At 41.6% G+C, this 70,320-nt stretch overlaps 5 protein-coding genes across 11 annotated transcripts in view; 2 read left to right on the top strand and 3 right to left on the bottom strand.

Moving 5' to 3' along the window:
* Nucleotides 1-26,940, top strand: part of srgap1a (SLIT-ROBO Rho GTPase activating protein 1a) — a 97,776-nt gene extending 70,836 nt beyond the window's left edge. The window contains exons 11-22 of one of the 4 annotated variants that reach the window (XM_031283138.2): nt 111-138; nt 1,528-1,633; nt 4,396-4,456; nt 5,227-5,304; nt 5,544-5,678; nt 7,640-7,745; nt 7,960-8,184; nt 9,512-9,591; nt 14,076-14,256; nt 16,033-16,170; nt 22,009-22,393; nt 24,209-26,940. In XM_031283138.2, coding sequence (XP_031138998.1) covers nt 111-138; nt 1,528-1,633; nt 4,396-4,456; nt 5,227-5,304; nt 5,544-5,678; nt 7,640-7,745; nt 7,960-8,184; nt 9,512-9,591; nt 14,076-14,256; nt 16,033-16,170; nt 22,009-22,393; nt 24,209-24,616 — 1,931 coding nt within the window. In that variant the 3' untranslated portion in view covers nt 24,617-26,940. Of the gene's footprint in view, nt 1-110; nt 139-1,527; nt 1,634-2,948; nt 2,983-4,395; nt 4,457-5,226; nt 5,305-5,543; nt 5,679-7,639; nt 7,746-7,959; nt 8,185-9,511; nt 9,592-14,075; nt 14,257-16,032; nt 16,171-22,008; nt 22,470-24,208 lie in introns of all 4 variants that reach the window. The other 3 variants (XM_031283139.2, XM_031283140.2, XM_031283141.2) reach the window with 3 other exon arrangements.
* Nucleotides 26,941-28,352: 1,412 nt separating this feature from the next.
* ccdc113 (coiled-coil domain containing 113) lies at nt 28,353-32,414 on the bottom strand. Of its 3 annotated transcripts, XM_031282672.2 has the most exons (10): nt 31,897-31,977; nt 31,801-31,804; nt 31,179-31,344; nt 30,619-30,774; nt 30,384-30,533; nt 29,836-29,946; nt 29,579-29,677; nt 29,292-29,399; nt 28,896-29,051; nt 28,353-28,679 (listed from the first exon to the last, which is right to left on the bottom strand). In XM_031282672.2, the coding sequence occupies exons 3-10, from the start codon at nt 31,272-31,274 to the stop codon at nt 28,539-28,541; spliced, it is 1,017 nt and encodes a 338-aa protein (XP_031138532.1). In that variant the 5' UTR covers nt 31,275-31,344; nt 31,801-31,804; nt 31,897-31,977; the 3' UTR covers nt 28,353-28,538. The 3 variants fall into 3 exon arrangements, with proteins under 3 accessions (XP_031138532.1, XP_031138531.1, XP_031138533.1); XM_031282671.2 differs by lacking the exons at nt 31,801-31,804; nt 31,897-31,977 and adding an exon at nt 32,262-32,414 and having other exon boundaries at nt 31,179-31,308; XM_031282673.2 differs by lacking the exons at nt 31,801-31,804; nt 31,897-31,977 and adding an exon at nt 32,241-32,404 and having other exon boundaries at nt 31,179-31,308.
* Nucleotides 32,415-32,834: 420 nt separating this feature from the next.
* On the top strand, nt 32,835-39,241 carry parp12a (poly (ADP-ribose) polymerase family, member 12a). Its single transcript, XM_031282668.2, has 11 exons — nt 32,835-33,154; nt 34,990-35,125; nt 35,247-35,511; nt 35,596-35,745; nt 35,858-36,047; nt 36,218-36,392; nt 36,554-36,789; nt 36,917-37,004; nt 37,463-37,593; nt 38,046-38,197; nt 38,437-39,241. The coding sequence occupies exons 1-11, from the start codon at nt 32,835-32,837 to the stop codon at nt 38,691-38,693; spliced, it is 2,100 nt and encodes a 699-aa protein (XP_031138528.1). The 3' UTR covers nt 38,694-39,241.
* Nucleotides 39,233-51,653, bottom strand: tbxas1 (thromboxane A synthase 1 (platelet)). 2 transcript variants are annotated; one of them, XM_031282670.2, is made up of 14 exons: nt 51,557-51,653; nt 50,641-50,791; nt 48,487-48,580; nt 47,837-47,889; nt 47,559-47,655; nt 47,318-47,434; nt 45,190-45,278; nt 44,953-45,101; nt 44,487-44,617; nt 43,082-43,435; nt 42,799-42,887; nt 42,487-42,624; nt 41,046-41,208; nt 39,233-40,034 (listed from the first exon to the last, which is right to left on the bottom strand). In XM_031282670.2, exons 2-14 carry the CDS (start codon nt 50,739-50,741, stop codon nt 39,921-39,923), a joined length of 1,689 nt encoding a protein of 562 aa, XP_031138530.1. In that variant the 5' UTR covers nt 50,742-50,791; nt 51,557-51,653; the 3' UTR covers nt 39,233-39,920. The 2 variants fall into 2 exon arrangements, with proteins under 2 accessions (XP_031138530.1, XP_031138529.1); XM_031282669.2 differs by lacking the exon at nt 51,557-51,653 and adding an exon at nt 51,030-51,132 and having other exon boundaries at nt 39,803-40,034.
* Nucleotides 51,654-54,302: 2,649 nt separating this feature from the next.
* Nucleotides 54,303-66,879, bottom strand: LOC116038346 (NLR family CARD domain-containing protein 3-like). The gene is made up of 10 exons (XM_031282667.1): nt 66,791-66,879; nt 66,013-66,115; nt 62,865-62,990; nt 61,460-61,538; nt 60,630-60,858; nt 58,582-60,385; nt 58,301-58,474; nt 57,889-58,062; nt 57,456-57,502; nt 54,303-54,939 (listed from the first exon to the last, which is right to left on the bottom strand). Exons 4-10 carry the CDS (start codon nt 61,460-61,462, stop codon nt 54,407-54,409), a joined length of 2,964 nt encoding a protein of 987 aa, XP_031138527.1. The 5' UTR covers nt 61,463-61,538; nt 62,865-62,990; nt 66,013-66,115; nt 66,791-66,879; the 3' UTR covers nt 54,303-54,406.
* Between the last annotated feature and the right edge of the window lie 3,441 nt (nt 66,880-70,320).

Here is a 70,320-nt window from a genome sequence, read left to right as displayed (position 1 = left end):
TCACTAGCCGTATGCAAAAATGCACCGCAGGGACCTCAGAGACAGGTCCTGGCATGTCCACGCATCTAACTTACCCTCACATCTCTTCTCTTTTCTCTCGTCACCCGCAGGCCACAGAGCTGACTACATGACCACAAGGTAAAGTACACACACACTTCAGGACCTGTGCATATTCCAGACACGCATCCAGTCCACTTTTCTTTCAACAGCGACAGACACGTTGGTGACATGTTGCAGCTCATCAAGGCGGGGACATTTTGCCTCAGGATATTCTCATGTGAAGTCTTATGTGACCATGAAAGCAAAAGAGTCCTTAGTTAGACTCCTGGAGCGCCCTGAGCAGATGCGCCGGCCTCCGTGTTTTTTAAGCCCAACATGGTGTGGTGTGGTAGTGTGACCGTACTCGCCATTCCCAACCGTAGTGTATGTCAGGCCTGTAAACAGAATGGGAGGTGGTAGAGTGGAGAAAAGAGAGGAGAAAGAATTTGCATGAAATGTAAATGTTTTAGAGTCATTTTCAAAGAACATCTCAAGAGGTCAGTTGAATCCTGAGTCTAACTTTGAAAACAGATGAAATTGCACGGCATATTTCACTCGCATTTGATTTTACAAAAATTGTATGACCATATTTTCAGTTCAACATGAGCAGTTCAATTAATCGTTTAGGTCATCTTTCAAGCAAAAACTCCTTACTTCCCGCTTCTCCATTGTGACAATTTCTTGCTTTTCTTTGTTTGATATTCTTGTAAACTGAATATCTTTTGGTTTTGAAATGTTGGTCAGACAATACAAGACATTCAAAGACGTCTCCTTGAGCTCTGTGATGGCTGTTTTACACTTTTTTCAACATTTATAGACAAAAAGAATCGTCCAAGAACATTATTGTGCAGCCCTGCTCTACTTAAGTAGAGATTAACACCAGTATTTGTATCAGTAGCAAGTAAAATTCCAATAAAGTACGCGCTGGGGTAGTATACTTAATGACACAGTTGTTCATATTGTAAATATTTTATCTTATGTGTTGACATGATCAGATATTTAAAACACCTTCAGGCTTATTTCTGTCACTATGATTGAGCAGCAGAAGGGACCAAAGTCCTGGACTCTTTTATTCTCTCAGTCCTACAAGTCACAAGTAGCTAAATTGCATTAAAACACACACACACACACACACACACACACACACACACACACACACAAACACATACACAGACTACGAGAGGCAATCCCCCGCAGGGCCTGTCATGTGGTAGATGATGACACATATTATGCTCCCAGCCGGTCTGATATTTCACTGGCTTGTGATATCTTGTGGAGAAAGTTAATTCCCGGGTTTCAGCAGTGTCTGAAAATACCCTCGTATGCCCGTCCGTCATCTTGAGTCGAAGGGTTCAAAAGATGAGTCAGCCTCAACTTCACTTTAAATTTTTGTAGGACATAAAGTTTATTGGAGAATACATAAACCACTCTAAAAAGAAAAATGTAACTGCAGTGTTAACTTATTCTAATGCATTCTTTGTATTCTAGACATCCCAATGGGTCGCTCAAAACCCACACCGGCACCCGGCGGGCTAGACCCTGCTCTGTTTTTAATGTTAGGTTATTTAATGGCAATTTGGAGTCATTTATCAAGGTACTGATTACCAGTCCGTCCGCTTGACATTGCTCCTCCTCCTATCTATTTTCTATCTTGCTCTGGCTTTCTGGCCATTTTGGTGGGTTCCCCCAAAGCATTTTAGCTTTGATTTATCTTTTACCAACAAAAAAACAACAACAACATAGTTGTTGGATTCTGGAAACCTTCCCCATGAGTGAGTGGCGGTCTGCTTCTGGGATGTAAGGGTGGCTCTGATGGATTTGGAGGGCCGCAGGAGGAGAGGAATGGCAGTTGGAGGGATGTTTGTCTCAGTCATCTCCCCTGACTCACTGCTGACCTGGCATTAGGGTTGCACGATATTGACAAAATGTGATATTGCGATATCGATTATGAATATTGCGATATCGATATACATTTTTTATACAATATATAAATAATATTTTTAAACAGATGTAAAATTACAAAAATTAAGGGAAAATGCATCAAAATAGATTCACAACAAATACAGCACAAGGTTTATTTCAACTGACGGTCATATTGGACTGGTACAACATGAATAAATAAATAAGGACCATGTCTACAGAACAGGACATGTTTTACTGGTTGGATAGTATAAAATAAATAAATAAAGAGAACAGGACACAACTTTCCTTTCGCTTCTCTGATTCGTTCCGTTTTGTTGTCTCTATCTATTTCTTCACTTACACTGTCACTCTGTCGAAATATGCACACGCGTGGTACGCTCCATAGGGTTTGTCACGTAGTGGTCCCGTGCACTGATGTGCACTAACATGTGCAAGTGGCACGGTAACTGGCCAATGAAATGATGATCATTATAGCGTTTCAAGCGGGCTCTAAATCGAACACAACTGAGTCACACAGCCAACGGACGGGACGCAGCGCTCCACAAAATAAACTAAATATTGCCTACTTATTGCGACAATTTCGATATAGTATTGCGCAACGTGATATCGCGATAATGATATTGAGTCGATATGTCATGCATCCCTACCCTGCATCACTGAGGTGCTCTGGTAGAGATATTCTCTCCTCCTCCTCCTCCTCCACAGTGAGAGCAGAGGCCAGTGAAACAGCAGGATAAATAGCAGTCAGGGAGCAGATGCCAGACTGATAAGGTGTGCTGCCTCCCTCCTCTGGCCTCTTCACTGCCTCTCACTGGTGGCCATGTCCGGTCCTGCCTGGTCCTGTCCACTTCCTTTTGGGTTTGATGCCAGTGCAGAGTGGAATGAGGGTGCGCTCTTAGGAGAAGCTTTGGTGGGCAGCTGCTGTGGTCCTAATCCGGGTCTTGCTTTTCTCTCTCTTTCTGTTTCTCTGCGACACTTCTCTGTAGCCGGGGACGACGGAACTCGCACGCTCGACATCAGGTAGACACCTTGAAGCATCTCGGGGGGGCCCATGCTGCTTGCCTGCGCTCATTTCCTTCATCTGTCCTGCCCTAACAACATTTCCACCTCATGTTGTGTTTGTCTATATCTTGTATTCATTACCTGACTTCTGTGAGTAGACTGAGACAGACTGAATTGAAGGTTTTCTCCTTAAACAGAGATGTTGCAGACAGTTGTATCTTTAGTTTCAATTTGGGTTTGCTTCCCAGCATGAAATACTTCCAACTTCAAAATTGGTATCACATTTATGTGATAAAAAGCAGTCATCCCCAGTCTCACATATCCAAAGACAGAGTATTACATAATCCTGCTGCACCAGACCTGTGCCTCAACCCCTCATGGCCCAACTCCAACAATAGATAGTCAATTTTGGCATGGTCACTGTGTTTTGACCGAGGGCTGTAAACAGATCCACTGTATCACTAAAGGCATGTACTGAGTCCCTGTCCAGCACTGAGCCACAGGGGCAGCTGGCACCGAGGCAGAACAAGAGTGCACCCTCAGTGTGTGAGAGGAATGTGTTTTCTCTGAAGGAGACGGTGCTGCTCCTCTCAACCTCGCCACTCCTGCCCCTAGCTCCATATTGAGTGTGTGGCTCTTTAGATAAGCTCTACTTAATTTAAACACAGAGTGCAATTGTATGCTAGCATAACAAGTCACAAAGTATATTTAGCATCACTGGAGGCCAATCGAAATGTGTTGGACATCAGGTCTGTACATGCTAGTTAGTAATTTCTGTATATTTTCTGATGTTTCATGATCAGTGAGTTATTATGGGAGACTGGGCATAAACAAATAGCTGGTGAAGTCTGTCTCAGTAAGATCTCAAAAAGGTAACCCTCCCTCTTCACTTACACTGGGTGTGCATGTTTATATACTTTTAACATCAGGTTAACCAGTTTCTGTTAGAGCCCGACCGATACGTCAGCAGGCCAATATCATTGTTCTATATATCAGATATGTTGGCCTATATGTGTTCAGATATACGTACAAAAAGGAATTAAAGAGAGGTAAACTGCCATAATAAATGTATTATGTGCATTTGATACTACACACCTAAATGAAGTTTTGTGTAATGTCTTTCTATTCATAGTTATTTAAAATAATATAAATATGAATCACATTTACACTTAGCGTTATCTTAAATTTACTAGTACTGGTTATGCTTGCTATTGTAGAACTGTTTTCCTTACTTTGTATCTTTACTTTTGATATATCTTTAAAACAGAATGTATTTTATGTAAACAATATTATTATTGCATACAATTTTCATTATTCTCAATTACCGATGTCTCAAAATGCCAGTATCTGTCGGGCTCTAGCTTTTGTACATGTAATACCAACTATACATGATCTGACATTTGGGTGTTTTTGTTTACATTGCCTTCAAAGGACTCTGGACAAGCTATCCCCCGTGTGGTTGAAAGCTGTATCCGCTGCATAAATTTGTATGGTGAGTTGGTTGTTGTTGTACAGCGTGTGGACATTTGTGTCACTTCAATTAAGCAATCATAACTTGTATTTGTATTTTCTTTGACGAATTCTTCTCATAAACCAAATGCAACCCGCATTTTCATTTCAAAGTCTATCTGACACTAAGTGACCCTACCAGTGGTTTCCAAGCATTAATTGTTTTGGGTGTAGTTTTCCATGTTGGTGTTTCAGTGTGTTCAGTCATGGGAAAATGCAGATTCCATCCTGTTTACAGCGGTGCAGCCTTTTCACACCCAGTTTCCAAAACAAACAAGACAGCTTAGCCTAGCACAAATTATGAGTTACAATATTGGGTTTGCAACCAGATCTTTTTCTTTTTAAACTCATAAGCATGGTTTGTAGGGTCGTCCGCTGCATCTTATGGCGCAGCAAACTAATGGCGTAGAAATCTAAAAGAGACAAACAGCAGACTAATCATGCTTCCTCCTGACCCCTGACCTCTCCCCTTATTAAGCCCTAATCCCAGCTGGGAGACACTTTAGTAAAGCTTGATTGCGGCCTCCCTGACTCATTAATTATCTTTAATTAGAAAAGTGAAGGGGCTTAACGAACAGGATGTGCCTTTTAGGTCCAACTAAAGTAGGCTTTATTTGCTGAGTGGGGGAGTTTCTTTCTGCGACCATCAGACTGGACCTATGAGCATGTTGAGTGTGTCTGTCCATTACCCTCTTCAGTCTGTTTCTCCTTCTTCCTTACCCTCTGTCTCTGTCTTTGTCTTTGTATGTGCAGGTCTTCAACATCAAGGAATATTCCGTGTATCTGGATCCCAGCTGGAAGTCAATGACATCAAGAACTCTTTCGAAAGAGGTACATTATGTATCTGTTAAACTGTATTAGCTACACATTATCACCTGGATCTTTGCTTTTGCCTCAGTGTTGTCAGACGCAAATCTTTGGCACAATTAGGGACCAATTATCAATTATGTTGACCATTTTTAGCCAGTGGGCGTTTTGAGTAGTTATTTAGGTATATTTCACATGAAATCATTATGCATTTTTAATAATTAGAGATGTCCAACTGACCTTCTCACTTGTCTGTGTCTTAGGAAACGACCCCCTGGCGGACGATGAGAACGGTCATGACATCAACTCGGTGGCTGGCGTTCTCAAACTTTACTTCCGCGGTCTGGAGAACCCTCTTTTCCCCAAAGAGAGGTTCAATGAGCTGCTGTCTTGCATCAGTAAGAACGCACACATTTTTGCCCATGATCAGTAGTTTTCTTCTGAGTGCATCTCTTTGTTGTTGATCATGGCATTACAACACAGTGTTTATCTGTTGAATCTTTATTGTGTTAAAAGATAATTTTTTTGTCATTCAAACGGGAAATGAATCCCGCTCAGGTGGATTATGGCCCAGATGACGGTCAAGTTTACATAAAAAAATACATCTCCACAGACCGTCTACTTTTTTTATTTTTTTTTTTTTATTATGCACTTGGCATTGTCCTTCTCACTGACACTACTCTGGTCTGCAACGTGCTGTGTGGACATTTTCAAAGTTAGAAACTTTAGTCTTATTAGCTAGCATCTTTACCATCATTCATTTGTATTTCCCATCAAATATAGTCTTCAGATGAAACGGTATAATTAACCGTCTGTAGTGTTTTGTCATTCGTCTTTGAAACTTTGTGTTGATACTACTCTGTGGTATTTGGTCGAGTACTGAGAAGGATATCTGTCATAAGTGGCACAAAGCAGGCCACACTTACAGGATCGTGGTGGAATGTTAAATGTCCCCAGCACTGAGCGGCGTTTGAATCCATAGCTGAATTGAACTGAAGTCCTCATAAGAATAGTCACATTGTCATTTTGTTGTGAGTCAGTTCACAGATCAGTCAGCTCTTTGTGTGGCTTTTTCTGATCTTTTAAGACATAACATGGGGGGGTGGGGCTTTAGGCTCTGGGCATAACGGGTGCTGTAATGCCTCGTGCAGCTTTGTGTGTGCCATGTGCATGTGTGTTTCTAATGTTGTCAAGAGTGTGCGAAGTGTGTCTGTGTGCGTTTCCTGGGTGTACTTTTACACATTTGTGCAGGATGAGTGATGGGGATTCCCTGTTTACATTCCCCAGCACAACATGCCAGTGATTGCAGTGCGGGCTGAACGCCCAGCAGGCTTCATATTAAAACCCCTCTGCTTATTCCATATGGAGCAGATTAGACCAGCTACAAGACCACTTTTCCATTTAACTGCTCTCAGTTGACTTTTTTCACTAAAGCAGCGTACTGCAGCAAGTTATATCTTTCATTTGGGAATTTGCAGCAGGGATTTTTTTACGTGGGTGTTTCTCACGTGTGTTTGTAGGTGATGTACAAGCGTACAATGGAATAGATCCTAAAATAGTAGGTTCTGAAGTGCTCAGGAGCCTTGCAGAATCCTAGTTAGGTATTCATGAAAAATGAAATGCATCACAAGTATTCCAGAAGCCCATATCCCAGAAAGCACAGTGTGGCTGGAGGGTGACAGTGCTATTTTTAGCAGCCAAGCAGAGCCCCAGATCAGCCAAATAAAATAGGCTGCTTCAAGTACCACAGCGTAAACAAATAAGATAGTAATGAAAGACATAAAGGTCGGAAGTCTTGTTTAAAGTTATGACAATGCAATAAATATGTTTGAGAAAAAGTAACTCCTTTGTTGGTAATACCCTCATTTCTGCAAGGTAGAAGAAAAGAGTGCAAGAATAGAGAACTGGACAAAATGGTTTTAGAGGGATTCTGTTTTCATTTAGAGCAGGAAAAACTACTTAGCGTCCTCGTTGTCAGGTGTTACGAAGAGTGCTGAACTTCCTTCTCCTCTTCCTCTTGCTCTTCCTCTTCGGTGTCAGCAGAGGAACACAGGCTGAGGTCACCACCACAAAGTTGATACATTTGCTGTGGCCTCTATACACACACACGCACTTTAAATATCCCTACATTAGTAAATCGTTGCTGGTCCTCCAGAGACTTATAGTAATTCTGATAAGTAATTGGCTCAGCTTCCATGTGCTCTTGTATTTCTATGCTGGGAAGTGGTGCTAATCAATATGTGGATATCATCAGGTAGATGAGGTGATGCATTTTACCTGCAGCAGAGGCGAATGGACGGAAGCAAAGCAGTCTTTATTCATTTAACACTATTTTTCTTCTTGTATTACAATCCTCTAGGGATAGAAAACCTGTATGAGAGAGCGTTATACATCCGTAAGATCCTCCTGACCATTCCCAGATCAGTCCTCATCGTCATGCGCTACCTCTTCGCCTTCCTCAACCAGTAAGTTTATTGACACTAACCAGTGAATCAATTCTGTATTTCGCCTCACAATGATTTCCCCATCTTTAGTAAATGACATTCTAAATGAAGAGCATTCACTGTCATGATTTGATGTGAAAAACTTTCCCCGCTGCAATGTCCTCTCAATCAGCCTTAACTTGGTCAATTTGTCCTCCTTCTTTCTTTCATTCTGCTTCCACCCCCCCCTTTCCAGCCTGTCCCAGTACAGTGACGAGAACATGATGGACCCGTACAACCTGGCCATATGCTTCGGCCCCACGCTCATGCCCACGCCAGAAAGCCAGGACCAGGTCTCCTGCCAGGCCCACGTCAATGAGATCATCAAGACCATCATCATCCACCATGAGACCATCTTTCCTGATGCCAAAGAACTGGATGGGCCCATCTATGAGAAGTGTATGGCTGGAGGAGACTACTGGTGAGGAGTGATGCAATTTAGCTGATTAATTCCTCAAACATTAGGTAACTGTTCAGGTCATGGTTCAAATTCTTGGTCGAAAGACTCAAATGGCTTCATCGCAAATCAACCTTAGATCTTTGAGCTACAAGACGCGCACCGTCTAGCTACAAGGCCACCCTGTCACCAGTGTCTGGCGGTGAAGCTGTAGGTTATCCAGGATTAAAAGGGAAGATGGAAGGCGTTCTGATGAGATCACTTCATGCAGCTGCACAGATTTCCTCGACGACATGTAGGTTTGAGAGTCAGACAGACACCGGTGGTTGTCTTTATCCATTTTTTTCTTACCATGAATGGCACGCAGCCAAACTTCCTTCATTAGGGACTCACACAACATGCAGGTATGCATGTGCTCTCAACGCTGCAGCTGTGTCAGAAGTATGTCAGTGGAGTTGATATGAGTAATTACCCTCTCCAGTTATGCGTATGTGGTTAAGGAACATGACAGGGGAGAGCGTGTTTCAGCACTGACTTTACATGGTGGACTCTTTTTTTTATTTTTTATTTTTTTAGTGAAACAGGCTGAAACAATCACTTTAATTACCGCGATCAGACGGGGTGACCTGGCAGGGAAAGGATGATTAGGTGAATTGCAGCACATACTGAAGTCAAACAGACCTGAGTCATACCTGAGGCCCTTTGCCAGCTCCACATATGTAAGCAGTGCTTATCACTTGTTTCTCATTTTTCTATGCCCCCACATCACCACAGGCTGACAGGGATTTATCCCTGGCTAGAGCTAATCTCCCGTCTCAGTGCGGCCATGTCCCCCCCTCCCGGCAACGCACATGAAGCCCTTGGGAGATTTGTTGTCTTGGCTTCCTCCCTTTCTTGCAGGAGAGGAGGCGACTGGTGACATGCTAGCAGGGGAGGAGACACTTAGATCCTGGCAGGGGTAAACTGTGTGTGTGGCATTACCAGCAGCTCTCTCAACACCATGCCAGAAGAAGACCATTTACTAACAGAGGTCTGACCCCAGACGGAGGATCTAAGCCTCTCACAGAATAATGACCGCTATTTGAACTTCCGTCTTCCCTTTATTCATTGTACAAACCTCCCTTCCTCCTTGTCATCTTCACTGAAATTCGACTATTGTAATTTGAGCCAAAGTCTTACGTTTTTTTTTAAAATTACTTAGGAGATAGTGTCTTCAAACAACTTTTGTTTCCTGGAAGGAAAAGATACAGGCTTTTTTTTTTTATCATATGAAACTATCCCTTGACCCCTGACCCTGCCTTGGCTGTGACCCTGACAGTGTGCATTGTTGTTGTTGTCCTCCCCCACACAGTGAAAGCCCCTACAGTGAGCATGGAGCCCTGGAGGAAGTAGAAAATGAGGGAGGGACAGAGACACACACCAGCGAGGACGGTGAGTAACTATGCAAACTTGTATGTACATAATAACACATATTTCAATTAAATGTGTACAATTGTCCTTTTTGCACGATTGTTTTCCACCAAACTGCATTTTATTTATTTTTTTTTTGGGCATTTCCGCCTTTAATTGATAGGACAGGTTGACTAAGAAAGGGGAGAGAGAGGGGGAAGACATGCAGGAAATCTGCCACAGGTCAGATTCAAACCCTGGGCCTCTGCGTCGAGGACCAAACCTCTACATGTCGGCGTGCGCTCTACCAACCAAGCTTAATTTAACATTACATAAATTCAACTTAACTATCAAGAAACACACACTCACTCATAAAGTAAATTTCTGTTCTCTGCTTAAACGCCATGTCCATATTGAAACTTGCTCTTGTGTCTGTGGCGCTGCGAGGGTTGAATCCAGCTCTCTGCATCTCACTGCAGCTAATCCTGCCTTTCAGCCTGTTAAAAGCAGTAACCTTGAAGGGCCAAGGAACTGGGCTCACAGTGATGGACCGCCATTCATATTCTAATGATTTTGCTTCTCTCTCTGGGCCTCGGGACACTTTCACACTCCCCCTTTTACTAATTCCAGGGTGGTCTACACCAACTGGATCTTTTTGGGAGAGAAATCTTGTTTTCCAACAGTCGCAGTTTTGGGTTAAAAATGTTCAATTCCCTTAATTTTTTCCCAGTGAATTTGTAAAATAATAGCCAATGTATGGAGTGTGTGTCAAAAGTGTCAGGTTTTAATAGCTTTCCATATATTGTACGGCCTGTGTTTACTTTACATTTAACTACATTTCCATGTGTCCAAGAGAAATATGAAGAAATACAAAGAACACCCAGCTCATGTACACACTGGAGGATACAGTAGACTTGGCGGGATATGGCGCATTTGTGCGATCGTACATGTGGTCCTTTGTTTGAGTGAAATGAATACCAGTTGGTCTGTATCTAAATCAAATAGTGAGTTAGTTGAAACCAAAATATCAGCCAGGGTCAGACATTGTTGTTATAAAAAAAAGACAATAAAACTTCCAGCTCATTAAAAAGTGATTAATATCCGTGACAGAGAGCTGACAAGATGTAGTCACTGTGAGACAAAAAGAGTCAACCTATAGTTGAGCTGAGGCTTCATATCTTACCTTAGTAACAGACTTTCCCTAAACCTGTTTCCATGGTGACAACTGCCCCAATCCTGTCTCACACCCAGAGATGATTTTACGGGCTCCCTGTCACCAATGCGTCATCAGTCTCCATAGAGAGATCATGGAAATATGGTAGATCTGGTCTCATTACATCAGCTGTTAATCTCTCTGCTTCCAAATCAAAGTCATCATCATGATGTCCTTCATAATTAAAAAGGACTTCTGATTAGCCAAGGAAGCGTCTCTCTGTGAGGATTTCCCTGTAAAACACAGATGGTAGCTATCAACTCTTTGAGTAATTAATGGAAGATTATGTTTTCCAGAAATCCCTTGCTATCATGGTTTTGTTCCAAAAGCTTCTCTGAGCGGACTGAGAGGATGTCCTCACTGACTTGAGTCCCTCCCTGCGGAGTCTTGAACTGTGGTCAAGTTATTGTCGTCAGTTATTTTTATATCCCCATGACCTCATTTGGATTTCAGACACAAAAGCAAACCTCTTTTCCTGTTCGGTTACCAGCATTTGATTCTGCAGACGTTTATTATATGCCAGTTATATGTTCACTTTCTTCTCAAGGCTTGAAATGTGTTTGCCCTCTTTGCCCTGAAAGTAAGTGAGCACAAGGCAGACAAGAGAGAGGAGTAAAGTCATTCCACATGCTGGTCTAAGTAGCTGTCCGGAAATGATTCTGCCTCATGGGCGCAGCCCCCCCCCCCCTCCCGGAGTGCGTTAGAGCTCATTAGCTTAGATAGATGATCTGGACTGGCCAGATGTTTTTTTTTAAGTATAGTCCCAGTTTGTGGCTCTTGTGTATTAGCATTACATTGGAGTAACAGAGCTGAGCATCCAATTAACCAAAAGATAAGCAGAAAGTCATTTCATTTGCAATGAAAGTTTGTACAGACATTGTACCACCATGAGGTCAAAGATTTCACTTATTCTGTGAAATTTGGCACGCACATTCATGTCTCCCTTCGGGAGAACTGTAACAACTTTTGGGATCCCTTTCCTTTTTATATAGCGCCATCATCAGGTCAAAACTTTAGTTTCTCCCATACTTTTGTTTATGACCAAATACCTCAAAAAACAATGACATCAGCCTCACCTGCACTTTGTGTGTTGTGCTAACTGGCAAATGTTAGCATGCTAACATGCTAAACTAAGATGGTAAACGTGGTAAACATTATACCCGCTAATCATCGGCATGTTGTCATTGTCCTTCAGCATATTTCTGCTCGGGGCGGACACACATGTCAGTCTCAAGGAGCCTGCAGATTAACTGTCCGTGTTTGGAGTGGCACTTCTCACACACCATCAATACATTGATGTTCTATCTGCTGGTAAATTTGCTACGAGGTCAAATGTGAACTAACTGGTACATTGATTATATATCACTTCGCAAGAGTGTAGCAGGATGTCCTTGTTGTCAAGTGCCCTAGGCTGCCAGGCATACTGTATAATGTTAAAGGGCAGTGTATTTTACTGTACTGTCCCTTTTTCCCCATAAAGAGCCTCATCTAACCCGCATTCATCTTTTTAAGTCCAGCATGAAGTCTCCTGCTCTGTTTGTAGCAGCTAGCATCTGAGATTAATATTTGTCTTCGGGAAAAGAGTGAGAAAAAGGAATAAAATGTGTTTTACACCCTCTCCTATTGTACTGATCTCACATATCTCACACAAAGCTTCTGCTCCCCTATTTCTATGTATGAACATGGATGTAGAGCAACATCCACCCCGACTCTGCTCCACTGGCTTGTGTAAAACATCTGACAGTTCGTATCTCTTATACCACAGGCCTCCAGTTCTCACGGTTCAACATTTCTATAACTCCAGTCGCAGTGTGAGCGTGCATGTGTAACCTTGGGTGGTTGGGTCTGAAGCGATTCTCAGTTATAATTGCACAACATGACAGAGGGGATCCTTTACCACGCTGAGATTTGAGTTTATGGCCTGCACACTGTGTGTGTGTGTGTGTGTGTGTGTGTGTGTGTGTGTGTGTGTGTGTGTGTGGACTGTGGATAAACATTTGCAGAATGGATGGATGGATAGGTTGAAGTGAGAGACGGAGAAAATGGAGAGGAAGAGAAATCCTCTGCACCTATAGGGCTCCGTCAACTTTATTAACAGCCTTGTCCGCTGCAGTGCAGCCCAATTAATTCAGACCGTAAATTCCTGCTTGTCACATTTTATTGGAGCCACGTCACATCCACCCAGTCAATCCTAACAAACCCAGCAAGGAAGGTGGCAAGTTAAAGGTTGGAAAAAATATATATAGTAGAAGTAGATGAGGTTGAACAGGACACAGAGAGAAATGAAGAAACCTCTGCTCTGCTCAGAATCACACCTCTATTTTCTCTCTCACTTGGCCTCTCTGCTCATCTGAGAAATACTTCCAAGCTCCTGTGAAAGATATACCATGATGGCTTTTCACAGCCGATACAAGCTTTAGCCATTTACTCTGTTCCCAGTGTATATAGTGAGCATGTGTTAGGGTGAGGCTACGTCTGTCCAGGGGGGTCTGTCTGACTTAAAGTGAGATAAGAGGAGGGCAGAGGTAGGAGTGAGGGAGGAATAAAGATGCTATTTTTAGACCTGTGTTGCTGTATTGCATGCATATTGGCTCGGAGACTTGTACCTTTTGAAATCGACTGTATCTGTTGTTGAAAACACAGATGTTTTCTTTAGGACAGACATCAATATAATACTGATGTTCAAAATAATAGACTAAGAAAGAGCAATCAACACAAACAATAAATTAGAATAATAAATTGAAATGAGGCATAAAACTGCTCTACCACTGGTTATTACTATCTGTAATAACTTTCACTGGTCTTTCCCATGTTCATTTCCCATGTCACTGATTCCAGGCTCTACTTGTACAGTTATTGAGTAGGTATCAACCCAGTCTAATGATCCATACAGTGGCTGGCATGCCCCTGAGTCATATAGATCTCCTCTCAACAGCTTCTATAAATATCCTGCTAAAGCTCCTCAGGGCCTGTTGTTGCCCTGGCCTGGTGTTGTAGACCCAGGTTACTATTGACTACAACTAAAACAACCAACTGGCTCAGCACACTTGAACTCCATGTGCACAAACTGTCACACATGAGCATCCTCGTGCACAAACATGCCAGTATTAGACCTGACTAGACTCTCCTCCATCAGAGCCAGTATGTATTAAGTGCATGTGTTATCTCTCCGTATTAAGATTTTTATTTCGTAAGACTGCACCACTTGTATTAATCATTAGAAATGTCTGCACATGCGATAAGAGCCGTCTCTACTTGAGGTCTTTGCCCTGTTTGACATACCTGACCTGTCTAATCCTCTCTCTGTTGACAGAGGGCGAGCCCATTGAAGCCATTGCCAAGTTTGACTACGTTGGGCGCTCTTCCCGAGAGTTGTCCTTCAAGAAGGGCGCTTCCCTGCTGCTGTATCAACGGGCATCAGAAGACTGGTGGGAGGGACGGCACAACGGCATCGATGGCCTGGTTCCACACCAGTATATTGTGGTCCAAGACATGTGAGTGTTTTTCATTGAGCATTATTTTAGATATGACTAAGTAATGCATGAATGTATCCAATCAGCATCAAGCGTATGAGAGCATGCTTTAAGGCTGAATAACAGCAGATGAATGTAGGATATATAGAATATAGGAATTAATGAGAACATCTTATAAGTTACATGTATAATAAAGGTTATATTCAGTTTCCTGTTTTAAATGCATGCAAAGAAGCTGAATCATGCACATAGTTTGCATGCAAAGTGAATACTAATACCAGTCCGATCACCTCTAACGACCTAGTCTCTTTGGGTTCTTTGAAAAAAAGAATCAATAGAAATATGACTTTATAAAGCAGTGCATGCCTTTTTACATATTCTGTGTGAGTGCTGTAGCCTTAAAGCAAAGCTCGTGTTTTTAGCCTCACTAGTAGCATGGCTCTAATCTGTGAAGTCAATGTCTGTCTGTTGATCGGTCCACTACTTTGGTCCAGACTGAAATATGTCAGCAACTATTGAATGGATTGCCATGAAGTCACTCAGTCTTGTTGTCACACAAGTAAAAAAAGAATCCTACAGGGGGTACACTGGGGAAATGTTGCTTTCTACTCCTAAACTACTACCAGCTCCACTCAGAGCCTGGGTGGTGGTTTAAGGAACGGTCCTCCAGCTCTCCCTGGTGATATCCCTGTGGGTTAAACAACACACTCGTCCCTGTTGACTTTGCTCTATAAGAGGCCGTGGGCCATCGGTTGGCTGTAGGGTCGTGCATAGAGGACCTTCAGCTGTGTTTGTCCTCAACGCTGCTGTTGTCCCCGCTCTGTGAAGCATTCTCCATCTCCAGGGTCCTCAACCAGCCCTTCTGTCACTGTTCCCCATTCTCAGCACTAACAAGCACACACACTGCCATGGTGACTGCTGGCCCCTAATGGACTGGATTCACCGTCTCGTTAGGACGGGAACAGAATCACACCAATCACTTAGTAGCTGGCCGACAAAATGGCCATTTAGAATCCCCTCTTTCCTCCCCTGTTCTTTCCCTCGTCAGTGTGCCGCTATCAATAATTCACTGCTGATGGGGTGTCCTCTTAGTTAATGAAAGAGCAGGGGGATTTACAGCTTTACGGGTTGTCCCCGAGGGTAGTAACATCCTGCTCTCTACTCAAACAGAGCAGGCTCAGGAGTGTAAGAGCACACAGGGTTGTGATCTTCACTTGTCCCATAAAAGAGCCCAGAATAAAACGTGCAGAGAGACATCCGAGAGGCCGCTTTAGCACCGGATGTCTCTCTCAAGACTCGACTGTCTTGTTCAAACTTTCTCGCGTAAATTTTGTTTACTGCCGCCTCTGCTTTGGAAAAGTGCTCGTCCTTGCTTTGTCTCCGTCTGCGTGCATTCATGTGGATACACTAAATAAGTGACTGTGTTTAATATGGGATAGTACACATCAGAGGCAGCACTGCAGCTCAGTAGCTCTGATTACTGCCACCTGACAGACACCAACTGTGCTCAGTATCCAGTCATACACCTCACTGAAACCCCTACAGCTGGCTTGTGTGTGGGTGTGGGTATGTGCGTGTGTGTCACAGTCACCGGAATACAGAGAGGCCGAGGAATATGACTCATCTGACTCTGTGGACCTTGGGAGGGGCATGCTGACTCACAGGAACTGATATCAAATGCTGCCATTGAAGAACGGTGCAAATATGAAAGATCGACTGATTTGCTGATTTCTCATTTCTTTCTGTCACTTCCTCTTGCTCTCTCCGTGTCTCAATGTCACTGTCTCTGTGTCCCAGAGATGACACCTTCTCAGACACTCTGAGTCAGAAGGCTGACAGCGAGGCCAGCAGCGGCCACGCTGGAGAGGATAAATGCTCGGGAAAAGACATCAGCTCGCCCTCTGACACCAGGATCTCTGAGGCCTACATCACCAGGTTTGTTTTCACACGGCTGTATAGCTGCGCTATATTGGACTGCATATCATAAACAATGTCTGTAAAGGGATCTAAATAAGGAATCTGGCATTGAAAAATCTTTGCATTCTCCATACCAGTGGTTTTCAAACTTTTGTGCCCAAGAGACACCAAAGTGCAAGCCACAATCCCAAGGCACACCTGTATTCAATTCTGTGAAAGATCTGTTTAAAAATCCTTTATTACACGTATTATCACTCTGTAAACGTTTATATTACCGGTACCGCATTCCAGGTACTGGAATTGGTCAAATAAACGTACTCAACGGTACCTTTTTTCTGTACTTTCTCTGTGTAATAACAAACATTTAATTCCAGTTGTAAGTCCAAACCTATTTATCTTATTTACTTACATGTTGTTCATTTTAAAAACCACACAAAATAAAAAAAAAACTTTCTCACTCCCTCTACGCTCTCAAACCAGTCCCTACAACCCCCAGCCTGTCAGTCTGTAACCAGGGCCATTATATCATATTGCAGTGTATGTATTTGTGTGTATTGTACAGCAGCAGTGATCTGGTTGGAAAGGGAACATTAGCATGAGAAGTTACAAGACACAGCTGCTGATTAGATAAAGATCATCTTTTAGAAATGTAATGACCTAAAAAAAATTCCAAAGGAAAAGAAACGGCCACAATTTTTTCACCAAAGTGCCTAAAAAAAATATTTCTTGCAGTATTGTAGAATAACTACGTTCATTAGACATATGGGTATTTATGATTTCTTACTGCACTCAAGAATACAGTAGACATTAGAGCTGGGCAATATATCGATATTATATCGATATCGTGATATGAGACAAGATATCGTCTTAGATTTTGGATATCATAATATCGTAATATGGCATAAGTGTTGTCTTTTCCTGGTTTTAAAGGCTGCATTACAGTAAAGTGATGTTATTTTCTGAACTTACCAGACTGTTGTAACTGTTCTATTATTTGCCTTTACCCACTTAGACATTATACCCACATTACTGATGATTATTTATCAAAATAATTGTAATAAATTGTGTAAATATTTTGTGAAAGCACCAATAGTCAACACTACAATATCGTTGTGGTATCGATATCGAGGTATTTGGTAAAAAATATTGTGATATTTGATTTTCTCCATATCGCCCAGCCCTAGTAGACATTGAGACACATGTTCTCATCAAGCATCCCACTGTTATATAGTGGCATTCCTCCTGACACCATAGTGACCAATGTATGACCATGACACATCTTGGAATTCACATTGGCTTTATCTAATGAGACACGGCCAATCCAATAACGACTGACAGCATGTCTGGCACAACTTCAGTGTTGCATCATCTAAGATGCTTAAATAGCTTCAGGTGTGACTACCAATACCTAAACTCCAGATACTTTAAATGTTTTATATAGAGATGGACTTGGACTCTTGTATGTTGCTGAAAATAACCATGTTTTCAACCTTTTACTTTAATGCAAGCTCGCACTGAGAGCATATTAACAGAATGTGTCAGATTTGCCTGTTGTACGATAGGGCTGGGTTAAAGTAATGGATTCTCTTATTTCAATCGAATCTTTGCGTGAGTGATCTCATATCGATTAATAATATGCCAAAATCGATCTTTTAATATATGCCTTTTCACCATGGATGTATAAGAGCATCACGTGACACACACAGGGCTTTCAAGCGGCGGGAGCGGAGTTCATGTCCCCGAAGAAGTTAAGGGTAAAACACACGACTTTCACCCAGGAAACCTGTGTTCGCGTCCCGGGAGTAGTACTTAAAAGGACAATTTCGGCGCGAAATGAACCTAGGGGTTAATAACACTTGTGTACTGAGTCGACCGTTGTCTGGGATATGTTTTCATGCTAATCGAATGTTTCTGTAGCTTGAAACAAGCTAGCGCGAACCGCTGATTAGCTTACAACGCTAGGCATTCGGGGCACTGGTAGAGTAAAAATATATCGGTTATATCGGTATATTTCTATACCACTAACAAGGCTCAAAATAGCACCACACTTCCACGGTAGCATAATGAGGTTCCCTACATGTTAAACAAAGCATTGAGAACATTTGTAAGTGTACAGACAGTTTATTAAAAAGATAGTTTATAAAGACACTACCTTCGAGTATACAGGCAATTACCATCTTGGGAAAACAGTCACGATCAGTCGAACCCCGATCGCCGTGCAACCACTAACCAGTAACATAGCTCAGGCAGGACGTTGGTCGTTCAACTGATCGTGACTGTTTTCCCAAGATGGCGATTGCCTGTATACCCGAAGGTAGTGTCTTTATAAACTAATCAGCGGTTCGTGCTAGCTTGTTTCAACCAAAGAAACATTCGATTACCATGAAAACATATCCCAGAAAACAGTCGACTCGGTACACTTGTTATTAACCCCTAGGTTAATTTTGCGCCGGAATTGTCCTTTAAGGGGACCCGTGTTTTAACTCAAACGACAATCTTTTTTTCTAATCTTAACTAACGTTAGTCATCGCCGCAGGACAGTCACAATTTCTCGGCTAAACTCTACTGCAACGGCTGCTGAAATGACCGTAACCTCGCGATGCCCTGTACCCAGCTCACAGTAACCTTTTCTCGGCTAAAATTAACTGTAAAGACCAGAAGTACTGTCAATTAGTCAGAGAGGGGGCTTTTTTCATTGTTTACCGTGGTGTAGTTGTATAGAATCTTCAACATGGTCCCTCTACTCACTGGCTGTAGTCTACATTTGCACTATATTGTGTTGACGACAGCTGTAGTTTGTTAACGACTGTCATGTTAGCCCTGTTAAGTAAAAAGTATTTGAAATTTTTTGGGGGGGGGGTCATTTCTTAATGTACCTGGTGCATTATAAAAACATATTTGAGGGTTTCTTCAAGTTCTCTGAGAATCCCTTTTATATCCAAGCAAAATTGGTATTGTAACTAAAATTTCCCTAACCTAAGTGATATCGAATCGGAAATGTAATCAAATCGGGACCTTGTGAATCGGAATGGATTCGGTGTGCACCCAATCCTCAGTGTTTACATTGATGCTTCCTCCTGTCATCCTGTATCCTCAGCTCACCTCTCTCCACAGAATTGCTACTGGAGAAATCAACTTCTCCTACTCTTATTTTATTATGATGAGTATTAAATACAGACTGGTATCAGCTGGTACACAACATACTGTATATATATAGACATGCACAGGGAGGGATGGCACACAGAGAGGAGACACACACATATCCAGTCACACCTCAGACTTTTTGGCAGCGTCTGCTGGTTGCGTGCCAGAGTTTTGTCTCCCGCTCGACTCCTCATTGCATTGCACTGCATTTCTGCTGGTGGAGTAAGCCACCTTGAAGCGTCTGTTCCTCCCTTTTGCCAAGCACATGAACAAATGCTGTTTCATTCAGAGCCACGCCCACTCCCTCTACTTCACCGTTAAAATGTTGATGATTCACACTAGAGGCAATATTTACACCACTTGCAGGTACTTGTGTGTGGATGGAGAATATATCAGAATGAATTGTCTTTTTCACATCCGCCTTAATGACGCTCCTCAACAACACTCTACCTGTCACCAGCTACCACCTGACCCCCAACTCTCTCTTCTACCCCTCCCACCCCCTGCCCACTCGCTTTTCTGCTCTTCCATTCAGACAACCCTCATGTGTGTTGAATCATTTATATCCTGAGCTTTATTTAGAATCTTTTCCTCTCCTGGTGTTCTCCATCAACAACAACACACTCACCAGACAGGACCTCTTGTAGAGTGTGGCATCATGATCACAGCGAGTGTCGGTAAACAAGAAGATTTAAGTTAGTGCCCTCTGTTAGTGGAGAGGATCCACATTTACGGGATCAGTTGGTCCGTTTTTGTTTTGATGGAGAGGAACTCCTAGAATGCCTTGTGATTGACATCATTAATTAGCCAGGGCCATATAAACGTTAGGTGAGTTGAGCTGTCAGTGTGGCCACAGCTTGCAGAGTAAGTTGCAGTGCCTGTTGTACACTCCCTAAGGGCCACTGGTGTTATGAATGTAGACTGCTCCCCCTGCAGGTTGTCAGTAGGTGCTGCAGTTGTTTACTCATCCAGATTTCTCACTGCAGTCAGAAAAAAAATATATATATATATATATATATATATATATATATATTTCTCTCACCGAGCACACCAGCCCACCAACAAGTCTTTATTTTTCAATGTCTAAACTATCTTCAGTAATTATTAATGTGCACACAAAAACTATTTTTACATTAAAAGATTTGTTCACACTTTAGTGTTTTGCAGTGTGTGAGCGGGTACGGGTTTCATAGTGTTACATAAGCACTCATGGCCGCTTGGATTGAGACTCTCTGGTTAATGCAGATGAGTAGTTTTCTGCGAAGAAATTAATATATTGGGGAGATAAAAGGCAGCACTGTGGCTTTACGCGAAGAGCTGCAATTACATTCTTTAAGACCCTCACGGTCCTTCATATCCATACTCATTATTGCTTTAAGTTTAGCGCTGTGATGAAGCTGCCTGTAAATCTTAATGATAATGACACAGCATTCATTAGGCAGCTGTAAACTGCCAAACAAAGCCATTTGCCTCGGAGCAGTAATTAAAGGATGAGTAATTCTATACTTGTTCATCACAAAGAACCAATAATGCAGAAATAAAATAGTTAACCTGGCATGTATCAGCTCTTAGATGTTATGGATTTAATATCTCTAAAGTTGTCACCATTTAAGAAAACGTTCTACCGACTGAAAAAGTGACTGCACGATAATGAAATGATATTATCGGTTTCCTTTTTTACCTTAAATGAGATGTCACGTTACAATTAAATTATTACGATTACATTTTAGTGCTTTGCCAACAGCCACGCGTAAACATATTTTCAGTCATCTAGCTGCTAGAGTGAAAGTGATGATAGCTGCTTTGATTAAACATTACAGCTCTTGTCTGCAGCTAGTGTAGTGCTGGTAGTCATAAATAGGCAGAACCTATTGGAGCCATACTGAGGAGGATGTGCTGCTCTATTGGCCTTTTATGGAGCAATAGAACCGCTTTGATAGAGGAGATGTTACTGTGGAGAAACACTGTGCATAACTCAGCAAACAAGTACGTATTAAGGAGTGTGTGTGTGTGTGTGTGTGTGTGTGTGTGTGTGTGTGTGTGTGTGTGTGTGTCTGATCAGACACATGCGTGTTCAGCTCTGTCTCTCCATGTTTCAAATATGTGTGTCATATCAGGTGTGTATGGTGCTGTGCTGGTCCAGGTTCAGATGGAGGGCAGCCGTAGCGTCTCCCAGGGACTTTTGTTTTGGTGTTCTGACAAACCACAGGCCTCCCTCCTCTGGCTGCTAGCCAGGCCCACTCTACCTGCTCTCCAAATAAGCTGCTCGGAGCTGTTTGGCACTGACGTCAGGGTTCCTCTTACACCACTGATGATTGTTTTGGGGTTTTTTTCCACAGTGGCAAATGTTTGAGGAGGATGCATGCCCACATATTGTAATTGAGCATCCAGTTTGGAAGGTTTCCATATGTGGAGTAATGTGTGGCATTACTGTGTCTGAGTAAGACCCAAAGGAAGCCCTTACATAGATTAATTGGGGGCTTAAATAAATACATTTTAGGCTTAAATAATTTATATAGCAGTCAATCTAAAAACTTTTTCTAAAATATTTACATTTGGGAGATGCAAAGTGGCACACTAGCTGTAATTAAAAAGATAAAATGCTTAACTCAAAGGGCAATGTTTGGGTATGAGGTGATGCTAAAAAGCTGTAATGCAATAAATGAATGATTTGCTTTGTTGTTTCCTCTCCGTCCCACTCTTCTATCCCAGCAGGCACAAGAAAAGATCAGACCCCCCATCTCGGCGGCCCCCTGCCCGCCCCAGTGATGTTCACTGCATGGTGCATCCCTCCCAGCATAGTCACGGAGGACACGGAGGCACCCCGGAGATGGGCTCCCCGGTTCTAGGCCACTTCAGCCCCCGGGACATGCTGCGGAGTCGCAACCACATGCTGGCGGACAGCCCTGAACGCCGCCGCCGCACTGGCCACGGCAGTCTGACTAACATCAGCCGCCACGAGTCGCTGAAGAAGATGGAGAGCCCCCCGATCCGCCGCTCCACCTCCTCGGGCCAGTACCCAGGCTTCACCGACGCCCCCCACCACCACCACCACCACCACGGCGGCAAGCCCCTGGATCCGGAGACCATCGCACAGGTCAGCGCGGGACGAGCGGCGACCCGACCGCAGCTCCCTCCACCATCAAAGCCCTGCCCCGCCCTGTAAAAACATAGTCAGTCCCTGTCTTCTGCTTCCTCTGGCTGCAACTGTGTCCGTGTGCTAAATACACGCAAAAGACTAGCTTCGCAGGCAGACAGCAGGGAGCATAGCTCGACACTGGGACCCCGTCACAGAATATTTACTCTAGGCTTGCTTGTGAGCATACAAAAAAACTCTGATATATGAACAGCTCTTACAAAATATACCAATGCCTAACTGGTAATATGTTGTGTTTAAGCAGACATCCATTATTGAATCACAGCTGATAGGAAGGCTGCGGCTGTAATTTGTTGTCACATACTCAGTACAGTAGTAAAGCCACGAATGACGTTTGCATAGAGCCTCAGTTAGAGAGCAGAGTTCACAGAGAGCACTCCACTATGCTGGGCTGTCTGTCTGCCTACTGGGAGCATGCTCAGATGAACATACCTCGTCATCTCTGCATCTCCTTTCGCTGTCCACAGTCATTAGCATGCAGAGGCAATGGTGCCGGTGCAAAGTAATACTCTGCTAAGTCTCTGCATGTATAATGCATGCTTGATGGTTTTATTTATTTTTAAACTCTCACTGTGGTTCTCTGTTAAAGCGTAACTCTCGCCAAAATGCAACCTAGGGTCTTTTTGTGAATGTACCCGAGTCAAACTTTCGTTTAAAAGCATATTTAGGATGGAATTGCCACTTTTAAGATTTACCGTATTTTCGTTTTTCGGTCCAATGGCCTTTTGAATGGGAGTGCTAGGGGCACTTTTATGCTAGCCTCAAAATAGCTATTTTTAAAACACTAAGAAGGCTCAACACGACATGAAACTTTGCTTGAAGTATCGCCAAGGGCTCTACACCTTAACGAAAGCGTTGACAACATTGTTTGAGAGTTTACTAAAAAAGGTTTTGAGCAACTCACTGTAGCTGTTGTTCTTCCGGTCGCCGTCTATCGAGCCAGTCAAAAATAGTCGAGGGAGGAGAGTAAAGATGGAAAGCTCCTAAAGCTTAGTTCCATATAAATGCACGGATAATTAGTTGTTATGTCGTTAGTGAAACACAATATTGACCTTGTAGTTGAAAAAGGAGCCTCATATAAGAATGACATTTCCTCCTATGGAGTCCGTTCATTCGCATTCGGAGATCGCCTATTTTTGACTGGGAAAATGGCGGATAGCGTAAACAACAACTGCTAACGTGAGTTGCTCAAAACCTTTCTTTTTAGTAAACTCTGGGTACACAAACAATGTTGTCAACGCTTTCGTTAAGGTGTAGAGCCCTTGGCGATACTTCGAGCAAAGTTTCATGTCGTGTTGAGCCTTCTTAGTGTTTTAAAAATAGCGATTTTGAGGCTAGCATAAAAGTGCCCCTAGGACTCCCATTCAAAAGGCCATTTGACCGAAAAACGAAAATACGGTAAATCTTTAAAGTGGTGATTCCATCCTAAATATGCTTTTAAACGAAAGTTTGACTCGGGTACATTCACAAAAAGACCCTAGGTTGCATTTTGGTGAGAGTTACGCTTTAACATTGCTTTTTATGTTTCCTACCATGCCGTACTCTACCGTCTCCATCTCTCACGTCTCATGCTGTTCACCTCTCTTCAATTCTCCCTCCTACCTTCTCTTTTAGATTCCTCTCATTTTTTTTTTTTTTTTAACCCAGGCCTTCCTGTCTGTCGCTCATCTCTCTCACCAGTGTTATAATCATCCTTCCATACCCCCCCCTCCCCTCCCCCTCCTGTCTTACACTTTCTCTCTCTGTCTCCTGCAGGACATAGAAGAAACTATGAATACTGCTCTGAATGAGCTGCGCGAGCTGGAGCGGCAGAGCTCGGCCAAGCACGCCCCCGACGTGGTGCTGGACACCCTGGAGCAGCGGCAGACCTCCGGCGGGAGCGGCGGGGGTCCCACGCCGGCCAGCTCCAGCGAGTCCCTCAGCCCCATCCACGGCGTCATGCTGAGGTCCACCGCCAACACTGAGCCGCCCATTCGCCGCAGCACCAGCTCCTCCAGCGATACCATGAGCACCTTCAAGCCTCTGGTAGCGCCCCGCATGGGGGTGCAACTCAAACCCCCCGCCTTGAGGCCCAAGCCCATGGTCCTGCCCAAATCCGGCCAGGCCCCGCATCCTCCAGCTGCTTCTCCTCAGGACCCTCTGGACAAGTCCTGCACCATGTAACCTCTGGCACAGGAACCAGAGATGGAAAACAAAAATCCATTTCTAGGGGGATGCAAAACGCTACCAGTGTCTACTGTCGATGGACATACAACATCTAATATCTAAGAGCGTGTAAAATACATAAAGCTGGACAGTGGTGTTTTGAAACAAGCTCATGAAGAGGACTCTGACGGGATCTGAGAGACTCGTGTATGAGTGATGACAGACCTTCTGTCTCAATAACGTGCAGTTATGTGTTAAAAATGCTTAGGTTATTATTATTCAACAAATGTATTTTATTTTTTTTATTTTTTAAGAAATTCGAACAACAAATCACAAAGGCTTCCTTCAAGGTTTTAGAAAAATGTACACTAGTTAGTTTAGTGTGCAGACATTGATGAACTATGTAACTCTGAATAGAACACGCTGCATGGAGCTCCTCTGTTCACCGCTGAACCTGAAACAGAGCTTGATGAGAACTGTAGTGACCACAGCGGCATTCTCACACATACTGTAGAACTAGATTGTTGTTGTGTGGTTTTTTTTTTTTTGCTCTTCCCTAGGAGGGCCATTTGGATTTGATGTGAACTAGTTCAAAGGCCTTATTGACTTTGAGATGTTTACTGATTTCACCTGTTAAACATTTTAAAGGTGCTGTGACTACCTGGACAGAAATGGTTTGAGGGTTGGGCTGATTACGGGCCTGAAGAGCCTTTAACAACTAACGGTACTTTGTTATCAGATAGCATTGTGCTTTCTTCACTAGCGTGTAAACTTTGCAACTTTCTTTGGCAAGGCATACCATCCGTTTGTGTCTCAGAAATGTACAAAGATCACCTCTGTGCTGGATTCACTCAAATTTATTTTGAACAGGTTTCCATATTGCCTGGAATGAGATGTAACTATTGGATAAAACCACTACTTCATTTATGAACTCTGTTTGAATTTGATGCATTCTTGAATTCCTGCGTCAAAAACTCATGATGCGTGGATACAATATGCCTCATAATAACTTATAACTTTGCATCTGTATAACAAATGAGGTGCAGTGTGAAAAATGATGATGACAAATCATCTCCTATCTTCAGAGTATATACAACACATACGCTATTATACAGTGTGGAACACATGCCATAGCTACTTTCACGCCTTGCTTGGCTTTATCTACCCAAAGACATGAGCGGGGTCTCGGCCCTCCGTATATGATGTAGGCATTCTTCATATTGACTCGTGTATAGACTAATGGCAGCGCCCTGTGGGACCGCTGCCGGTAGCCATGGACCTAATGACTGTTAGTTTGAAAGCCTCCTAATATGCTCCCCCTGCTTCCTATGCTTCTCTGAAAACAGCAGCTTGCTTTGTGTCCCTCCAGTCTGTTTTATGTTCAGGTGAGAATGTCAGTGATGTGTTTTTGTATTGTTCTCTCTCTCTCTCTCTCTCTCTCTCTCTCTCTCTCTCTCTCTCTCTCTCTCTCTCTGTGTGTGTGTGTCTTCTGTATTTGTGGATGAGGACACCTCTAAAGGCCTGGTGTGGCTGAAAACGGGAGTCTCCCACAACCGGTAAAAACGGCCCTCATGTGTGCCGTTTGAGTAATAATTCCAAATGCAATAGCCACATACAACTGTATGTGCCAGAGCTCCAACTGTGTGACTGACTGCACCCCCTGTATTTGTTTTTTAAATAACCTCAGTACTGTAGAAATAACAGAACTGGGTGCATGTCCTGGGATTGTTTGGCTAGCATAATAACACACAGAAAAGACTTGGGTTTGCGATGAATAAGCAATGCTCTCTAACGGCAGGTTTACACTATTCTTTGACTTGACAGATATTGTGCATAATAATCAAAAGAATAACTTCTGACTTACTAACTTTCATTATTTTTGTAATATTTTTTGTTATTTTGTTTTTTCTGACTTCGAACAAATGATGTAGAATAAATATCCGGAGATACAGCATGAAGCCAGTTGTAACCATGTTATCATCAACCGTAGGACTTGTAGGCTTTAAGCTACTCTGTAGTGTTATGTACATCTGTAGTATGTACTTGTGAAAGTGCCTTTGAAGATGTTTTAGAGGAACTTCAGACATTCTGTACTGTTGCATTTTCATGTCGGATGCTTTTTTTGTTGAGAAAATGCAGTGCAGAAGGAAGATGCGTCAATAAGTAACGATGCCATTTCCCAGTTATGTCAGAATTAATAATAAACAGCTTACCCATTGTGACATTGCACATTTGATGTATATAACTGTATATATGGCATGTAACATCTTAACATCTAGAGTTCTTTGAGGGCTTATACCTCCAAGGATTTCTTTCTAATAATAAAGGAAATAGTTTGTCGAGTTTGAGGTGGATTTCTTTTGTTTTTTTAATCGAGTTACTTCAACTTTAGTTTATTTATAATCAATGGTGGGAGAAGTATTCAGATCATTTTACCTGGGTAAACGTAGGAATACCACAATGTAACAATACTCTATTCCAAGTAAAGTCCTGCTCATTATGCAGAATGGCCCCTTTCACAGCATCATATTATATATGGATTATTGTATTAAATATTATACATTATAATGCTGCTTTATTGCTGTGGTTGGTTAAAACCTATGAAATCTGGTGGAGTAGAAGTATACAGTAGCCTAAAACGGTAATATTAAAGTAAAAGTATAGCAGCCATTCCCACATCATTAACAATAACATCACCCGAGGAGTCTCTGCACACTTTACAGTATAACACACGCATGCACACATACACATTGCCAATCATCAGAGTTAAAAAATATAATACATAAAATGATGGTATTGTCATGGTATGGAGGTTACTGATTGGAAGGTAGAAGGCATTTGGAATGTTTTCCGTCAGTGAAACTATAAGGGACCAGAGAAAAGACGTGTTTTAATAAGCCTAGATTTAATAAAATCTTGACAGCTACAGTGGGAGCTGTTATTCCAAACGAGCAGCGCAAAGGCTCAAGATTTTCTGATAGCTGATCTTTTCAAATAGCCAGCATCAGGAGAGCGTAAATTACAGAACGCTGGATTGAGTACACCATAGTGACGGCATAGTAACCAATATAGTGTAGGGAATATTTATTTTTTTATCATTCAATATAATTCAGTACACAAAGATTTTACAACGATGAAGCAAGCTTTAAAATGTACAGAACATCTACTGTACGGTTTATCCTTCATAATGGTGCATGCATAGGCGTCGATTTCGGTGGGGACGGCAGGTACGCGTACCTATCAGATTTCGTCATGAGTAATTTTGTACCCACCACTTTTTTTGAAAACCTCGAGCTCAATTTAGTTAAAAAAAAAAAATAATGTTCATAACACATATAATTCTTGAGCGACAGATATCAACAAATCCACCAAAATCTCTATCCCCACAGGGCAGGCACAGACACAGCCGTTCTGCTGCAACACTGCCTGTCGAATGCTTTTTTGAAAACTTAAGGCTGCCTTCTTCATAAAACGTGTCGGACATCATCACATTTTTGTATCCATTTTTATTCATTTACATTAGTAAGCTACAGGACAGCGTCTTTCAAAACATGACCTGCGCGAAAGAGGAAAAAAAAAAAGAAAATGAATGCGTCATTGTACCCAGCACTTCTGAAAATGCACTTCCGAATGCGTCTCTGTCCCCAGCACATTTCAAACCAAACTGACGCCCATGGGTGCATGGTAAAAATCTCCCAAGGACACATAGTGAGTGACATGATTCAAAAATAAATGAAACAAGACATGATAAGGATTAAAGCTTCAAGACAAAAGTACATTGTTTTCTCTCTACATTTCCCAACAAGCATTAAAAGAAAGTATGGAATGATTGTGACAAATCATCAGATGTTGGATGACAGGGCATTTGCAACAGTAGCAAAGTTTCCTTTCCGCCACACGTATTATTTTTTTTTTAGACTTTTTTTGATTCTCTATTTCTCTATGTGCGGTGTTGTGCTATGTTTGGGAGCTTCACTGGGATTTGGTGCTCTCCTGATCTAGCTCCAGCCTCAGATCTGTATGCAGGAGTGAGAGGGGCTCTCTGTGCGCTCCAGGCTTTAGCGTGGCTCTTCAAGGCCATCTGGTGAAAACAGAGAAGAGAGAGCCCATTGTTTTGACTGCTGTCACACTGCAGCTGGACTGAGGCTTGGTGTGGTATGATAAAAGTGGAGAAAACAAATACTGAACTTCAAAATCTTATCCCGTTTTTCTTTTTTACACAGTCGACAGAGAATCCTGGAGAGAATTTGGGGAGAGAGCTGGTTTTTATTCGGGGGGGAAATAAAATATAGTTTACCTCAGCGATCCCAACCTTCCTCTCCCAAGTGTGAATGCTCTGCTGCAGCTTCTTGTGTTTGTCCTTGACACGCATGTACTCGGTGATATCGGGAGCCTGATAATCTGTCATCTGGCGCCGCAGGTGTTGGTTGAGAGCCTCTGCCTTCAAACGCTCCTGAAGAGGGAGAAAATGAAGTGGAAGGGCATGAAGTACACAAAGTTAATTAGTTAGTTTAAAGAGCAGGAGATACAGTAAGTATGTGAGAGGGAGAGACATAAAGTATTGAACAGATTTATGCGTTTTGGTATTTGGTATACAAACCATGTTGGAATTACTACAATGGATTTGGGTGGCCACATTGGGCTTAAAGTTGGGTCAATAAACGTTTGTCTAATTTCTGGACTTGTAACAAACCTCTTCGGCATGCTGTATCTCCTCCTCAATTTTTGCCAGCATCTGCTTCCTGTTGGTGATGTCATTGCTCAGCTCTGTGGACTCCAATGTCACTCTCTGCAGCTTCTCCTGTGGACACGCACGCGCGCGCACACACACACACACACACACACACACACACACACACACACACACGCCGATTTAACAAGCTTGAGCTGTACTGCAAAGGTGCTTTCATACTGTACATCTACACTAAATTAAACAAAGGAAATGATCTCTCTCTCCCACGCACACGTCTAATGAGATACCTTGTGTGAACTGAGGACACGTTGTACTTTCAAATTGGTGACTTGAAGTTCGTCCAGGTTTTTGTCAATTCTCTGCTCGCTGTACTCCTGGAAAATGTCCTGAAAACGACACATAGTATTTACTACCGAGCTATGTTCTCTTGCGTTAACAGTCTTAACTGACAAACCACACAATCCACTGAGACCTAATTGTTGTCTCTTTTCCCAGCTTTCTTTTAGCCTCTCTGGATATGCACCCTCACACTCTGATTCTCTACCTCGTACTCAGCTTTTCCCATCTCTTTTTTCTGTTGAAGCTGCTGCTGGAGCTTCTTCTCGTGGGCCTTCAGCGCCCGGTTCTTCAGATTAAACTTCTCCAACTGGGGGACCTGTTTGAGTTTGTGAACAGAGCAGACGATGTGGACAAAGGGAGGAAGATGATGAATATTGGTAGGGGTTAGGACCATTCCCTTTTAAAGGGATATGAGTATTATGTGTTATTTGACCTCATGTGACTTCTCTGCAGCATGAAGGAACAACTGGTGAATCAAAACATCAGACTACGGAATAATGATCATGCTAAAATAGCATTTTAAGGTGGAAAGGTGAATGCAGGAGCTGACAATAATAATATGTTGACAGAAGAAAAATAACAGACTCAAATTCAAAATGTCTTGAAATTGTATATACTGGACTATAAGTCGTAACACAATGACACGTTGTAAGTTAGATTAAAATGAGCAGTCCAGTGATTTTTTTTAACAATTTATTCAAATCCTACTTTGCACAGGTTGATGTCATTAGACTGAACCTAAGCTATTTTTACCTTTGACTTGTCTTCGATGTACTGGAGCACCTTCTCAGGCTCCTTCATTTCCAACCTGTTGTCCTTCATAGGTTTGAGCAGTCTGCGTTCAAACTCGTTCTTAGCCTTCGTGATTTCTGCAAGACGCAATTCTGCTTCTTTCAGAGAGGCCTGGACAGACAAGCAGAGTTACTGAAGGAAAAAAAAATGCTCTGTGAGTGTGCATTTTGTGTTTTGTGCAAGAGTGTATTAAAACCTTGAAGTTGTCCTGAATTCTCTCATATCTCTGTTTGAGTTTCTCCTGGTCCTGTCGTGTCTCTGTTACTTCCGTCTGTGCCACATACAGTTTTTGTTCCAAAGTCAGCTGATGGAGGCGATCTGATATGTTGGACCTCTGCCTCCGTCCACGACCCTGCCAAGGCACACACACACACACACACACACACACACACACACGTATACAGAATGATGTGGGGCTTTGAGGAGTACCAGTGCAGAAAGGTCATCTGTCCAGTGAACAGAATTAGGATCAGGATTGCCTCTAAGATTGTGGCAGGCTGCAGAAAGGGTCGCAAATATGCAGCATGTTCTGTCATTTTTTTTCAACCTAAAAAGTATTAGAGTAATCCTGTTTTGTGACTTTGCGTGAGTCTAATCCTGAAAAAAAAAAATGTAGCTCTCCAACTACATACTGTTTTCTCTGTGCAGAGTGAGCAAACTCATGTCCTTTTGTTGCTGTCTGTTCATTGTCAGTGGGAAACCTACATTCACAATATGTATGAATGTAGAAGTCTTGGGTCACTGGGTAGCACTTACCCCACCCTCCAGCTGGGAGGCTCCCCCCGGACCATCTTCCCCAGCATGGGACGCCAGGTCCTGAGGGTCCATGCGGCCGATGAACCGTTCAAACATGTCGATCTCTGCCAGCAGGGCTGCATTGGAACATCTTGGAGGAAGAGAACATCAACAATTTTAAAGTCAGCTAAAGAAACAGCTTGAAGCTCCAAACTATTATGAGAAAGCATGGAAACCATTTTTGGCTTTACTTGATGAGACCTAAATGACCAAAATATAAAACAGGCTTCTATGTATTTTTTCGGCACTGACTAAGGGTTTGATTCTCCTCTCTGGACCTTTTATTTTATTTATTTATTTTTTTTTGTGAGTGTGTGTGTGTAATTGTTCTTTTTGTTTTGTTTTGTTTTCTATTTATACTCCTGACGGTATCATGAGACAGAAGGCACTAGACTACTATGGTTATTGTATATACTCTCATATAGCCTCTGTCTTTCTTTTATTACTTCATTTACTTCATGTAACAATGTCAGATGCTGTCAGGTTTTTTCTGTTTTGTTGTAAAAATTTAAAAAAGTTAAAATAAAATATATATATAAAAAAAAGAAACAGCTTGAAGCTAAAAGTTTGTTTGCTTCAGCACTCACCTCTGATCATTTCTCTAGGGAAACATATTGCTTATCTTAATATGCAGTAACGTTAAGTTAGTTAACGTTAGTAGCTAGCTAGCTACATAGACTGCATAAAATAGGTTAGTAACGTTACAGAAGATACAATGCAAAAAAAAAACGTTATAACGTTATAAATGTGCTGAAGTATTTTAACATGTCACATTGTGAGTCATAATATAACCTAACCTATTGTAAAGTATGTGACTCTACTCTTAGCTAATAGTTCTAGGACACAGCTAGCTAGTTATGCTTTTACTAACGTTAACTAGCTAGCTAGCCAGCTAACGCTAGTAATATTTAACTGCTACTAACCATATTGCTCAACAACAGAACTAACGTGAGCTATGTTAGCTTTAGCGGGCAACGTTAGCAGGCTGCGCAAAATAGGTAAACCATCTTTAGGTTGACAAACTTTAGTCATTATTTTCATTACTTTAGTTCTTCGAGTTGGTTGTTGAGTTCTTTCTGTTCTTGCGTGACATCTTTGCCGTTTTGCTCATCCTCCATGGTTGCTAGGGTACACTGAACCCTAGCAGTGGTTGCTAGGGATAGTGTTGCCTTCATGTGCTTGCGTAAACCTCTGTAATCTGCCTATTTAGCTAAGAATCAATACAGAAAAGAAGAAAGCGTGATTTTAATTTTCACAGTCGATTGCCTTTTATTTATGTGGACACTATATGGTGGTTATTAGATATGAATTTAACTTGAAATAGTAAACCTATGGAAACATTGGCGTAAACCGTATAACGTTAGAAGAAAATCACTTTTCATCTTTGTTCTCTTCAAACTGTTCCCATTCCCCTCAACTCATCTCATCTCCTATAACTGAATGTGTAAAAATTATGAAGAAGCGTGTTATTCTTCTAGAAGCGGGAACCACCATTGCTTTTTAGGGAACTTTTTTTTTAAGTTTCAGTTTCATTTCTCTGTAACCAGGCGTCGCTAGAGCTGTGATAGCCTCAGTCTAGTCCAACAGTGTAGGTGACAAGGCGAAACTCATTTCAGAATGACTTCTGTCATCTCTAAATTTGTCATCAAGACTCTGTGCGACCATCAGGGTTCTTTGGACTTTAAGTGCCTGGATGAGAAGATCGCACAGAGTTTCACTGTTGCGGAAGCAGTCCTGCGGACTGTCCTCTTCGACGACGGTAAAATAGCTATTCAAGAAGGCAGACAGAAGGTCGTCGGTAATCAAATAGTCAGCCCGGACAGTCTGATAGTGGCTAAAACCAGTCTGCGGCTCTGTCAGAAAAAACCCGGAGAGTGTCCACAGTGCGATGGGTTACACCTGTGCAGGTATTTTGTTTGCGGAGACTGCACGTTCGGGTAAGTAGCCTACTGCTGTACTACATTTGGAAGGGTTTGTTGTATGTTATCAAGCAGTACGCATAGTTACAATGACATAACTTATAGCCTACATATTACTGTACAATCAAATTGGTTACATTAAAAGGCTTCGTTAAGTCAACATCCCTTTATCATACAGCCGATATCAAACTGTACAGAGACGATATGAGATATGAACAGAGGAAGTTTAAAGCTCTACATCTACACAGGTGTTTTCACTTTTATGTCTTGATTAGAACTTTTCTCGTGACTAGCTGGGCGCTTATGGCCTACCATATCGACTGAAGGGCCTATGTAGAGGATGATATGTCCCTAACTTTCCATATTGGTACATCTGTTGCGGCAGGACAAGTCAACTCTTTGTCATCTTATTGTTGCAACAGGTTTAGTAACCTTATGTAATTCCCAGTAAAGCTCCACCCAATTTCAGCCTGAACATAGGTCTAATCAAGAGTAAATAAACCGCTGTGTGGAACTGCAGGGTCTTAAAGGTGTATCACACACAGACAATTACAATCTGACAGAATTGAACATGTTTATTTAATAACTTGCTATGACATAACCATAAATACTGTAGAGTACTTTATGAACTGTGAACATCATTACATCATCATCACCAGTGTCATCACTAAACTGAGCTCCACAAAACAACCCCACACACACACACACACACACACACACACACGCACGCACGCACGCACGCACGCACGCACGCACGCACACACCACAACCACACCACCTCAAAATCATCACAACACTCCACTCCACAGGACAAAAACTGGAATCATTTCCCATACTGTAAAGGAGGAAATGTGCAATAACTCCATATAACGTGCAATAATATATGTATAAGGTGTAAAAAGCATATGACACAATGTACAAAAATAGTTTATTATATCCCGCTTCTTTTTATTACTACTTTTTATTCTCCTTTTTTATTAATTAATATTGTTTTCTGCATGTGTGTATGTACAGTGTGGAATGTTGAATGTACCTTTCAGGAGATGCACAGCAAATTTCGTTGTGCAATGCCAATGACAATAAAGGAATTCCATTTTATTCTATCGTTGGGACATTTGGCCTTTGTATGTCTGTGGTCGAGATATTTAACTTTGCTCAAAACACAACACATTTGAAGAAATAGGTCAGTCCAACAGAAAACCTAACCTTTACATTAAGTGGGTGGGCAGTACACAGCTTGACAGTCTATTTGGGTTGCTATGGGAAACAAAACAAACTTTGAAATGGACCATGTGATTTTCTGTAAGATCAACACTCCACAGCACTGTGGAGATAGGTCTGGCAATGCCAGTCTAGTACAACGCTAATACAAATACATTATTGTAAGTCCTTTATTGAACCAGAAGATGGCAGTAATTTGCATCATATTATGACCTAGAATAACCCACTCTAACTGTAAGTACAACAACTACAAAGCACCAATGAGTGCTGTTGTTTACAAAGGAAGTGTAGTTTAACCATCTATAGGCTAAAGGGGGTTATGGCCAAAATGTGTCTTGCAAACAAACATGAGATTAAATAACATGGCCGCTACATGGACAGAAGAATGTAGGGATATTTATGGAGTTGATTTTGTCCCAGTAAGAAAAGACATGTAGTATCCCGGCCAATCACCCAATAATAACATCAACCCAAAAAATACTAATTAGTATTATTAACACATAAAAACCTAAAATGCCTATATATTGCAGAAACCAAATGGAAACCTGTAACCCTTTTTCCAGTGGTAAATTCAGTAAAACTAAACCCCTTCGCTGACATTATATTTTATTCCTTTTTTGTTAATTTTTCAGACCCAAGTGTAAAAATCCCCATAGTCTGGCTTCTCCATACAATGCAGAGCTTTTGAAAAGATATGGTCTTCACGATTTGACGGAGAAACAGCTGTTCCAGCTGTTACTGCAGAATGATCCATATCTGCTTCCTGAGGTAGGTTGTAGTACTGCATCTATTGCTATTGTGTAGAAAATGAGGTATATTTTTGAATAAACTCTTGTACATTTTTGGTGTAATGACATGGTCACCCACCCTCCCCTGTACACCCCTCTAGATCTGCCCACATTACAACAAGGGCGATGGTTTGCACGGTTCCTGCAAGTTCACCACATCCTGCAGCAAGCTTCACATATGCCAGCACTATCTCCAGGGTGACTGTAAGTTTGGCTCTTCCTGTAAGAGAACCCACAATGTTGAAACGCATGGAATGAAGATTCTGCGAGGATTCAGTCAGGAGAATATCAAAAACCTTCATGAGATCTACAGAAATAAATTAATCGTCATGGGTCAACAGGAGAGACGAGCTACTGCTGTTCCTGGTAAAGAATAAGGACTTTAAAAAACTTTTTCAAGTGGGTGGTAGCCTGCACAATAGATTTTATTTATGTGTGCATTTCCCACAGCCCTGCCCAAGGTGAGAACCCCCACTAAGCAGCCTTCCCACAACAACCCTGAATCCCCCACTAGTTCTGCTTGTCCGTTTAAACCCATGAGCGATGCTGACAGGAATGAAATCTGCCTCTTCTTCATTCGCAGACACTGCAGCTTCAAAGGTAACTCTGAAACTAGTCGTATCTACAGTAACTTCTTAATACATGTGTGTGACGAGAAGATGATGTTTACCCCTACCTAATGAGTGCCTCTGTATGATGTTTTTTTTCCTAGAGAAGTGTGTTCGTGTCCATTGGCACCTGCCTTACAGATGGCAGGTGTTAGACAGTGATGGTAAGACCTGGAAGGACCTGGAAAATATGGAAGACATTGAGAAGACCTACTGCGACCCATATAATGACACAAGCTGCATTGATTCACCATCGCCCACCTTGGGGATTTTCAGATTTCTGTCTTTACAAAGGTGCATGAAGAAACGGAACAGACCACTGCAGCGTACACGCACTTCTCTGGTTTATAAAAGTATTCTTGAGCAGAGAAACTAGATTTGTAACCATTTATTCACATCAGTTCAAGTCTTTAGAAAGGTCGACTCTCTCGAATTGATGATTTACTTTCACTGCTTTCTTTCAGCTCTGCATCCCCCGTTGTGCAATCCGTTGACTTCAGGACGATGAAATACGGAGGGTCTCCAGTTCGTCGCCTGTCCACCGCCTCCTCTGTCTCAAAGCCCCCTCACTTCATTCTTACGACACAGTGGCTGTGGTACTGGAAGGATGACAGCGGGCAATGGCAGGAATATGGACAGGTCCGTCAAACGTGTACCAATAATGCAGCTATGTGTCTTTGTTCTGATCCTTTTACAGAACCACTTTACTAATGCATTTTTTACTATTTCATCACTGACCCATCATTACATTAAAATGTTGATAAATTGCTGTCTGCTCTGTTGTTGTTTTTTCTCTACAGGGTGATGGTGATGTACCAGCCTCTGTCACTTCTCAAACTCTGGAGAATGTCTACCTGGCAGACAGAGATACAGAGATTCCCTTTGGTGCTGGCAAACAGCAGTATATCCTCCACTTCAAAGGTGAACCGGGAACAGAGCAGATGTTTCAGCAGAATGTAAAATTCAAAACCAAGAGGGAGGTCAGAAGGAGGCCTCGCTTTGTGTCTACTCTTGATGTGGAGGTGAAGCTAAAGAGGTATTTTTTTTTAATTTAGTTTTAGATGGAAATTTAAAGGTTATGCTTGTAATTCTGACATTGCTGTTTTGGATTTCTCTGTGTCTCAAAGTAACTTCTCAGACAATTATGTTTGTCACCTCTATAGTGCGTCGTCAAACAGCTCCAGCTCCTCCACAGCTGAATGTCTCCCATCCCACTGGGACAAGACTGCCCAACCGGATTTTGGATACAAGGTATCTTTATGGCATGGATTACTGTGTGGGAAAAGGTTGCTTTTCTCCCTGTCCCCCAAAATTAACAGTGGTTTGTTTATTTGAGAAATCATTATGAATCAGGTTATTGAAACAGCACAAGCTTGTTTTATTGTTTTTTTTTTATAGTAATAGGATCGATTTTAAACCAGCTCTGTTTCATCTTTGTGTTGGCAGTGTGTTTAAATGAAAGGTGTATGGCTTCCCTTTGTGGCGCCAGCTCGCGGAGCAGAGCAACGGAGGTCTGCCGACGAAATGCATCCAAGAGGTCCGCGTTTCGTGTCATCAAGCGGATTTCAGCAGACCTCCGCCGCTCTTCTCCGCGAAGCCAGAAACAACGTTCATCTAAGCGCAACTGCCCACACAGCCATGACACAGAGCTGGATTTAAATCAGCAAAATATCTCACCTGTTTATCTGCACTGTACTCTTATCTTTCAGCTCGTACATCTCTCCAAATCTGCGAAGGAGTATATTATGATTGAGCAGTTGTTTAAGCGCACCATGCCCCAGGGTAAAATTAACAGCATCCAGAGGATCCAGAACCCCTCTCTGTGGAAAGTCTTTCAGTGGTAAATCGATGTTTTTATAATAACAATGTATCAAATGACAAAGCCGAGGGAATGTAAAAGTGATCTCACGTCTCGCAGTGATGAACCTACAGATTAATTAACCCATGAAACTGCAGCTCCCATTAGCTTTACAAAGCCTATAGTGAGTTTCAGCTCATTAGTTTTTTCCAGCCCGCAACTTTTCTGTTTTAGGTCACTTTCAACCATAGTGTCGTTTTCAGTAGGAAAAGCTCTAAAACAGTAGACAGCAGACAGACACAGTAAGTGATAGCTGATGGAACGTAGTAGAGCATTTAGCAGCTAAAGAGCCAGATATCTTTCTTCAAGAGTTGGTAGAGACCAAAAACAGAGCTTATAGAACCAAGCGAAAAATACTTTTTGGGTTAATCAAAAGTGAAAATAATTATTAGTTGCACGTCATCGCATTTATGTTTTCTGTATTGTGTGTTCAGGCAGAAAGATCAGATGAAGGGGAGGATCGGAGGGAAAGCTGTGAATGAGCAGTACTTGTTCCACGGGACAGATGAGTCCCTGATTGAGGCAATCTGCGAGCAAAACTTTGACTGGAGAATGTGTGGTGTCCACGGCACGGCCTACGGCAAAGGTACGGTAGCTTCAGCAGCCTTTCCGGTAATAAGATGAATATACAGTATACAATATTGACAAGCCACAAATGAAATGTCTTTTCCTCAAATATACTGTTACATTTTGGTGTGGGAGCATTAAACTTTAATTCCAGGTTCATCAGGGTTTTAGAAAAAAATTGTACTTTACCACAGCAGTAGAAAAGAACCTAACGCACACTTGGGCTGTGTCAGTAGTAACGCTCTCCTATTGCTTTAGGGAGCTACTTTGCCAGAGATGCATCCTACTCAGACAGATATGCCAGGGTCAAAGGAACCCTGAACAAGATCATGTTTGCTGCTCTGGTCCTGGTGGGGGAGTATACCAGAGGAAGAAGCAGCTATGTCCGGCCCCCGTCAAAAGGAAACAGCACAACCCTCTACGACAGTTGTGTTGACAGCGAGAGCGATCCCAGCATCTATGTTGTCTTTGAAAAACAACAGATTTATCCAGAGTATCTAATCAAGTACTCGTAAGTTACAATGCCGTTGTTTCTTTTGCCTAAGTTGTTGGTCAGGGGTAAAACTCTATTATGAAACGCTCTTTACTTTTACTGAAAGAACTTAGTGGCTTTGTTAAAGGTTTGTGGAGTTTTACAGTGGTGTAAGAAGTATTCAAAAGAACAAGACATCATTTTATTAACTGATAATGTCACAATTGTTTCCTCTGAAGAGTAGCGGAGTAGAAGTGTAAAGTATGGAAATGGGAATGCTCAATGAGATTTTGTGAGACAGTGTGTTTGGGGGAATTAATGTTACCAAATACTTTTTGCAGAATGTATAGAAACAGAAAATAAGACTTTTCCTTGGAAAATGTCTATTCTTATGATGGGAGTCTATGTTGTGATAAAAAATGTCTGCTATTGTCATGAATGTAAGTCTAAATGGAGGATGCTGAGGGTTACCAATAATACGGTGATCAGATATGGAGTGAAATGAACTGGTTATGTAATAAACATATTACAAATTGCCATTAAAGTAGTCAATGTAATATATAACAAAAAACAAACAAAAGAGAAATCTCACATTATTTAATTACACACAAGTGATTCAGTATATTCAAGTCTTCAGTATAGTCAAATATAATCAGTAACACAAGTGACAGGTCTGTCCTTTTGTCAGAATATGTACCTCTGTCTATGTCAACCTTAATCTGTGGCTGTATGGTAGTAATTATAGTTAATTAACTGCCATTAATGGGACGAAGTAGAGTGAGCAGCATCAATGGGAGCAGCTCAGTTGAACACACTGGCCATTTGGTGAAGGAGTGTGCCAAGGTCTAATTCTACAGTGCAAGGAAGAAAAAAAGAAATGGTAACCTGGTTAAAGTGAAATTAAAACCATTGTTCAGAATAATGGTTAATGAAAGAAAGGCTTCCCCTAAATAACCTTTTATGACAGACAGCAATGTTGTAGCCTATTCAAAAGCAATATTGCTACATACTGAGGTAGAGGCTGAGAGATACGTTCCTCTCTTTATTCGCATCTCATTTTCAGTCCACTTTCTAGCTCACTCACCCAAAAGAAAGGAACTCGTGTACTGTAACTTCTAATTTACTTGATCATGTTGTTACCTATGGAGATACCTATCTGTCAAAGGAAAAGATCTTTAAAATTGGGCCATTGTTACAACATGGACCTGCAGAATGCTTTGTAACTGTTCATAGGGTTTTTCTACCATCCAAGAAGAAGAACGGTGAGTTTCTAATCATCTGGTGGAGAATTCTCTTGAACTTTTCCCATGTCTCTTCTTCGAATTTTTACAAATATGCCGTTTTTAGGTCCTAGAGTGCTTGACGACTTCAACTCAAGAGGAACCTGCACAAAGAAAAAAATACCATATGTCAGGAGTGTCAAACTCAACTTCTCTAAGGGCCACACTGGAAAAAGAGAATCACATCGAGGGCCAGACAGTTTATTGACAATGAAAAACGTTGAAAATAGCACCAGAAATGTCAGAAATAGCGTACAAAATTACAGGAAAAGCGCCAAAAATGTCGAACAAAAATGCCAAATGTTTTGAAAGAAAATCCCCAAACATCTTAAAAAGGATAAATAATGTTGAATAAAGCCCACAAAATGTCGAAAATAGCAGCAACAATGTCAAAAAAAGCACCAAGACTGTCGGAAAAAGCGACAAAAACTAGGCGGGCAAAAAGTTATTGTGAACCTGAATTGATATACGGGAAAAACGGAATTGGCCCACGGGCCTTGACTTTGACATGTGACCTATGTAAAGCAACATCTTCCAAACATTTTACATATATTCTAAATGAAAAATTACATTAATTTAGATGCACATTGAATTTTTATCATAAGTAATTGGTTAATTTGTGAAAATGTCTTGATAGTTAATTATATATGTTGACAGGAGAACCAATTACATTAATATGGAGTCCAAGCAGCTGTGGCCCAGCCTAACACTGAGAAGGAAACAGCTACACATTCACTCTCTGTGTAGGCAGTGCTTTGTCTTCTTGGATTACCATATCTTGGTAAAACAAACCAACTACAATAAGTGAACATAACAGCCGTGACTACACTCTCGCATCCCTTTGTTCTTGCTGGAATTGACACAGATGATGATGGGATGTTAATAGATGTAAATGGCAGACATGCTGTATAGTTATTTTCAGTGCTTCACCAGAGCAGCTACTAAATGTGACCGGCTGTACCTTGGCCAGTAAAAAGTACAGAGACCGTTCCCTTTTTTTTCCTTCTTCAAATACATGTGTAGTGTGTAAATATGTCTTCTGTGTTTACGAATCATTTCTAAGACTGAAAACGTTTTTTCACAGATGTCTTTAGTGTTGAAAGTGTCCGACCCACCTTGGTCTCGGAGCAGGCCACAATGCTGAACCTGCGGAACAGACGCACTAGAGCCATTTTGATTTCCAGTTGGGCGAGCCTCATTCCCACACAATTACGGGGACCGGCCCCGAATGGCAGGTATACAAATGGATGTCGATTGCCCTTGGCCTCTGGTGTGAATCTGGAAATCAAACACGTTAGCGAATAGGATTCAATCATTATTAAAATTGTGTGTTTCATTCAGTGCTATACAGGGACTTTACTACCTTCGTTACAGCCGGGTCAGACACGTATGACAGAAGAAAGTTTCAAGGCGATATATACTGTACGTGTTAACGCCTAAGACTTTAACTGGAAGAACTAAAGAAATGTAGTTGCACAAACTTGCACTGGTGAATTGCATGAGGTCCATGCAACTTCACTGTTAACAGAAAACAAAATAGTCCCAAAATGTTAAAGGAACACGCCGACTTATTGAGACTTTAGCTTATTCACCGTATCCCCCAGAGTTAGATAAGTCCATACATACCCTTCTCATCTCCGTGCGTGTCGTAACTCTGTCTGATCACCCACCGCTAGCCTCGCTTAGCACAGATCCTGGAGGTAACCTGCTCCATTTAGCCTACTGCTCCCAATAAGTGACAAAAAAACACAAACATGTTCCTATTTTAACATGTGATTTGTATAGTCACAGTGTGTACAAATAACGTCACATAATACACAGCCATCTTCTAACCGTATACATACTGGGAACTATTCTCAGAAAGGCGAAGCACTGCTACTTCTGCTACTTGGGCGGAGTGATTAGCGCAACACCTGAAAAGCACCGTTGTCACTCTCTGCTCCTCACCACGGGACTTCTCAGGTGCTGCGAGCAAATCATTCCGCCCAAGTAGCAGAAGTAGCAGTGCTTCGCCTTTCTGAGAATATAGTTCCCAGTATGTATACAATTAGAAGATGGCTGTGTCTCATGTGTCCTTGTTATTTGTACACGCTGTGACTATACACATCACAACATGTAAATAGGAACATGTTGGCGTTATTTTGTCACTTATTGGGAGCAGTAGGCTAGATGGAGCCGGTTACCTCCAGGATCTGTGCTAAGCTAGGCTAGCGGTGGGGGCGTCAGACAGAGTTACGCCACGCACGGAGATGAGAAGGGTATGTATGGACTTATCTAACTCTGGGGGATACGGTGAATAAGCTAAAGTCCCAATAAGTTGGCGTGTTCCTTTGAGTTATGTAACACCATATGAATATTTTGATTGCATGTTGCACACTACTTTTCAGTTAACTGCAGGTAGAGACTAACGTGTGTAAAATGTGTTCGTAATGGCACCTTTATAAAGTTGTTAGCGAATGTTAGCGCAGTTCAGCCATCTCCATGATTTAGATGATAATAGAACACGAGGTGCAGGCACTATAGTTTAGCTGATCTGCTGTAAGAACAGCCTCGTACCGCTCAGGGATGAAGCTCTCGGGCTCTGGCCAATGCTCAGGGTCGTGGTGGAGGAAGCCCGCTGGGATCTCCAGCGTCGCTCCTTTAGGGAGGAGCTGGCCGTTCAACACACAGTCCTGGTCGATGTCTCTCGCAAACCTTTGGTGGGGCAAAAATGCCATGGATGCATGTTTTATACACCTGGACTCATTTTTCCTCAGTTACTCCATATGATTACTGTATGATTGTGAGTAATATAAACCTAACTAAAAACATACTCTATGCACAGAAATAAGTTTTAACTTTTATCTCCATTTAATGTTCTTAATATACCTGAATCCAGGGGGGTAGAGGCGCAATGTTTCACTTATAACCATGTCTAAATACTTCAGCTCCTGGACATTTGTGTAATCTGGCGACTCCTACAACAAAAAGGAAAAAAAAAGATAACTTGAGCAATTACAATTTACATCTATAAGAAATAAATTCAGATAATTCAGTAAAGATTTTAAACAAAACCTCTGTGTGCACTGAATGTGAACTGTCCACAACTAAAATCTTGTAATGATTTTCAGAAAATTAGATCAGGTCAAAACGGTAACGGAAACACACTCACGTGTCTGGTGAAGAAATCGTCCACCTCTTCCTGTACTTTGCACTGACATTCGGGGTGGATGGCCAGGAGGTAGCAGGTGAAGGCCAACGTGTTGCTGCTGGTTTCGTAACCTGCCAGGAGAAAGACGAAAGCCTGACCCACGACCTCATCCTCAGTCATCATCTTTTTCTGCGGACGCCTGCTGGGGGGCTCCTCTGGGTGAAGACGGTCGTCCGGATCAGAGGCAGACGCTTGTGTCTGCTGGTTCCTGGGATCCAGCTCACCGGCATGCTTCGCCGTGTCAAAGTCTTCCAAAGACACGCACTCCTTGCTGGTTCTTGCATCCAACATCAGCTGAAGGAAGTCGCGACGCCTCTACATGAAAAACAACCACCAATAAATTTGGAAACACTACTTAAAAACCTTTTATGGGAAATTGTAAGCTGCTCTGTATTTAACCCTTGTGTTGTCTTCGGGTCAAATTTGACCCATTTTCTAAATGTCAATATCAGAAATATGGGTTTCTTTTTAACTTCCTAATTTTAATTAACCAAAAATAACATGGATGATTCCATACAAGGCGCTTCGCAAGTACAACAAAAGATCGGGTCTCTAATTTCATTGAATTTGGGGTGTTTTGTTACATTTTTTTAGCCTAGAAATCTAGACGCACCCTAGCGGCAGCAAATTCTAGCAACTCTCCGTTGGCTTGCGAGCTGGAAAAACCAAACAACAAGACTTGGAGTTAAGCTTTTCTTTGAGAAAAGAACAAAGAACAGCACTGAAGTCATTCTTAAAAAAGGAAGATGTGTTCAGAATTTTGCCGACCGGATACGGCAAAAGTTTAATCTATCAACTAGCTTCGCTACCTTCTTCGTTGCTCTGCCTGGTTGTAGCGCTATCCTATTGCGTGCAGAGGGAATTTGAAAGACAACTGTTTATCCCGCCCCTCGGATTGAGCTCCGTCAATGGTGAGCTCACAGACCCGACATCTTGATGTGGGTCTGGCTTGTCAGGCTAAATTTTTTTAGCATTTGAAAAAGAAATTTAAACGTTTCGAAACAGTATCCCAGCTGAACGTTGACATATACCAGTCTGTGATTATCCTTCCTTTAATATTAGTCTAAATAGTTCATAATTTCTGCTTTTTTAACTCATTATTGACCATGAATTCCAAAAATAAGTGTAAAACTAGTAATAAGTTGGTGTTAGTGGTGTTTATACATGGTAGTGAAAAGAAGTGTAAAACGGCAACAACAAAAAATGCCAAAAACATTGAAAAAAGCACCTAAAGTGTCAAAAAAAGGGACAAAAACGTCAGAAAAAGTGTGGCTTTTTTGTGTTTTGGCCCGGGAGGACGACAACTGCATGGTCCAATGGAAGACAACATAAGGGTTAAAGGTGATTAAATGTCCATGGGACTGACCTGCTCAGGAGGCTGCTCCTCTCTCTGCTTGATGATCCTCTGAATGCTGTGGATGAAGAACTGATTCATCTGGTCTCGTCTTTTGTTGGGGATAAGTCTCGCCAGAGGAGCCATGACGAATGGAAAAGCAACTGGACACACAAACCAAATGTGTTGGTGTAACTATCTGAAAACCACCAGCAACTTTACACGCTTGCACATGACTGCACAATATTAAAATACATGTATTTATGTTTTAAATATATTAACATCTTTTTATTTTATGCTTAATTAAAAAAAAAAAAAAAAAAGGTATTGTCTAATTGAGAATTTATTTGGACATATTTATGTACCAGAAGATAGTAAACCCTCCGGTTTGTGGTCTATGCTTTAATAATATTTTATTCTTTTGCCTTCATTGCTTTCCTATATAAATGTTTCGAATAATTTATACGTATGACTAACAATGCAAACTCATTTGACTGACGGAAAAACAGCATGATGGGCCTGAAGAAAGAAAAGGAGAAGAACATCTGCGCATGGCGGACAAATGGGTCGTCTGGGTTGTTCTGAGAGTCCACCTGAGTGCCAAATGCTACACTGGCAATAACATCCATGGTGAAGCAGCCAAAACACCTGCAAAACACACACACAAACAAAAATATGAGGGCAGAAAACGACACCATAAATACTAATAGCCTGCGTTTATTGCGCGTGTGATCACCTGTGGATGTCAAAGGCCTGTCCTGACTCAGCGGAGACATTCAAGTTGCTCATCAGGGCATTGGTGGCTGTGTTGATGAGAGGAACCATCTACGGGGGAAATAGAAAAGACAGTGATAATCGTCACAGCTGCTGTGACTGTCTGGGAAGCAAAATTACGAATCCCACTATGGCCACGCCAAGACCCATTGGCGTGGCCATAGTGGTCGATTGGTTCGGGTTAGGCATTTGACCTCGAGAGGTTAAGGTTAGGATAGCCGATTGGTCAGGGGATAGGACCTGAACAAATCAGGTTACGTTACCTTCGTACCGTAAGCATGGACACCTGGCCAATAGTAGCTATTGAAGGGCGGGTCTTGGTGTGGCTATAGTGGGAAAAAAAATATCGCGTCTGGGAAAGGGAAGATACACAAGAACCTGAACAATTGGTCCATAAATACTGTTTTGTTTTTTAGAAAAAAAGGTTCCACAAACATAAAAAGCACACTCACACTACATAGCTGAAAAAGCCTTTGTAGATCAAACACCGATGGATGTACAGGAACTGCTTCAAGATGGAAATAAAAGATGAACGTGTGATTCACTTTGAAAGCAGACATGCAGTAAACACCATGGGGATGAATATTCTAAGTTACTCCTGGCTGAAAAGGAATTTAAAAAAGGATGTATTCAGTGTGATTGAATGGTTGACATGAAGACATAAAGAGGGTAAAATGTGGTAATTAAATTTGAACTTAAAACTAAACCAGTTTCATTCATTCGAGTTAGTAAAGAAGACAAGAAAGAACTTCATGAGAGGCCCTCCAAAAGTCAAAATTGTGTTTTGACAGACAAGAGAATTTGGACTTAACAAATGGACCATGAACTCAACACTTGGAAATATGCCCTTTTTCAACAAAGGAGTCTTTTACGTCCTCTCCACTCCCTGCACCTGGACTGAGAAGCTGTCTCCAAATGTAGCAGATGTGTATTTACTACAGTTGAAAGCAGCAGGGCTGCAGCGCCGTAAATTCATTAGACAAGTTTAACAGCAGTACCAGGCCACCATGCTTCACCCTGAGATCCAAAAAAACACTCTTGAATAGTTACGGCTGTCAGTCCTCCGACTTCACACCTCTTACCCTCCATTTGTGACAGACAGTAACTTATTATTAGACAAAAAAAGTGTCTGTGAGCTGTAGGGTTGGGTATCGTTTGGGTTTTTTCCAATACCGGTGCTAAATCGATACTTTTAAAACGGTGCCGGTGCCTAAACGGTGCCTGAACCGAAATATATATAATATATTTATAATGTATATAATATAAAATATAAAAAAGGAGCACAAAATGAAAGTTGGCGACATTAAAGAACGGCTTGTTTATTGCTAAGGCCATATGGTCAAAATTAAATGACTGATTAATAATGTAATATAACAATGACTTATTTCACCAGTAAATTGCTGGTAAACGACAAAAACAAGCACCAGATGGGAAAAGGGTATTTTACAATAACTTTAAATGCACCACAAGGCTGGCGAGTTTCAAGTGAACGCACCGTCTGTGTGTTGGTTTTTCGGCAGCAGCAGCTGCAGTCAGACTGTTACGTCCCGTTGTTGGAATCCTCTACAGGAAAATACAGTCACACCTTACACCGCTTAACGTAAGCTGTCAGCATTTTAACCATTGTGTTTAATCCAGCGACTAGCCAACGGTAACGTAGCGTCCCGTGCAGCGATGCTTCTGAAAAAAAGTTAGGCACCGAAATGATCGTTCTTATTCCATCTCGTTACTACTGTTTACGTCGGAACCGGTGCCCTATTGGCACCGCATTTCGGTACCCAACCCTAGTGAGCTGTATCTTGCAAAAGCTTAAAGCAACACTAGAGCACTTTTCCCGCTTCGGTCCACCTACAGGTTGGAAGCGGAATTGTCCATTACATTACATTACGCAAGTTTACCAGATCGGGTAGCGGATCTGTAGCTCGAATGAGACATAATGAGACATTACGACAGCGCTAATGGACAATTCCACTTCCAACCTGTAGGGGGACCGAAGCGGGAAAAAGTGCTCTAGTGTTGCTTTAACACCACAAAATACATTCTTTGTAATAAATATTGGCTGAAACTCAATGGGCACATTCATATCTCACCTCTTTCATCTTGGCAGAACTGAATGATGGGGTCAGGATGCTCCGCACCCGCTTCCAGCGTTCGTTCCTCAGCATGAGCAGACAGTCAGTCATGGGCTTGGTGGCAAAGCGAATAGTCTGCATAGAAAGACAGGAGAGTAGGGGGCACAAACATGTGTTATCGTGACATAATCGAAGATCACGTTACAATCAGGGGTGAGCACAAACATGTACATGTGCATGCTTTGGTTCATGTCCTCACCATTCTGTTTGGGAAGCTGCTGAAGTCCCTGACCATCACTTGTCTGAGCATGTCAGGGTCCGCTATCACCACCACCGGTCTCCGGCCCAAATAATACCTAAAATATATGAATTATAAATATAAGTGAAGTCTCAGTCAAATATAACGAAAATCTTAATGCTTCGAACATAGGCTTTTACCAAGAAAGTGTTTTTTTCACTTCATTTTACAATGTGGAAGAATTCCAGACCATCATTTCATCAGATGCTGACGTAGAAAGTATTTCTACTACTACTTACCCACAAACTCTGCCATGTGTCTTTATGAGATCACTGAGAGGGTTGAAAAAACCCTGAAAATAAAATAAAGAACAACATCAGAATAGATGAAAGATAACCTCCTACAGCATCAGAAAGGAACAACAGAAGCTCTTCTTAAGAATGAAATAACTATGTTAGAGACAGGTGATATTTGGACTGTTGTCTTAAATGTTAATTGTAGAACAGGTAACAGTATAACAGTTCATCAGCTTTACGACTCGGTGAGAGCTGCACATATAACCATTTTTCTAGCTGATGATGATGACAATGATGAGGAAGGCCTCCCGTCCATTTCATTTTTCATTCATCTCTGAGACTAAAATCAGGCACTTTACAGTTTTTTCCAACTGCTTACACACGTTTTCAAAACTATGTCTCCTTTTTTCAAAAACTCTACACACTATTCCCAAAACTGCACACATAAAATGCAAAATGCCTCACATCTCCTTCAAAATGAAACACTGCATTCAAAATGCCATAAACACATCTCAAAATGAAGCATTTGCATCAAATGGCAAACACTTGGCGTTTTTTTTGTTGCATTTGTTTTCGGGGATTGTGTGCTGCAACATCATTGCTTGTTTAAAATTGTTGTTCTCAGTTTGATGTAAATTACAGAAATATCTTACCTGGCGAAACATCAATAAGTTGCCCAAAAAAGGTATTGGCTTTGGATGTTTGATGCCACAGCGAGAAAGGACCGAAAAGGGGTAAATTGAATACCTAGAAGACAGAGCACAGAGCAGTGTTGATGAATTAAAATTTAAAAAAAGCAAAAGGCAGAGAGAGTGAAAAACCTGCAGCAAAGGGTCCGCTGTGGTAAGGACTCAGCTTTAAAAGGTCCCATGACATGGTGCTCTTTGGATGCTTTTATATAGGCCTTAGTGGTCCCCTAATACTGTATCTGAAGTCTCTTTTATATAGGCCTTAGTGGTCCCCTAATACTGTATCTGAAGTCTCTTTTATATAGGCCTTAGTGGTCCCCTAATACTGTATCTGAAGTCTCTTTTATATAGGCCTTAGTGGTCCCCTAATACTGTATCTGAAGTCTCTCTCCCGAAATTCAGCCTTGGTGCAGAATTACAGCCACTAGAGCCAGTCCCACAATGAGCTTTCCTTAGGATGTGCCATTTCTGTGTCTGTAGCTATTGAGGAGGAGAGAGGGGGGGGCAAGGTGGAGGGTGGGGGTGTGGCCTTGACCAACTGCCACTTTGCTTGTTTAAATGCCATGATGCCTCTCTCTCATGGGTGGGCCAAATTCTCTGGGCGGGCAAAGCAGAGAAAGGGGAGGTAACCTTTCCCCTTATGACATCATAAGGGGAATATTCCAGATCGGCCCATCTGAGCTTTCATTTTCTCAAAGGCTGAGCAGGATACTCGGTTTACACCTATCACCATTTCTAGCCATTGGGGGACCATAGGCAGGCTGGGGGAATGCATATTAATGTTAAAAAACCTCATAAAGTGAAATTTTCATGCCATGGGACCTTTAATGGTAAGCTATGGGGCCGTTATTGTAGCAAAACTGTTTGCAAATGTGTGTGGAGAGTTGTGCAGCTGTATCTGAGTCACATAGATTCAGAATACACATTTGCAGATTCCTATACACATTCACAAATCTCAGCATGCATTCAGAGATTATTTTACACATATACAAATCTGATACCAGGGTAGCAACTATTCCTCCTGGGGGCCACACAAAAAAGCACAACACCAACACCAACATACAACATAAATGATCCCATCCCGTATACGTCTCAGCCAAAACCCAAATTCCCCTCACACCCACCCACACAGAACCCTCTCAACTTCAAAGAAAAATCATACCAGTAGCAAAACAGATATTAACTAAAAATAGACAGCTAAACAGAATTAATTCAATAATAATTAAAAACTCTGTTTCCACCAGGAAGGAAAGCACTTAGTGGCGCAAAATAAAACAAATATAACAGACTCAACGACACAAAATAAGATCTCTAGAAAGGTTCACACCAAGAGAACAAAACCAAAAGGCATACAGCCATACACCAGACAGTCGACAGGTCATTTTAACAAGATATTTTTAAAGATACATCTATTCAATTCCGTTATGTATCTTAAAGGTGCCCTGCCACACGTATTTCAGTACTTTGTGGTAATGTCTGAAGTTCTACCATGGACTCTGTAACATTTTTTGTGGAAAAAATGCCTTGGTTACCTTGTTTCAAGCCATTCTAGCTGATTTCTCCGCTTATTTCTTTTCAGAGGAGGTAGCAGTTCATTTTCACATTCACGACATAACACAAACACATATGGACCTAACATATATCAAAAAATACAAGTAAAAACGGTTTTGTGTGGCCGGGCATCTTTAAAAGAAAAGGATTAGGTGACTTTAAAAACTAGCTTTACTGTTTTTAGCGAGTATGGTTGTATAATCTATCAAGTGGTAGCTCTGTACAAAACAGTTTAGTACAGGTACATACAGGTAGTATGACTGTGTCTGTCACTGACATGTGAAATATTTGAGTGTAAGGTTTTAGGCCTGACCTGAGTACAGATGTTACGAAAGAGGACCCGATGAGCTTTAGAATATTTGAGGTGTTCCTTCAAGAGCTTCCCCATAAAGTTTCATCAGAAAACCCAACATGCAAAGAAGCAAACATCAAATCCGAGGAGTGTACTGAATATCTATATTTTGACAAAGTGTGTGGTTTATGTTAATTATGTCATTATTTATGATGATAACTCACTTTATTTCCACAGCAGCCACAAACAGACAGAAATTTAAAGCATTTACTTACCAGTAAAGAAGACCCAGAAAGATGAGGAAGAGGCTGAGTGTCACTGACAGTCCACTGGCCTTGATATGGAATACATTTAGGAAGTCAACTACAGCCTCCATAATGTAAAAACTCCTCTCAGTTCTCCTCTGCCGGCATTCGATCAAGGCTCCTGGAAAATAAAAGGAAGACAGAAAAAGGTTAGGTCCACGTAAAAGCTGCTGAATAGCATGGCTTTGGTCATCATCAGTACGAGATTTTAACTACAAATATGAGTTAAACCTAAAAAAAAAAAATATTTTAAGATACTGTATCGTTTCTCCGAATCATGACAAGTAGACCACATCTTGATGTAATGTAATAATAATAATAATAATAATAATAATAATAATAATATTATAGGCGTTTACTCTTTCAACAGAGGAAAGCACAGTGACTTGTGTCTCTTTGTGGACTATGCTCTCAGGCGTGTTTGTCTTCTGTACATTATCTGTAAAGAGTTCCAAGACAACTTGTTAATTATTTGTTTTAGCGGCTTTGTCTGAAGCCTTGCAATGGGGGGGATGTCTATCCCTCCTATACTCACCTTTGTTTGGCACAAATGCTGCGTTTGGAACCTGTTAACATGCCACAGTATGGCAAAAAACCTACGAATAGTACTGTTATGCCTAAACCACACACCCTTAAACAGCTAGCTAACTGCATAGCCCATCTTTATTGAAAATAATGAAATACTGCGTTTAAAACCCCGACGTCAGGTCATTTAGGCTAGGCTACTCAAGTTAGCTACAAGTAAATATCGCAGGTTGTCTAACGTACTCGTTAATATCTTTGCTGGCCTTCTAGTAACACAATGTCAGCGCCATTCATATATCCGGAGAAAGTCCTATCTGTTATTTTTAAACTTCGGCATTTAAACGGACGAGAGTACACTCACCTCACTCTCCTCACTTGTCAATATTTTTATAAAGTCCTCTTCCTCGTATTAATAGGTCGCAACACAATAAAAAGCCGAGGAGCATACTGCCACCCACTGTACGGGAGCGTATAGCATCCAACGCGGGTTTACTGGTGCATTCATTACTAGGCCATTGACTGTAATGGTAATGTAATGTAACGGCGTGGGCCGTTCTCTTAATACACCCTTGGTGTGGGCCGGTACAGCAAGAAAAGATGATGCAGAAAGAAGAAAATGAAACAAAGGCAAGGCAAGGCAAGTTTATTTATAAAGCACATTTCAGCAGCAAGGCAATTAGCCATTAAAAACTATTCATTCAAGAGCCCACTGCATACTGCTCTGTGTTAATACAACTTGTCCTGTTAAGTTTCACCTTGTGTAACAACTAATTATAACAGGGTACTAGAACTAGAGTAAAAGTTACAGTGCAGTGTAATAAATAAATAAATAAATTAATTAATACTTTAATTAATGAATTATTGATAGGCATACTTAAGTCAGCGTCAAACAATTTTTTTTTAGGTTTGATTTAAAAGAACTGAGAGTTGCAGTGGACCAACAGTTTTCTGGGAGTTTGCTCCAGATACATGGAGCATAAAAGCAGAATGAGGCTTCTGTTTAGTTCTGACTCTGGGGACAGAAAGCAGAGCTGTCCCAGACGACCTGAGAGGTCTGGACGGTTCATAATGTAGCAGAAAATCTGAAATGTATTTTGGCCCTAAACCATTCAGTGCCAACAGTAGCATTTTTAAATCAATTATTTGACGGACAGAACAGACAGGAAGCCAGTGACTCTCAAAAATAGAGGGATGTGTCCTGCTTTCACATAAAAAAAGAAATCACAATCTGACCAGAGCAGTCAAACACAAAGACACTCAATTGACAGAGCCAACAGAAGTCATGGTCTTCACATGGATAAATCCAAAGTCAAACAAAGCTAAAAAAAAATAAAAAAGGCAAGAACACAGAAAAGAAAAACTGTACGTAGCCAACGGGGAAGTTATCAATCTCCTTTCGATCCTGGAATAACAAGATTTCCACTCTTCACAAGTGGAGTGAGGCTGCTTTGTCTGCAGAGGTAAACCCTCCAGAGACCCAAAGCAAAACCCTTCTCACCAGAATGAATCAGCGAACGGAGATGACGCAACTCTCATTAAGCGGCTTTGGCCTTTGCCTAACATTTATTTTAAGGGTTATTTGTCAGTCAAGAAATACCGTTAAACATACAGTGTGCTCAAGACACAAGAACAAACTAAGATTATTTTTTGGGGCTTTTCCCTTTATTACATAGAGACAGTGGATAGGCATGAAAGGGGGAGAGAGATGGGGGATGACATGCAGCAAAGGGCAGGTCGGATTCGACCCGCACCGCTGCAGGACTCAGCCAACATGGGGCGAACGCTCTTACTGGGTGAGCTAGAGGCCGCCCAAACTAAGAGATTTTTAAATAAATTAGAAAGAAAACTCATCGAGATGAATAAAAGGAATAACTCAATGAGCCTTGGTTCTTCTTACATGAACATATAAGTTTATTACAACAAAATATAATATCAGAAAAGATGTTGATACAGTTGGTAACCATGGACAGTGATATACCAAACAGCTACAGTAACTTCACTCAGCTTTATACAGTGTATCTATCCCATATCATACAATCATGCATAATCACGGTACCAGGGAGGAGGCAAAATGATGTTGTGTAGCCTGCGGTCCAGACTGTTTATCATGGGAGTTGGGAACATGTAGAAGTCTTTTTCTTATCTTATCTTAACCTCCACACACCCAGAGCCTCCTTACATAAAGCTAACAAGTGTGAAGAACTCTGGGGCCTCTCAAAATACCAAACCATAACTATACAAAAAACATACATTTATTCATGTCTAATCATTTTCTACCACCGCTGATGATGTTAAATGTTTTAACATGCGGGTAAAGAGAGTCAAGTAATGACAGAAATGATTAAGGCGACTATATAAACAAAAGCTGGTCCTCAGGAGAAAAAGCAAAGATTTTAATAAAAGTATTTAGAAACATTAGAACATATGGTTAGTGTTTCAAAAAATTGCTTTAAATATGACAGTATAATTAAAAATTACCAAAAGTAGTTGTTTTTGAGATGTTACATATCACGTAGTCTATGTCGACGACCATTCATTTAGGGGATTGCTCTGGTGCAGCGGGAAGATCCGCCAAATGTCCCTCATCTTTTGCTTTGTTTGTGTTGGCATCCTAATCTCCGGTCGATTTATGAGGACTATGGTTAACTGCCGATCAGATCTCTGGGTAAATCCAGACAGCTAGCTAGACTATCTGTCCAATCTGAGTTTACTGTTGCAGAACTAAAACAACTTTTTAGTTCCACCAAAACAAGGTCCTTCCCGAGGCTATTTTGCAGAGGTACCATTATTGCGTCCAGCGCTTAGCGCCACCCATGACAACTGTGATTGGTTTAAAGAAATGCCAATAAACCAGAGCACTTTTTTCCCATCCCGGAATGCTGTGTGAACTAGCCAACTCAACGCAGCAGGCCTGGGTTCGACTCCAAGCTGCGGCCCTTTGCTGCATGTCATTTCCCCCCCCCCCTCCCCTTTCACGTCTTCTGCTGTCCTATCAAAATAAAGGCTGAAAATGCCCAAAAAATATCTTCAAAAAAAAAACAACTGTTGAAATGTTGATAATCAAAGATGAAATCAGACAAATAATGTTTTGTGTTTGAGTCAAAGACAGATCTGCTTCACAGTGCACAGTGTGTGTGATGGTGAACAGAGTGAACTTTGATTTCAGCAGCTGATCTTCAGTCAGCAGCATTTCTGTCCACAGGAGAGACTCTCAAACCTGCAGAGAACACAGAGACACTGAGGAACCAGAGGAGACCACAAACGCAGGATAAAGAGGCTTAGTGAATGTGGTGTTGAAGGTGTGGAGGTGGATCAGTGAGTCAGCGGAAACTCTGTAGAAGGACAGAGTGCCAGCAGGACAGTCCACATACACTCCGACTCTGTCAGAGACAGAGGAGGAGAGGCGTTTTCTTCTGTTATTGTGGCAGACAGAGAAACTGTCATCATCAGCGCACTTCAGACTCCAGGACTGCTCATTCCATCCAGGCAAACAGTTTTTACTGTTTCCTCTCCTTGTGATTCCTCTGTAAGTCACTGCTATATAAACTCTTCCTTCCCATTTGACCTCCCAGTAACAGCGACCAGTCAGACCATTTCTACACAGCAGCTGGGGAGGGAAGACAAATCTGTCTGGATGATCAGGATACGACTGATCCTCTCTCACATATGTCACCTTCCTGTTGTTGTCAGACAGTTGGAGGTTTCTGTGTACTGTGTTTGTGTCCACTTCCAGTTTACAGACATCTGATGGAGAGAACAAAACAAAACACAGCTGCAGGTTATCATCTGTTGAGTTATCAACAACTTTACTGACAATTCACCTGCTTCAGATGTTTTCACTCAGCCCATTCAATGGCCGTTACCAGTTTGATGGTTTCACTTTCCTTTAGTGTAGGCGCAAATTGACCAGAGGCCTGTACTACGAAGCGAGATTTGGCGTTAAAGAATTAACTTCAGGTTCAACCCAGGGTTTTCTGTACTACGAAGGTGGATCACTTGTGATCGGGTTCAATCGCCATGGTAACTTAGGCTGAACACCTAACCTGGTCAGGAGCAGGTTATGTTGGAGATTAGAGATCAACCAGTGTAAAAGCACCGCCTACCGACCAATCAATACTCGACTGATAACGGCGTCACCGTTCTTAGAAGATCAGCTGGAGCTCGGTGGGCGGAGAGAGAGAGGTGCGCTCATAAAAGTTAAAACATTTAGAGACCGACAACGATGTTAACATTCCCTGATGGGTATTTTTATGAAAGATATAGATTTTCACCGGAGGGAATTACGTATAGGCTATTTGTTGGCTTCTTGAGCCGTGTGTTGCCAATGCGCACATCGGTTTAAATTATGTTTTTATGTTTTTGTTTTTTTTCTCTCATGATCGCGTACCACTGCCAGGGTTGCAATTGAAATAAAAGCCTAAAGCAACGACAGTTTATGGAAAGCAAAAGTGTAATTATATATGGTCAGATCTTGTGCCTGACTGATGGGGAAGTGACCAGTTTAGTCTAATGTATTGTAGTGGGTGTACTGTACTGTATATTGGCCAGAATCTGCCTTTGTGGGAAGAGGGGGGCATATCATAGTGGGGGGTCTGGGTGTCCTCCCCCAGGGAAGTTTTACGCATCAACGACTTCTTCCTGCATTCCGATACTTTTATGCACCAATTTATGGTGAAATACCTCCATTGAGCCTATGTGAAGAAAAAAGCACAGATGACAATTCAAAATATATCAAACATATAATGGAAAGTTTGTTGTTAAGTGTCATTGGGCATTTTTAAGTGGGTATATGGAAATCCTGGAGCTTACTATCACGTAGACTACATCACTGGATATTGATAAGCTAAGCGTTGTGATTTACGCATAACAGCGTTGGCTTTTTTGCCAGCTTTCCTTCCTGCGTTTTGCCTGTAAAACCGTGTCTGTGTTCTTCATATTTATGTAGAATTATAGTTTGCTCTTCTTGTTTAAAATATGCAGCTCTGGTAGATGTTTGCGATTGGTCATGCTGCGTAAACACCGCCTCTTTTATGTGAATGTGCGCGCCGCTGGATTGGGAAACCCTGGGTTGATTGAACTAGTTGTTAACCAGCGTCGTGATACAGCTTATGTGGGACCGCGGTTGTTAGGTTAGGTGAAGCCGGGTAACTGAAAGAAATCCAGGACATGTTGATCTCGCTTCGTAGTACAGGCCTCTGGTTAGGTTTAGAAAAAGATCATGCTTGGGCGTAAATATTGGTTTCACATGGGAGTTGACCCCGGTCTCCTGGGTGAAAGCCCTTTCATGGGAACGGCATTTCTGGCAGAGAGTTTCATTATTTCGGTAATTCAGAAAAAACAAGCAGAATCTTTTTTTTTCGATGAAAACCTTTCACAGAAAAGTTAGAAGTTAGCTTGACCGCAACTAATGGACCGCAGTCTGAACTGATGTCATAAAGTAAGTCAAACTTTTATGTGTGTTTGTGGTCCTATTGTGTGCATGGCTTTATCGAGTTAACCTCTCCTACCAAACACTGTTTAAATTGTTCACCTGGCTAGGCTTAGCTTCAGAAGATTACAAATATTAGCAATGCTAACTATTGTAACGTTCTCTAACAAATTGAGTATTCGTGGTATTTGTATGAATGTGTCGTACATCTGGTCCCAGGTCTCCCATTTAGGGAGGTACTAGAAGGTAAATCCACCTCAAATCGCTTTAGATAGATAGATAGACAGATAGATAGATAGTTAACTTGATTTATCCCCGCAGGGAAATTAAGGTGTCTTTGCAGCCAGGTACTTAAATACAACATAAAACACTATTATTAATACAGTACAATACATTAAAATACAATACAGTACAGTCGCGATACAATACAAATGCAGAAAAGGAGGGATACAAATACAACTACAGTGGGACTGCATAATAAATAAGGTGCAGAGAGTATATAAGGCAAATATATATTTATTCAACTTCTGTAACATCTTTATGACAATAATTGTTGTGTTGTGTTTATGAATTGTAGGTATTTGAACACATCCGGAAAAGAAGTAGAAGCAGAAGAGTAGAAACACAACTTATATCTGTCACACTTGTCAAAAAGCTAGAAGTTAGCTTTCTGTTGGCTCAACTGTTAATGAAATGTACTCTATTTATTAGTTATGTTGGATCAATGTGTTCAGTTTGTTGTATTTGTGGGTTTTAAATTGATTGATTGAATTCTAATGTTTCCAGCCACAAAAACAAGCTAAATACAGATCGAAACTTAAAACACACTTACATTTCCTCACACCAGGTTTCAGTCTCAGCAGTCCACCATGGTCCACCCTGGAGGAAGAAACAAAGTCAGAATCAACTTCATGCAGCTTCACTCATACCCTCCATTTAACATGAACCAGAGTTAGTCAGAGGCTGCGCTTCATTACTCATTATTCATTAGTTTCACTTGCCCTCGTTCGCGCATGTATTTTCTTGCACTCAATGCATAACTGCAATGCATTGTTGGTTATATATACCTCTGGAGTGACCATTGTTGTTCACTCCCTCAGCCCTCTGAGGGTCGATTAGCAAGTTTACTTAAGTTTTTCAGACACATGGAACGACACTTATGATGGCAACGGGGGTTCAAGTGAACAAAGGCATGTTGACAAACTAATGGGACACAGACAGAGAAACTGTGTGAGAGCTGCTGTTGTCCGTCCATCTGTCCATACCTGAGAGTGTCCAGCCTCCAATGTTCATCCTTCATTCCAGCACACAGCAGTTTCTCTCCCAAGTCTTCTGGATGATTGTAGCTCAGGTCCAGCTCTCTCAGATGGGAGGGGTTGGAGCTTAGAGCTGAGGCCAGAGAAACACAGCCTTCCTGTGTGATCATACAGCCTGATAGACTGAAAAAACATAAATGTAAGACATTCACATTACTCCACAGTTTAAAAAATAGCTAAAAGATACGTGCACCCAGAAAACACACACACACACACACACACACACACACACACACACACACACACATACACACACACACACACACACACACACACACACACACACACACACCATTTTTCATTTTTGCTATCAGAGCTCAATGGGTCATCATTTTACAAACACAAACAGCTGTACACTAACCTGAGAGTTCTCAGTCTGCAGTATGGACTCTTTAGTCCAGCAGACACCAGCTTCACTCCTGAATCCTGCAGGTTGTTGTTACTCAGGTCCAGCTGTCTCAGACGAGAGGACTTGGACCTGAGAACTGAGGACAGAGCTTCACAACTTCTCTCTGAGAGGTTACAGCCACTCAGTCTGAAGAGGAATCAGCAAAACACAAGAAAACAATTACAATCAATGGCTGTTTTTCTCTGAATGAAGAAAAACTATATTAAATCTTAGATTGGTATGTGTGCACATACAGAGCTTTTTTGGATGCTTTGACCACTGGCAGCAGCCTTAGAAGAGCCTCCTCTGAAGCAGAGTACTTCTTCAGGTCAAACACCTCCAGATCTTTTTCTGATGATAGTAAGACGAAGACCAGAGCTGACCACTGAGCAGGAGACAGTTTATCTGTGGAGAGACTTCCTGAACTCAGGTACTGCTGGATGTCCTCCACAAGAGAATTATCATTCAGTTCATCCAGACAGTGGAACAGATTGATGCTTTTCTCAGCAGACAAATTCTCACTGATCTTCTTCTTGATGTACACAGCTGTTTCCTGACGGATGTGTGAGCTACTTCCTGTTTGTGTCAGCAGGCCTTGAAGGAGAGTCTGATTGGACTCTCGTGAAAGACCCAGGAGGAAGCGAAGGAACAAGTCCAGGTGTCCATTTGGACTCTGTAAGGCCTTGTCCACAGCACTCTGGTAGAGATGTGTTGGTTTGGGTGTGTTTATAAGTTGAAACCGCAACCAGGTGGTTGTTTGTTCTTCTGACAGCAGATTAACACCAGAGTTGATGAATGTCAGATGGACATGAAGAGCAGCCAGAAACTCCTGAACACTCAGATGGACGAAGCAGAACACCTTGTCCTGGTACACTCCTCTCTCCTCTTTAAAGATCTGTGTGAACACTTCTGAGTACACTGAGGCCTCTCTGATATCGATGCCACACTCTGTTAAGTCGGATTCATAGAATATCAGGTTGCCTTTCTGCAGCTGTTCAAAAGCCAGTTTTCCCAGGGACAAAATCATCTTCTTGCTCTCTGGACTCCAGTGTGGATCTGTCTCAGCTCCTCCATCGTACTTTATGTTCTTCAGTTTGGACTGAACCACCAGGAAGCAGATGTACATCTCAGTCAGGGTCTTCGGCAGCTCTCCCCCCTGTCTGGTTTTCAACTCATCCTCCAGAACTGTAGCAGCGATGGAGCAGAAGACTGGGATGTGGCACATGATGTAGAGGCTTTGTGATGTTTTGATATGGGAGATGATTCTGCTGGCCTGTTCCTCATTTCCGCATCTCTTCCTGAAGAACTCTTCCTCCTGTGGGTCAGTGAACCCTCTCACCTCTGTCACCATGTCAACACACTCAGGAGGGATCCGATTGGCTACTGCAGGTCTTGTGGTTATCCAGAGGCGAGCAGAGGGAAGCAGTTTCCCAGTGATGAGGTTTGTCAGCAGCACATCCACTGAGGCGGGCTTTGTAACATCAGTCAGGATCTCATTGTTGTGGAAGTCCAGAGGAAGCCTACACTCATCCAGACCGTCAAAGATGAACACAACCTGGAACTCTTCAAACCTGCAGATTCCTGCTTCTTTGGTTTCAGTAAAGAAGAGATGAACAAGTTCCACCAAGCTGTACTTTTTCTCTTTCAGCACATTCAGATCTCTGAAAGTGAATGGAAATGTGAACTGGATGTCCTGGTTGGCTTTGCCTTCAGCCCAGTCTAGAGTGAACTTCTGTGTTAAGACTGTTTTCCCAATGCCAGCCACACCCTTTGTTATCACTGTTCTGATTGGTTCATCTCTTCCAGGTGAGGGTTTAAATATGTCTTCTTGTCTGATTGCTGTTTCTTGTCCGTCTTCTTTCCTGGATGCTGTTTCAATCTGTTTGAACTCGTGTTCATCCTTGTCCTCTGCAGTCCCTCCCTCTGGGCTGTCGATCTCTGTGTAGATCTGATTCACAAGGGTTGGGTTTCCTGCTTTGGCAATTTCTTCGAACACACACTGGAACTTCTCCTTTAAATTAGACTTGAGTTCATGTTGGCACACTGTAGCATGAGTCCCTGAATAAAACAACAACAAATGAAATCAGTAAGTGGATCCTGAAAATCTGAGAATCTAAACCTTTAAGTGTGACTGTACAGTTTTTCCTCCATCAGTTTCATTTAGCTCAACAGTGGCAAACAGCCTCTAATCTGATGCAGATTTGTGCAGCATATTAACATCAGAGTTTGGAACCAGAAAACTTCTCCCATGGTTCCTCCATTTCCCCTTTTCATCATGTTAAATCTGATCAAATCCTCTTACTGCTCTGCAGACAGTCAGCCAGCTCCTCCTGTTTCATTCTCCTCAGGAAGTGCAGTGCGATCTTAAGAAATGCCTCTCTGCTGCTCCTTCTCTGCTCTCTATCGTCACTGTCCAACACCTCCTCACCCTCCTTTTGAATCTCTAAGCATTCTGGGTAATGTGGATTCAGAACCCTCTGGACTCTCTTCAGCTCATTCTTCACAAAAGTGACGATGTTCTCATCCAACAGCTGGAACAGAAGGATAAACTGAACATTTAATTTAAAGAACACAACTTGTGATTCAGTCAGTCTGAAAGCCTGCTGGTCTAAACAAAGCAGCATTGCTACTGTTAGGAGCTGAATGGTAGTTTACGTTTTTAGTTGATTCTTTTCTTCTTAAAAACAAACTTCAAAAGACAAAGGATTTATTCAAATAAGTCCAATAATTTATTTATTAACAATAAAAATGATTAACAAAAGCAAACAATCAATTTCCCTAATGGGAATAACTAAAGTGAACCTATCTCTAGTCACCATCAACGTAAGAGCGGCTTTCCAACGCTGAAGCATGAGCTAGCTAGCTAACTAGCCAGCCACTAAATTATTAATATTTAACAACTTCATGTTTCCTCCACACACTCTTGTCACAGTGCAGTAAAGCACATTGCTATCGGCAAATGAGCCTGGCGGAATTAGCAAGTTAGCTAATTAGCCAGCCACCTGCTAGTTAGCTCCACCTGGGACCAAGTTTAAGTGAAAATAGATTCTCATTTTAAAACTTTGTCCTAAACCATAACTTTGAATTAATCACCAAACACTAATATGATCTGTAGTTTGTACATGTACACACCATAAATATGGAGTCCAGGTCTGTTTGATGCTGCTAGGCAGACTGACCACCGAGGCCCTCTGAACTCTCCTGCTGAACTCTGTGGAGAAAATATTAAGTTTAGGGACATTTCATGAGTCAAATCACAGAGGATGACAGAATGACAGGGCAACTGGAGCTCAGAAGGCACAAGGCAGCTGAGACAGCAGATGGATCCAGCAGTTGAAATAACGTATTATGTGGACAAGAATTAATCTAGATCCCTGGTACTGCATAATGTATGAGTGGATTAAATTATGATTCTCTATAGATGGCACCCCAAAGCCATGTATTTCTGAGAAACCAGTAAAAATCTTTGACTGCAGTCTTTCAAATACATCGTATGTCCAGTCTACTATCAAGAGACTTGAGGCCCAGTTCACTAGTTTAAGGCCTGAATGTACTAACATGGCAACGTGTCTTGGGTCCTCTGACTTTATTTGGCTTACAAGGTACCACAGACAACTGTGGAGTTGATGGAGAGGAAGATCTGCAGCTATCTCCACATAGCTTCAGCAGCATAGCTCTTCAATGGAAGGAGGAACATACTTCAGCTTCCCATGAGCAGCCTTAACAAAGAGTCTATGGACTTCCACACGTGAGGTTCTACAGTACCAGGACTCCAGTGTCAGCCACAGGCATAGATGTTCAATCAGAGAAGAGTTGGAGAGCCCAAAAAGAGAGTCCTCTTAGTCTAAGGAGATTTGGTCAGACATTGATAAGATAGTAAGTAGAGGGCAGCAGGCAATGTGGACCAGGTAAGAGAGTGTGCTGAAGGTGATGCTACTGTGGTTCTACATCTGACAGGCAGAACCCTAGAACAATAAGTTCATGATCCAGGCTGTATGTTTGGATCCAACCTCCACGATTGGGACAAGAGTGAGACACCTACGTGTCCTCTTTTCCCTGGTTGAGGAACCTTGGAGAATATCCTAAGCAGCTGCATTTATATTGAAACATATACAAGAAGTATCAGCAGTAGCTTTGAACATTAACTTTATCTCACTCAGAAAAGTGTAATAAAATCAGCATCGGTGCTGATACCTTAATCTGTTTGCCGAGTTTTATTTAATCCTGAGATCCATATTATCAGCTTTGAACCAGCAGGTTCCATCTTTGAAGTTAAGTTGCCAAAAACGACACATTCAAGTTAGCTGCTGCTGATTATCAGTTGGGACTTATTCAGAACACACATATTGATAGAGTTTACCATGTTGTGCCTAATTTTCCTAAATTATTTGACAGGTAACTGTAACCTGTACACTGGGATGTCACTGTTGAGACAATATATTGTTGAGTCCTACAACAAGCTATGAAGCTCTGGACCAAGACCAAGATTCTTCGTCTCAGGACAGTCAGATAGTAAACTTCAGTTTTAAATTCTTACCTTCCATCAGGAGGTGGTCTATTAAATTCCTCAAAGCGACCCATAGACCCGTCACTATCTATGGGCACACAGCTGGATCTAGATCCTAATCCAGGTCCAGGAGAGTCTAGTCTCTGCTGATGCATTCTGTTACAAACAAACAATTGACTGATGAAAAGCAGTTTAACATAAAAAAAAGCTTTTGACCAGATTCATTAATACATTTGCTGTGTTTATCATTATAGCAATATTAGTAATACTTACTACGTAATACTTATTTTGAGAATATTTTGCTCACAATGTCACTTTGTATCATCATGAGACTGATGACATCAGACTCAAAGTGACAAAATCAAAAAAGACTTGTAACTCAACTTTGACTTTAACACCAATGACTAGTGTTTTCACTTGGACCTTTTGATCAGGAATGAGTGACTTGATATCCTCCCAAAGCCCAAAGAATAATAATTATCTTATAAGAAAGTGTGCAGCTAATCAACTCTTTATTTTTTTAAAAAAAATTAATGGATTGGACGCTCAGCCATTCTAAGGAAGGTGTGTTTGGCAGTTCAAACCAGTACGTTATCACATTCTGACAATACATAACATAAACATTCAGGTAAAGCTGATTTTTAATTCTATTTTTTTGTGGTGTAAATTGCAAATTTCTTAGGTGGATAATTGCATCAGCTGTTGCTAATTTACATTAAAGGTGCTCTAAGCGATGTTGGGTGATGTCACTTCTTGTTGACATTCGAAGTATTTTCAAACAAAACGGAGGTGTCACGTCTCGTCCAGTGTCAAGTTTCTGTGTTTAGTTGGTTTCATGTTTTCTGTTTTTCCATTTCCTGTTTTATTTTGTAGTCTCTCTGTTCTCTTATGTGTTTTCTTGTTTTACTTCCTGCTCCACCCTGATGTCTTTCACCTGTTCCCCAGCCTTGTGTCACCTGTCCCTTGTTACCTCGTTATCCTGTGTATTTAGTCTCTGTGTTTTTCTTAGTTTGTTGTCGGATTATTGTTTCTGTGTGTCGGTTATTTCAGTCGTGTTCTGTGCTGTCTTGTCTTTGGATTTATTCGTCTCGGGTTCCCTGTGGTTTTGTTTCCTGCCTGGATTACTTTTGTTGTTAGTTTTGCCTGCCTACCTCTGGACACCTTTTGTTATAGTTTTGTTAAATAAATCCTCTACTCTGAATTTATGGGTCCTAGCCTTGTTTTCTCGTGACAGGAGGCTAGCTCGCCCCTCCCTCCTCCTCATCCCGTCCCCTCCCTCTCCCTTCCGCGCACTAACCCCCACCCCCAAATCCTTCTTGTTGCTTATTTGCTGGAACACTGTTTGTTATGTTTCGTGGTGCAGGTTGGCGCAGTTTGTTTTTGTTGCTGTTTGTGGAGCCTGGGCTGTCTACAGAGACCGCTTTTTTTAACAGTGTGTTCAGGGGACAGGCAGCTAGCGGATAGTGAGGAGATGTTTGCTGTATGTCACAAAAATGTTGTAGCCTAAACAACGCGTGACATCGCTTAGAGCACCTTTAATTGAGTCAGTTGTTTTCCAAAAGACCAGAGGCCTGTACTACGAATCAAGATCAACATGCCCTGGATTTCTTTCAGTTATCCGGCTTCACTAACCCTAACAACCACAGTCCTGCATAAGCTGTATCACGACGCTGGTTATCAACTAGTTCAATCAACTCAGGGTTTCCCAATCCAGCGGCGTGCGCGTTCACATAAAAGAGGCGGTGTTTGCACAGCACGACCAATCGCAAACATCTACCAGAGCCGCATATTTTACATAAGAAGAGGAAATAATAATTCTACATAAATATGAATAACACAGACACGTTTTTTTGCAGGCAAAACGCAATACAGTTGCTGCTTCCTAAAACAGGAGGAAAGCTGGCAAAAAAATAGCCGACGCTGTAAATGCGTAAATCACAACGCTTATCAATATCACTTCCCCATCAGTCAGGACCAAGATCTGACCATAATTACACTTGTGCACTTTCCATAAACTGCTGTTACTTTAGCCTATTATTTCAGTTGCAACCCGGGCAATGGGAAGCCATCGTGAGAGCAAATAAAATATATAAAAACATAATTCAAACTGATGTGCGCATTGGCAACACACGGCTCAAGAAGCCGAGCCGATATGTAATTCCCTCCCATTACAATCTATGTATTTCATAAACACATCAGGGAATGCTAACGGGGTTGTCGGTCTCTAAATGTTTTAACTTTTATGTGCGCACCCCTTTCTCCCCCTCTCCCTCTCCCTCTCTCTCTCTCTGCGCACCGATGTCCGCCTGATCTTCTAAAAACGGTGACGCCGTTATCAACCGAGTATTGATTGGTCAGTAGGCGGTGCTTTTACACCGATTGAGCTCTAATCTCCAACATAACCTGCTCCCGACCAGGTTAGGTGTTCAGCATAAGTTACCACGGTGATTGAACCCGGTAACAAGTGATCCACCTTCGTGATACAGAAAACTCTGGGTTGAACCTGAAGTTAGCTCGTTAATGCCAAATCTTGCTTCGTAGTACAGGCCTCTGAATTCAACTTTGACTAGGTTGTCTGTTTATTGTTCTCTCTCTCTGTCTGTACTCGGCCAAAGATAATTTGTGAAGTAAAAGAAGAAATCACTCTGTAACATTAATCTTATATCACAAGTGGATGGTGTGTTTTCAGTCTTCTATAGTGAACATTTCTATCTGCTTGAGTTTCAAATGTCAGAATCTCCCAGTTAAACTTTCAATCATATCAACAATAACATTTGAAGCTGATCAACTTCAAATATCTGAATCAGGACCTCTAGTATTGAAGCAAGAAGAGCAAGTGAACAATAAAGTGTAAGTAGTTACAGGTGTGTGTCAGATACATATTTAATCAGAATGTCACCGGCTTCTCATCTCTTTATCAGGTTGTATTTAACTTGCAATCAAACTTAAAATTTTAGTGCTCATGCCTTCTCAGCCAACAAAAAGTTTTTAATCATTTTGAACTTAAATACAAATGTTCATCACCGAAGATAAATGTTGACTAATAGGCCAACAGTTAATATTGCATAGTAGTTCAGTGGCCGATGTGACATTGAGAGTGAATAATGAATGATGGTATTGTGATTTGAGTGTGTGAGCTCTGACATGGAGAAGAGTCCTGACAGTCAATGATTCTCACCCCTGAGCTTTGGTGTGGCTGTCATGTTCCCCACACAGAGTGGTTTTAGAGGCAGGGACACCCTCCTCTCTGTCCTCACACGGATTCATAGCAGAGTCCATACCTGCTGGGAGAGATGCACTCTGTCACAACAAAAACAACAACACTGACTATGTTTACATGCAAGAAATATTCTACATTCGGAATAAGGCCTAATAACTTACATTACTCAGGCCTACATAACATACTATAGGCTACGTTACATAGCCTAACTTACATTGCTGAGAGGCAGATCTCCCCTTTTTGCAACTCTTTTTTTAGGTAAAGCATTAGTTGTCTGAAACCCACTGAGATTTGTGTAATATAAAATCAAATAAAAGTGTACGTGAAATTGCAATAAAGGGAAATTTTACTAAGTCTTTCACATTAAGAACACATTGAACCAGGTCCAGATAAAAATCACTATACCCTATACCTGGACTAACTAGACTCAAATCTGGACTAGGCTACATTATGAGGCTAAAGGTGTTACAACACGAGTTTAGAGATCAGCTGAGAGTCATTAAACACTGAAAATTGTCACTTAAACAAAAGTTTAACATGGAGGAAACATATTTGCGCCACAACAACGGGACTGACAAACCGAAAGTAAAAATGTTGCTGAACACGGTGGCCAACAGCTAACTGTTAGCACAGAGCTAATAGTTACTCTTTAACAAACAGTTTTTTTTTTTTTTACAGTTTGATGAAACTAACATGAGCTGAGAGTTATTGAACACTGAAGAGAAGTGCCACTTACCAAAAGTGTAACACGGAGGAAAAATCTACGCCACAACCAGAAGTGAAAGTAAAAAAAAGTTAGGATGACACCAGAGAGAGAGAGAGAGAGAGAGAGAGAGAGAGAGAGAGAGAGAGAGAGAGAGTTTCAACAGTTTAAATCACAAGTTAAATATAGAAAACAATACAAAAGTAGGCCTATAACATTTGTTTTGCATATCTTTTTAGTATTTTATTTCTGTGTGCACAGGGCAGGTCATCTCCCACCACTATTCAAGGTCTGAAATCATGAGAGGACTTTAAAGGAAAGGTTCACCCTCATGTAGCCTACTCCTTTCAAAGGTTGTTTTGTCAATATCTATAAAGAACACAACGACACTGCTCTCCTATGCAGTCTAAGATGGTGTGTCAGCCATACATTTTGTACATATTTACATATTGATAATATGATTACCATTGGGGAAAGTTGCAAGTTTCAAACACGAAGAGACAAGAAAATGAATCATCATCTGTTCAATCAAAACTATGATACATGGGTTCTGAAGCATGTTGGACATGATACTGTCCTATCATATTGGATAAAATAAAGATAATTAAGTCCATTGAAGTCGTGACAAGGCTACATATCAAGTTAGGCATCATTCCTGCAGTGGAAAAGGCCTAAATGTGTCTGGAAATCAAAACGGTTTTAGTCCTACTGTAATAAAACCACAAGGCTGCCTGTTTGCAGTTCCTCAAATTGCCTGTAGAGTGCATTCACACACCACATTATCTATGTACTAATGATCACCCAGTCTACAAACATGGGTAACAGTTTCATCTACAGCTTTAGAAACAATGTTTACAAGGAAATCTTCATTCCACTAAAGATCAGAGCTCTATCAAAATAAAAAAGCCCACATACTGTATATTCACATCAATTAAAAATACATTAACTAGCCAATTTCTACATACCTTTACAGTTTAAAAGCATGAAACCTTTTACTATCTATTTACATATAATACATGATACTTGACACCACAAATGGCTAAATTTCTCCTGTCTGCAAAAGTAATGAAACATCTTTCTTTGGCATTGGCACATTTCACAATCCTTTCTAATTGCAGTATGAACAGTGTAGCATGTCCACAGGTCACATCAAAAAACATTGAATGTCACTTGTTGACAATGTGGCCTTTATGACTCCATGTTCAACTACTTTGATGACAACAGTGGAGAAAAATGTGAAGCCTTGGCATATACTGCACAGACTGTCACTGAGACAAATATAATCTACTCGTCCACAGCATAGAACAACGCTTACAATACTTACTTAGACGAACAACTCAGAGCATTTCATCCATCTTTACATTTTTTTTTGGCATATGAAGAAAAAAATGTCTTTTAAGGCAAAACAAAGTCAGCAATGCTCCTCTTTCAGTGACATACTGCACATTGAACAGTGCACAGTGTCAATATTCTCATGAGTATGACTTCTTCTAGGAAAAGTGACAGATCACCAGGGCAACTGGGCTATTTGAATTCAGATGGCATAGTGTTCTAATTATGCAGACTCAATGACAGTAACTTATCCAAATCCTCCGAGGTGTTAAACAAAGCTGACTCTACAAGTTTATAGTGTGTGTGCGTGTGTGTGTGTGTGTGTGTGTGTGTGTGTGTGTGTGTGTGTGTGTGTATGCGTGTGTGCGCATTTGATGTGATTAATCAATTAGCATCTTTCTGCATAGAGACACATTTCACAGCGTACAGGATGTGCAAAGATCTATGTGCTGATTTTTGCACAGCGGCTCTTTAACTAAGAAATGAATACACACTCCCGATTGCTTCCAAAGGCTCCAACAGCGATCCACTCTTCACATGTAACTGAATTAGTGCAATCTGTTGAGCAGTGCTCTGGCCCAAGAGGTTAGGGCAAGAGGAGGCCCGCTGTTTACCTTTGGTCTGAATGATCGAGAAAAGGTCAAAGAGAACCACAAGAAAAATAAAGTTTACGAATACAAGGACATCTGGATTCAGAAGAGGCTTTCTCCCAGAACAGAGGTGCGCAATATTTCTGGTCTGATAAGCATGTGACATCCTTTGCACAGCATGCAGCCAGGCCAGAATAACAATGGGAGCTGGAGCGACACTAAGCTATTAATAGAGAGACTAGCTGAGGACGAAATAAGGAGTTGGGTATCGCCTGCTCTGAGGACCGCCAGAGGGCACTGGGAGCCTGGAATGAAACATGATGAAGACCCCGCTCCCCCTCCTCTGCCAGTCTACTACCACTCAGACTGCCCAAAGCCACTGGGTGTCAAAGTTTGACGAATGGCTGAATGCAGTCTGAAATCAATATAGCAGAAATGATGCTAAGTGAGTGGGGCAAATAGGCGCAATTAAATTCAATGTACCCATTTCTTTTTCAGCAAGTTTTGACTTGCTGTCTCCCCCTTCACCTGTGGAAATGTGGACCTTTTCAATGATCTTCAGACCCTTTTAAACTATTAAAAAATCTTTCCCGACTCCATCAGGGCACAGTCTGTAGGACAACCTTTAAAAGGGCAAAACACCTGCAGGAGGGCTTCCATCATACACAGAATCATAGCCTGCTGATATTTCACTCTGTTCTTTTATTGCCAGTCCTCGTCTCTGTTGCTAAAATTCAAATAGACATGTAGTTCATTTGCAATTCAGACCATGTACCGGTATGTCAAAGTTGCCTTAAAACAAGACAGCCAAATAAACTCTTAAGTCAAGACATTTCATGGAATTGTTCCATTTTCAAAACATAAAAATATTTGTGCACCCTAGTACTTCAGTGGATAGTTATAAAATGTGTATGCCCCAGCTCACATAAAACACTACGAGGGCTCAAATTTATAATTCATGAGAAATAGGTATTTGTGTGTTCTTAGCATACTCACACTGCTGTTCAGGTTCATAAATACTGACTGATTCAAGACCTCGAATAGTACATCTGAATTCCATTTTAAGGTGGACTTCCCCTGCTGACAGAACAGAGAGAAAAAACGATTTTAGACAGTTTGAGCCCTTAAGGTCTTTATTAAAGAGGCCCAAAAGAAATATTTAATAGGTTTTAATTTAAGCTCTTGAGACTTGAGAGATAAAAACATTTTCACCCTTACACTTCCCGGCACATAAAACATGGAGAAGCCGCTATTTTTTTACCGAGACTAAATACTCAGTTTAAGACAAACGTGCACCACCAAATGGAGAGGAATTTTTTAGGGCATGAGATAAGAAAAATCTCTCAGCTTTGGCAGGTTATTCAGAGAGGGCAGACCTTGGCATACTAACAGCCTGAACGCTGGCAGAACAGTCTCTCTGATATGTCATGTCTGATTCTTAATGAGTCAAGGTAAAATGTTTGCTCTGAGACAGGGGCAAGAGAGCTGATGAAATCTACCACTCTGCCTTCCGAAGCAATTACCTCAAAATAAACGTTAACCACCACACAACGTTTCAAATAATGTCTAACAGCTCAAATGTAACATTGCATAAAATTCACAGAAATTCCTGGAATATTTCTGAATTCAAAGGAGCATCCC

Source organism: Sander lucioperca, chromosome 7 (assembly GCF_008315115.2).
Source record: "Sander lucioperca isolate FBNREF2018 chromosome 7, SLUC_FBN_1.2, whole genome shotgun sequence".
Classification (NCBI taxonomy): domain Eukaryota; kingdom Metazoa; phylum Chordata; class Actinopteri; order Perciformes; family Percidae; genus Sander; species Sander lucioperca.
The sequence above is the reverse complement of the archived record's forward strand: the minus strand, read 5'-3'. Positions and strand labels throughout refer to the sequence as shown.

Coding starts and splice junctions, on each gene's coding strand:
- ccdc113 (XM_031282671.2), bottom strand. CDS start 32,392: ATGAAGGCAACACTATCCCTAGCAACCACTGCTAGGGTTCAGTGTACC. Junction 30,775..31,178: donor CCTCCCAGCTGGAGGGTGGG/GTAAGTGCTACC, acceptor GTGCCTTGGCAG/GGTCGTGGACGGAGGCAGAG. Junction 29,947..30,383: donor ACATCGAAGACAAGTCAAAG/GTAAAAATAGCT, acceptor AAACTCAAACAG/GTCCCCCAGTTGGAGAAGTT.
- parp12a (XM_031282668.2), top strand. CDS start 32,835: ATGACTTCTGTCATCTCTAAATTTGTCATCAAGACTCTGTGCGACCAT. Junction 35,126..35,246: donor ATCCATATCTGCTTCCTGAG/GTAGGTTGTAGT, acceptor ACACCCCTCTAG/ATCTGCCCACATTACAACAA. Junction 36,393..36,553: donor AATGGCAGGAATATGGACAG/GTCCGTCAAACG, acceptor TTTTCTCTACAG/GGTGATGGTGATGTACCAGC.
- tbxas1 (XM_031282670.2), bottom strand. CDS start 50,741: ATGGAGGCTGTAGTTGACTTCCTAAATGTATTCCATATCAAGGCCAGT. Junction 47,435..47,558: donor GCAGCTTCCCAAACAGAATG/GTGAGGACATGA, acceptor CTTTCTATGCAG/ACTATTCGCTTTGCCACCAA. Junction 45,279..47,317: donor GTTCTGCCAAGATGAAAGAG/GTGAGATATGAA, acceptor TTTCCCCCGTAG/ATGGTTCCTCTCATCAACAC.
- LOC116038346 (XM_031282667.1), bottom strand. Junction 60,386..60,629: donor GGCTGACTGTCTGCAGAGCA/GTAAGAGGATTT, acceptor TGTTTTATTCAG/GGACTCATGCTACAGTGTGC. Junction 54,940..57,455: donor GAAACCTGGTGTGAGGAAAT/GTAAGTGTGTTT, acceptor TCTCTCCATCAG/ATGTCTGTAAACTGGAAGTG.